The sequence below is a fragment of the Gastrolobium bilobum genome, unplaced genomic scaffold (assembly GCF_033153095.1).
Source record: "Gastrolobium bilobum isolate Gb01-03AN ecotype WA unplaced genomic scaffold, APGP_CSIRO_Gbil_v1 utg696, whole genome shotgun sequence".
Lineage (NCBI taxonomy): Eukaryota > Viridiplantae > Streptophyta > Magnoliopsida > Fabales > Fabaceae > Gastrolobium > Gastrolobium bilobum.
In genome coordinates this window covers 186409-257701 of record NW_026896901.1, presented here as the reverse complement: position 1 = coordinate 257701, position 71293 = coordinate 186409, and the positions used below count along the sequence as shown (strand labels likewise).

Below are 71293 nucleotides of genomic sequence, written 5' to 3'. Positions count from 1 at the left end.
TCAACTATCAACCAATTTCATGTAATTATTCACTATGCATACATATCAAGCACAATGGAAAATTCTAAAAATTCACCAATTTTAAAATTTCACTAAATATTTAGTGATTAAGGATGGATGGGGTATTAAAAACTAATATATATGAAAACTCAATATAAACTAATACTTAATCAAAATAATTTTTAAAATAAACTAATACGAAATATTTAAAATCATATAATATGAAAATAATATTGAGAAACTCCCCTGAAAAACTGCATTTGTAATTTGGATATTTCTGTGTAATTTGTGTAATCATGAGTTTCTCCTGCCGACCATGTGAAGTTTATGGTCTGATAAATTGCGTGGTACCCATTCCCAGATTTAAATCTTGTTGTCCTCAGCAATAAATTTAAATCTAAAAGAATCATAAGCAATAAATCAAGAAATTTAAATCAGGAAATTTTGGTACTGTACTCTGCACACATGTCACAGATAAGAAACTACGTCAACATGTCATATATCCAAAAAAAAATCACCGTCATGTCTAAATCAGTCTCAATATGCATCCATATCAACATGCACTAAACTAACAGCTAAATCATCAAAATAAACTGAACAACATATCAAAGTCTGAAAACTGATAGGAGGATCAATCCTCCTCCATATTAGTAGTGGGTGTATCCTCATCTCCTGCATCCTCCTGGTAATCTCTAACTGTGGCCTTAGCAGCAGTAGCATCATCAGCATAATATATATCAGCAGCATCTTGTGTAGTGTCTGCAGTCATATCAGCATTCGAGTATCTATCATGTTTGAAAAGTTAGTGCAATTTCCACAAAACAATTCCCAGATTTATATTCAGATGCATCTGAAAATAATAATGAGTATATTGAACTGAAATACTTTAACAGCATGCATAATGTCAATGATGAGCGCGCTTAAGCGCAGTAATGAGCGCGCTTAAGCGCAGTAATGCGCGCTTAAGCGCGCTTAAGCAGTGAGGAATGGGATAAAATTTTATTTAGCGCGCTTAAGCTTCCTCTCTCGCGCCTAAGCGCGGAGAGGCAATGAGTTATGGTCATTTTTATTGTTTATCGCGCTTAAGCTTCCCCTTGGGAACTTAAGCGCGCTCTTCGTATGGGATTTTTCAATCGTGGAGCGCGCTTAAGCGCGATCCAGAGCGCTTAAGCGCGCTAAGGCCGAGATAAATTTCACTTTTGGGGGCTTAAGCCTCCTTTAGGGGCTTAAGCTCTCAATACTTAGAAAATTTTCTCCATATTTTCCTATTCCTTGCATGCTTGTTCAACTCTAAAGCTAACCCTTATGCTCTATAATTCCTTTACTCACAAATCATATAATTTAATAAGATTCGCGTACTTAGGTATGCTTCATTCCCACTTTTACCTGAAATTTCATCTCAACACAAATTGATCATCTAACTTAATGTTTTTATTTTTACGGAACTAAAAATTAAACTAAGCTAAGAATTATTAAAATAAACTAAACTAAAATTAAAATACTGAATGCTAAAATGCTGAAAAACTAAAAAAAATTGGGTTGCCTCCCACAAGCGCTTGTTTTACGTCACGAGCCTGACGTACCTCTTTTATGTTCATGGTGGCTCAAAGCATGGGCTTGGTGATGACCAAGCTCCAACATTCAGAAATGGTGTCCTCCCATAGTACTCTTGTGCATATGAGTGAGATGTAGTAGGCTCAATAGCTTTGAATTTGGTGTTTACGTGCTTTCCCTTGCTCCTGAGCTTCTCCATTTTAACCTTTGGCTTACTTTCTTGAGAAGATTTCTCTTTGTACTCTTCTTCTCCTTTTTTCTCACTAATATAGTAGACTTGATCTTCCGCTTGAGTTATAGGTGAGGGGACTTCTTTATCAAAGAACTTGAAAATTGCCTGCTCCCCGTCTACCCGTAAGATCAACTCTCTTTTTGGTACATCAATCAGCGCTCCTGAGGTTGCCAAGAAAGGTCTTCCGAAGATCATAGGAATAGTAGAATTTTCCTCTATATCAAGGATGACAAAATCAACAGGAATGATGAATTTGTCAACCTTTACCAGTATGTCCTCAATGATTCCATAAGCTTGTTTTGTAGAGCGGTCAGCCAGTTGAACTATTGTCTTGGTTGGCCTTACTTCAGTGATCCCCAGTTTCTTCATCATAAATAGTGGCATCACGTTGATGCTGGCACCGAGATCACATAGAACATTTTTCACTTCCATATTGCCTATGTTGCATGGAATGCTGAATCTTCCTGGATCTTTAAGTTTTGGAGGCAACTTTTTCTGGATAATGGCACTGCATTCCTCTGTCAGAGTCACCGTCTCACATTCTTGTAGCTTACGCTTTCGTGATAGAAGATCTTTCATGAACTTTGCGTAATTGGGCATGTTCTCCAAGGCTTCCGTAAACGAGATATTAATTTGTAGCTTCTTAAAAATGTCAAGGAACCTGGAGTACTGTTGCTTTTGAATTTCTTCTCTGAACCTCTGTGGGTATGGAATCTTTGCATAAGGTGAGAGCTCCAATGGCTTTTCTTGCCTTTCTTGAGCTTTCTTTTTCTCCCATTTGAACTCTTTCTTTTCAGGAACAGATTTCTCTACAGCAGATTCTTTAGCAACTCCCTTTTCTTTTTCCTTTTCAGTTGCAGGTTCATCATCTTTATTTTTCTCAACTGAAGGCTTTACCTCAGGTTCAATGGCTTTCTCACTCATAGTAGTAATTGCATTACAGTGTTCCCTACTTGGATTTGGAATAGTGTTACCTGAAAAAGTTCCTTGAACTCTTTCAGTGAACTGCTTTGATAGCTAGCCAATCTGAGTTTCAAGATTCCGGATATAAGCTTCTTGATTCCGGAATTAGGCCCTTGTCTCTTGCATAAAGGCTGAAATGTCCTCTCTGAAATTATTGGAACTTTGAATGTAATCTGCAGTGGTCTTGGATAGTTGTGCAAAGGCCTTCTCCCATTCTGATTGTTGTGGAGGTTGTTGTTGCACTGGCATAGGAGGATTCAGTTGATGGTTCGAACTGTAACTAAATCCCGGGTGTTGATTTTGATTTTGATTTCTCCACCCTTGATTCTGGTTATTGCCGTATTGGTTCCTCCCTGGATTATATGGAACTTTTTGATCATGCCAAATTCCATTAACATCTGCAGTTTCGGGTGCCCCACAGTCTTCAGTAGCATGAGCACCTGCACAAATACCACAAGTTATTTGAATATTATTAACAGAAGAGACTTGAGAACTGGTAAATTGCTTTGTGAGAGCATCTAGTTGTTCTTGTTGTTTCTTGTTAATTTGTAAAATCTGTTCATTCTGAGCTAAGATGGCATCATAGCCATCAAGCTTCATAATCCCCGCTCTTCTCTGTGGTACTGGAGCATTATCATCCTCCTGAGAGGCTAGAGACTCTAGTAATTCCAAGGCTTCCTCTGGAGTTTTTGTTTTTAAGGACCCTCCTGATGCAGCATTCACCAATGTTCTTGTGTTGGGTGTCATCCCTTGGAAGAAAGTTCTCGCTTGCTCCCAGGCTTCAATGCCATGTTGGGGACACTTCCTGAGTAGTCCTTTGAATCTTTCTCATGCTTCATATAGAGATTCACTTTCTTTTTGTTCAAAAGAAGTGATATCCGCCTTGAGCTTTTCCATTTTCGAAGATGAGAAAAATTTCTCTAAAAATTTTGTTGCCAAGTCGTCCCAGTTGGTGATGCTTCCTTGAGGTAATGACTGCAACCATCCTCTCGCATCATCTTTAAGTGAACAAGGGAACAATCTGAGCAAAATAGCATCCCGAGACACCCCATTCATCTTCAAGGTATCACAGTATAGCAAGAAGTTTTCTAGATGGATGTAAGGGTCTTCCGTGCTTCCTCCGGCAAATTGATCTTTCTGAATCAGTTGCAATAACGCAGGCTTGAGTTCAAAATTGTTAGCATCCACGTTTGGTCTAACAATGCTCGCCGTCTGTGGAACTCGAGCAGGAGTTATGTAATCTCCTAATGTTCTCAGAGGTGGTGGAGGTACATTGTTGTCTCCCATTGCTTCTTCTTTTGGTTCTGTTGAGCTTGAAGCTTCTTTCTCTTGTTGTCTTCTTTCTTTAGCAAGTTTTCTGTTTCTTTTTGCTGTTTTCTCTATCTCCGGGTCGAATTGCAAGGAATCGGTGTCAACGGTACCTCGCATAAACCAGAAAATAGATTATATAAAATAAAAATAAAACTGAATTTAAATAACAGAAAATAAGGTCCAATCTAAAGAATTAATAGCTACTATTAATGTTGAAATAGTAATCCCCGGCAACGGCGCCAAAAACTTGTTGCTACTCACGGCAAGTGCACCGATCGTACAAGTAATATATGATTAAGTAAGAGATCGTTCCCACGAGGATTACAGTTCAAGCACTAATTCACTATCGCAACTTAGTTGGACAATCGAAAGTGTATTTGGAAACAGGATTTGAATTGCAAAATTAAAATATTAAATATTAAGCTAATTACTTGCAAGAATTAAAGACAAGAAATTAAAGATGTGATTTAACTAATAAAATAAAAACGTAGCTAGGGGTTCGATTTCATTTAATCTCCTTATTACGTTTGAATTCCTTTTTAATGTTAATTGTCCTTAGTATCAATCTAATCAATTATTTCGCATGTTATTAGAGCTCAATCTCTTGTTACTCTAAAACCTTTACAATATTGGAAGAACCCTAGTTCCCCGGTTATTCCCCAAGCATGCAAGCATTAAATTCAAGAATCTTAAAGATTACGCAAACCCTATGTCTATCCCTAGAATCATAACGTTTACGATGAAGTTATCAGATATGGATCACACACCAACATTCCTATTGTCATGCATTCACCGATGATCATTATATAAGATTCAAGCCTATATAAAGCATTAAAAACAGATAACTTCATTCATGATATAAAGGAGAATTAACACAGTGAATTGTTCAAAACATAATAAATTGACTAAAATCCATCTAACCCTAACTACTTAAAGAACTAGCCGGACATAGCAAAATCAAGAACAAAAGAAAATAGAAAAGCTCCCCCAAACTCCATAGATAATTGGTGGATCTTCAATATCTCCAGTGAACACTTGACGTTGATCCGTCTCCGCCGCTCACGAACATGAATCTGATGTTCCTCCGCGTTCCTTCAGCCTCTAAGCATCCAAGAGTTGTTTTGCAATGTGAAAGTTATTCTTCTGGTTCCCAATGGTGTTTTTTTATAGGTCAAGAGTTCGTATCTTGATGAAACACCTTGAATGGACCTAAGTTGGGTTTCTGGGGCGCTTAAGCTTGCTTCATCGCGCTTAAGCCCCCTAGAACGGTGATTGCAGAATTCGCGTTGCGCGCTTAAGCGCGCTGTAGGGCGCTTAAGTGCGATCTTCCAGTCAGAATTTTCTTCTTCCAGCGCGCTTAAGCCCTGAGTTAGGGGCTTAAGCGCCCATAGGCCGAGACTTTTTGCGTATTTTGGAGGCTTAAGCTTCCATTGGCAGAGGCTATTTGCTTGTTTAGGAGGCTTAAGCTTCATGATGGAGGCTTAAGCTTCCTCTCTAACAACTTGATAAGATCTTAAATCTATCTTGTTTTTGATCTTCCTCTATCATCTCTTGATCTCATATCTTCTAGTTGTGATCTCTATTTATCCAATCTTCATCTTTTGACTCCTTTTGTCAACAAATCCCTAAAAAATAGCAAGGATGATTCAATTAAACAAAAATTCAGATAATGTTCATGATTATCCTATTAAAACCCTAGTTTTTGACTTGTTTAATTAGATAATTCATATTATTTTAGTCCATAAAACAAGATAAACTAAAGGTTTATCACCCCCTCACACGAGAGCCCACTGGGCTTGAAGGGTGGACAACATACAAATCCACCTACATGTGGAAATTCCACTACAAAGGGAGGCAGTGAGATTTCGAAGGCTCTGATACCATGTAAAGAACCTTGGGATACACCACCCCAAAAGCTAGCTCAAAGGGTGGGAGTGTCAAAGACCTTATAAACTCCACATTAGTTGCACACACAACCAATGTGAGACTATATTTCTCAACAGTGTATAAGCAGTGGCGGACCCAGAAAATTATATGACGGGTGCACAAAATTATAATATTATTATGAAAAGGCAATGCCATTTTTGGTTTGATGATCTCACTAAGAATATAAAAATACCTGTTAAGAAGAACATAATAAAATTACATAATTTTTTGTCAATTTTTTGGTTGGAATGTCAATTTCTTGCTTCTAGTGACTATATTTTGTTTGTAAGATCAATTTTTTATTGTTTACATTCATGTCTTCTGGTGTTATAATTGTACTTTCTGTGATGTCTTCATAATCTTATTTTCTCACTTAGCTGTTATTTAGCAGAAGACACAATAAACTAATTAATGTGTTAATCTCATTTGATCCCGACCAATAATTGATAACTATTATTGACCTTTTTTCTTTGCCAACAAAGTCAAAACGTAAATACTCTTCTCCTGAGTTTTGACATGATATTTTGTACAAATTTTTAAAAATTATAAAATAAAAATTAGATAATCAATCAATATAAAATCAAATTCTAGATAAATTTGATAGGTAGAATGAATATGCATTACTAACTGAACTTTTTTTTGTATACAACGAAAAAATAAACTTTTCATTAATTGAGGAAGGTAGCAGACCAAGAATAAACTTGTCATATATGCCACCAAGTTGAATCTAGTATTTAGAGGAGGCGGGAGTCCATCCTAACCGCATGTAGATCCGCACCTGTGTGTAAGTTGACATGTGATTTAACTTTAGACACGACACGATAATTATTCCTATTATTTTTTCAAATTCAAACACGATCCATTTGAGCCAACGGATCGATATGACACGTGACATGTTGTGTCGCGGGTCCTCTCTTGAGTTATGACACGTTTCTCTACTCCTAAACCAAGCTTCCAGTCATGTATTCATTATCTTCTAATTATTCCTTCATTATATGTATAAATTGCTACTTCCTTATACATCCAATATTAACTAGAATAATATGTATACTTTGATGTTTCTCCTTCACGTACCAACATTCGAAACCGGGACATTGTAGTGTTGTACTCCAACAACTACCATATCGACCATGAATGCTGATAACTTTGATGTTTAACATTACCGCTTATAGTTATAATAAGGGAAAAATGTTTCTGCAGTTACTGCAGATAATTATCTGCATTTATTCTCAAAACGACGTCGTTTTGGTATTGAAATCTTAAAAAATTATAAATGTAAAGACTATTATAACCCTGAAATAAATTAAAATTACAAAAACACCATGATTTCCGCCCCAAAACGACGTCGTATTAGGCTTACTGCAGATAACCTATATGCAGTAACTGCAGAAAAAGTAAACCCTTATAATAATATAGGTTTCGATTTTTATTTTTTTTGGTAATATAGAGTATAGGTTTGGAAATTAATTAGTATCCAATGATGTATATAATTTAATTAATTAGAAATTGGTCACAACATCTTTCATTATTTAAATTATATATCAAGAGCCTTTAGTTTAGATCATATAAAGTACATGGCATTAAATGTAATTTGTTATATATAACGTGATAAATCTTATCCCATGAGAATTTTTATTATATTATGTATGATTAATTATGATAGAATATCAAAATTATATATTTTGATCAATCTACATAAATAAAGAAATATAATTTAATTATTTTATTATAAAGTTATGTGTAAGTTTATGCATAATTAATTAATTTCATGTAATCTTTATCAGTGGTTATATGTTGATACATGCAATGCAATGCATAGTATATTAAATACTCAAACTCAACTTACATATTTATACAACTTAAATTCATTTAACACATGTCGAGTCAATTATGAATAAAGTGTAAGTGATTCTGAAGTAATTTGATTTTTTTAGTTTTAATTTATACTAATTTAAATATTTATCTAACTCTGTAAAAGATAATTTTAAAACTTTGAACTTATCTAAGTGTATTATAAAAGTTATTTTAAAGTGTAAATAATTATAGATTGACTCTAAGTCACATTTTCAATTTGTTAAACATTATAAAAAAAGTTTCTACGAAAGTTCATATAACTAATAAGATTGAATAGTACTAATAAGGTTTTTTTTTTTTTTCAATTACTGCGTTATCTGCAGTAATCCCAATACGATGTCGTTTTGGGAAAAAAATTATAGTATTTTTGTAATTTTAATTTATTTCAGAATTATTATAGTCTTTATAATTATAATTTTTTAATATTTCAATCCCAAAACGACGTCGTTTTGGAAGTAAATACAGATAACTTATCTGCATTAACTGTAAAAATATTTTTATGTATTAATAAAGAGGGGCAATATATACTTACCACCAGAAAAGATTATCACTCTTACAACCAATTTAATCACCGTTGATTTCTGTCAATCTAACAATTATAATTCATTGTGAATAAATAATTAATTAATAAATGTGACAAAATAAATGTTATTAATTTTCAAGTCAAGTGTCATAAAAATTTTCCCAAGTCAAAGTGTATGAAACTAATGAACAATGATCGAAAAATTGACAGAAATCAACGATGATTAAAAGATTGACAAAAATCAACTACGATTAATTTCCTTGATAAAGATGCTTTGACTTTTCTTACCGGTGATTTTTCTTTGGAATATATATCGCCTTTCCTTCCCTAGACTTTTTCATTAAAAAATCCATATCAAATTGTAGAAGTATATTTATGTAAAGAAAGCATACATTTGATTTCTACAAGATAAAAATAAAAAATAAAAATCAACAATATTCGCGTATGCTCGATTTGATGGCAAAAAAGAAATTAAAATATTGTTTTTTTTAATAAATAATTATTAATAAGTTACAGTTTTGAACCTAATTACGAATATATTGCACTAAATCACGTTCAAATTGGACGTGACTATTCACGCCTAAGTTAGGCGTGACTCCCAAGGAATTCACGCCTAAATTAGACGTAACTCGTCTGGTGTTGACACGTGGCACAAAAAGTTAACAATTTAACCGTAAAACTTCATAAGGCCATAATTTTTTACTCGGGTATTCGAATCAGATAATTCTTTTTTTGATTCGACATAAATTTTCGAGATCTACGCAATGATATTTCATTTGATATATTTTATCTCTCACAAATACAATTCAAATTTACAACAAGGGTACTATAAAGCCATTTTATCGAACCGTATTGTAAGTTACATCCTTCTTTTTTATGACTTTTTTCTTTAAAGTCATACTAATGGGTATAAGAAAAGAAAACTAAACCTGGCTGGTTGTGGGTGAGGAGGGATTCGAACCCCCGACACCGTGGTTCGTAGTCACGTGCTCTAATCCTCTGATCGAATTCTGAATTCTAAAGTTTGGAAACGTCTCTTATACAAAACAATGGCTGAGTCTTTATGGCTGGATTCGTTGGAAGCTTATCGCCTAAAAAATAAAATCCTTCTTTCTTAGAGATTTAGAATATTTATTTAATTATTTCTTTTATTAGTACAGATTTTTCAAATTAATTTTTGAGTTTAAATCACAAATCAAATCTTTATTTTGTTTTCCTTAATAATAATAATTTTTTAATTTTTTAATTTAAATCATAAGCCAAATCTTTGTTTATTTTTTATATTAAAAATTATTATTTTTTAATTTAAATCACAAATCAAATCTTTATTTATTTTTTATATTAAATTACAAACCCAAAACTCGGAGGCTTTTGAGTTTAAACGGTCTTATAATATCATTATTGTAAATTTGAATTGTGTTTGTGAGAGATAGAATATGTCAAATGAGGTATCATTGCGTAGATCTCGAAAAGTTTTGTGGAATAATTTTTTTTTACCTGATTTGGATACCTGAGTTAAAAGTTATGGCTTTCCAAACTTTTACGGTTCATAAGTTGACTTTTTTGTGCCACGTGTCAACACCAGATGAGTCACGCCTAAATTAAGCGTGAATGCCTTGGGAGTCACGCCTAATTTAGGCATGAATGGTCACACATAATTTGAGCATGAACGAGTGTAATAGATCCGTAAATAATTTCAAAACAACTATATATTCATAATTATTTATTAAAATAATAATATTTTAATTTTATTGCCTCGATTTGATACCACACACAATATTTTCCTCGCATTGTGGGCAAAATGCTCTTATAAGATTTGACCCCAACCAAAATGCCAAGAGTCATACTCCAAAACAAAAGTTTAAAACTAAAGCATGATTTATGACACCACTAAAATCCTATCTATATTTGGGAAATATTTTTTAATAGTAAGGGTGTATTGAACTCGATATATCTATTTGTTAATTGGGAAAAATTTAAAGGGACATAAAGGAGAATATAAAAAAAAATCAGGGTTAAAGTGAATTTTTTTATCTATTTTAATAAACGAACATATCAAGTTCGGTATACCAAGTGTACCAAAAGTTTGCTCATAAATTTGCAATAAGTCAACAACTTTTCATTACAAACTATACTAATCCCATAGCGTTTTAATTTATGATGCTTTGCTTAGTTCCTTTTTTTTTTCAACAACAATAAAGACTGCACCAAGAAAAATATTTGGTGGATGTCTGGATCACACCAATAAAAACAGGATCCATTTGGAAATTCAGAAGAATTGCTTAAACTAGGGATTTGAGTTCTCTTGCCTTTTTTAGAACATAAAGTGTTCTGTTTTGTATAAAAAAAATAAAGTGTTCTGTTTTGTATCCAAAAACAAAAAGTGTTCTGTTTTGTGTGAGAAAAGTATACCTTTTTTTGTTTACCAAAAAGAAAAAAAGTATACCTTTTTTTTTTCTTCAAAAGAAAACCCATTAATTAAGTAAAAGTTTACCGGCAATACTAAAGACCCCTATGACATAATCAAATTATACAAGATTTAGAAGAAGAAAAAAGGATACAACACACGTGGCTTTACTGGTCAATAATGATAGCTGCATAAGATGTGGACTAAGTGCAGAAGATGGAACATAACGCAGAATTCACAATAAAATATATTTCGTTGTCAATTTTTTATTTTTCTTATTTGTCATACCACCGAGTACAGTTACTCGGTGCAAATATATTGCACTACAAACCCATGTGTCATAAAGAATGATCTCACTCGGTTATCATTTCCAACCAAATGGAATACAATAATCCCCGAAAGACTTGACTTGGGCAAATACGTATTTAAGATACAATTATACAAACATTAGCCAGTACGAATGACTAAAATTTACCTCATGAATCATGACTACATCAAACAATACGGTAAAAAAAATTACTAACCTCTAGTATACTACAAATGCAGGATAAGTGCTTTGTTTTTGTTCATTATTGTTCTGACGATGGAATATCACTACGAAATTAAGAGTGTTTGGTATAGGAGAAATTTTTTATTACTGAGAAAAAAAATTCTCAAAATATGATGGATAATTTTTTTGGCCCGAATAAATTACAAAAAGGTGTTTGGTAGGCAAAAAATTTGTCGGAAATGTTGAGTTATTTTTACTAATGCTATGTTTTGTTGATGGTGAAATATTGATGGAAATGTGTTATGATATTATGAAATTACCCATATTGATGGTGAAATAATGTTAAAATACTGGAATCACACTCATCAAACATACATTAGATCTAAACTCAAATAAACTAAGTCATGCAATTTCTTATCACTTCTGTCATTGTTCAGAAGTTATACTCGATATACATTTTTTCTGAGCATTTTTGTCCACAAAGCCCATTACTCAGATTAAAAAAATACCACACTTTAAATTGCAATTTTTTTTTCCGTTGCACATTTTAAAACGAAATGCATGAGACGAAAAATATACCGATATTTTCTAACTTAAGACATGCCAAACGTGGTTATTATATGTTACCTACCTCAGTTTTCCTACATTCCTATCATATTCTACATACCAAAGACCCCTTAGGTAGTGTTTGGTTCGGGAGAATTTTTTTTTTACTAGGGAAATGGTTAGAAAGTGAGTTTGGTAGGAAAATGTAAAAAAAGTTGTTTGGTTGACCCATATATTACCAAGGAAATTTATTTAAATATGCAAAATCTATGTTCGGAAGAAACTTTGCACCTGTTTTTTCACTTCCCTAGTTATCTCAAAATACCACATCTCAAGTGGTATTCTGTAACAGTGAATTTCATCCAAAAATCAACACAAAATTCATTTTTGCATCTATCCTATTTGTCTGGTATTTTTAAAAAAAAACCTGAACCAAATGTGGTATTTTTCAATATCCACTTACACTTTTCCATGAATCCCAAAATAAACCTTCAACCAAACACTAACCCTAGAGAAAAATGCTTTGAAAGAGAAGAAGACGGCTTCAGTAGTTCTTTGACCATGAACAACAATATTGCAAATAAACATTCGGTGGTTTATGAGTTACAAAACTTACACAAATAATAATCATTGATGTTGCAACATAACAACAGAACAAAATGTGCATTAGAAAAGCTTTTTGTAATTGGTGCCATTATTGCAAATGATGGTGTCAAACTGTCAATACTTCTAATATCTCAATTTAAAAAAAATAAAAATAAAATTATAATATCTCCTGCCAGTGTATTGCCTCTTTTACTTTGAATTGGTAAAGAAATAAACATGGCAGATTTCTTGAATATATTCAAAACTATTTCATTTTATTTTAAATTTTTTTGTTAATCCATCAACCCGTCTCAAAACAACATGAGAATGTTTTTAACCCGTTATTAAAAGTGGTTTATCCAATTTTACAGTCAAAACAAGAGGAATTGACACGCTTGCCAATTTAATGGGTAATGAGTCATATATCACCACCAGTTTCTAAATTTCAGTTTTAGCTCACCATGTTTCTTTAGCCTTTTGTAAGGAAATAATGTTATTTGCTAAAACTATTATTATGAATACTTCATAACTAATTGTAATTCAAAAATTATTAAAATTAAATAAACAACTAAAAAATGCTATAATTTCTTAACTTATTGTCACTCCTAAATCGTTACAGAAAGACTCAATCATACCATTTAACATTTTTCTTTCTAAATACTTGTTTGATGTCATCCCAATATTGATTGGCATGTAGATTCAGGGTCTTAAATTCACAATTAGCAGCTCCTCAAACATGTCATCTTAAATTCACAAGTTTTTCATACATGCCAAATCAGTTGAAGAGCTAAAAAAGTACCACAATTTAAGCAGCACTGTAAATATCAATCATCATCAAAGTACCTTAACGTCTTTCCCACAGAAAAAAATAAAAAAAGTTACTTCGATTCTGTTTCAGGTCCAACCTTTGACCAACACAAATCGAAATTCGAGGTATCGTAAATTCATCTTCCATTCCGGTGTTTCTAAAATTTGCTAAAGTTGATTTATATGTGTTCTACTGTACAATGTGAAAGGAATGGTTTACCCATAGGCATGCAAAGTGGCATGATACTGATGATTTAATTCCCTAGAAACACTTGTTATAGCCAAGAGATGATATAATCCACATTTCTAAACTGATGGAGCTTCATCATCCAACATCTCAACTACTGGAGCAAACTGCAAAATGAACATCCAATAAGGTCAATGAACACAAACACACAGAGCAAAGTAACTCAGCAAGCTGACCTCATCATTCTCCTCAAAGTACATCCCATCAACAGCACTGCTCTGCTGAAACTCCCACCCTAGATTACTCTCCAACAGCTCCTTAAATTTCCTTATCTGTAAGCCAAGCTAGATTACAATTCAATATTTCCTCTTCATAACAAGTCCCTACATTGCAGCTAGCAGCAAATGCTGCAAGTCTGCAACAAATTTTATAGCAGAAAAAACAAAGAAAAAGCATAGACCATGGTTATGCGTAATTGAAGTATTCGACTTGGCGTAATACTTTAAACCCTATTGCATGATAAGCTCCCGAGTGTGTGTTTAAGGTGAAAGATGAGAATTAGTACTCACTTCCGACATGTTGACAAAAGATTGTTTATAGAATTAATTATACATATCAAAGTAACAAATTTTCAGCTTAAAAACATGACAGGGCCATAAATAATTTCGGAGGAGTAATAATTTCACTTCATTCTTGCTCCTATTTTTAGGTTTCTTTTTCTTTTAAGTCAAATCCTTATTGGGATTTTATCTGTGTGGCAGGTGGAGGGTAGATATCAATTCAATAATAACATCATTATGTGAAGACATAGGTTCAATGTTGATACCCATTTTAAGAGATCTCCATCAACAACTGACTCATCTTGCAACAATGAAAAGAAATCCTGCAATTCCAAAACAACCAAAAAGCATTAGCTGCACTAGAACTCAGCAAAGCATATCCAATTTCTATAATGCAAACGAGAGTTAATTAGTATTAGCCAAAAACAGAAAATACTTTGTGCAACTAATTCACACGAATCAAAAGCCTAAAAATATGACCTGTCTTGTAAGGAGGATGACTGTCATTGAACAAGAATGGGAAGTTTTCTTTATGCCCCATTTATTTTGACCAGGCTACCCTTGAGAGGTTTTTGGGAAGCTAGAGTTCGCACAAAAATATCTTCTTAAATTTTTTGGCAGTTCTGACAGATCCTTAAGGTAGAAGAAAACCTTACAAAACATATATATCTTCGTCATCAGCATCCATTAATTGTGTTGTTCTGGACATGGAAATCCGGATGCCAGAAGGATGGGTATGCTTAAAGTCTCTGGTGAATTTGATGTTCCGTCATGAAAGGAAATTGCATTCTGAAAGGCTTTACAATTCTATGAAAATTGTCAGCTTTTTCTGATTTTTTCCCCCCGGAGTAAGTTGCTTATTAAACAATATTGGCCTTTTGGATGCAATACTTATCCATTAAAAATAACACCACACACACACATATATATATATATATATGAAGAAACGAACTGCTCACCTCCACATAAAAAAGATTGGCCCATTATTTCTTTTTGGTGCTAAAATTATAAGTTTTAGTCTTTCCAGATCTTAAAATCTATACTGATCGGAACAGGAACCAATCTAGTGTCTTAATATAAGAAAGCTAGGTAACAAATCAAATTTGTGCACTTGAATAATGAGTTCATAGCATCAGCGTAATACCTTGCAAAGATGGTGCAAAAAGCTTTCAGCAGAAAGCCAAGAATCATCCAACAATACTGGTCCTGTTTCATCTGCTCGATCTTTTTGTAGTCCATATTTTAGTTGATAAAAGATGACTTTTATGAACTATCCGAGTTCATAAAATATCAGATATCAGTTCAGTGAGGAAAAATGAAAGCAAACAGAAGTGCAGGTACTAGTATTCTAGACAATCATTAAACAAAAAAAAATCTCAAATATATTTTGAAGCTTAAAAGCTACCGTAGCTCAATGAAAACAGCCAATCAAATTCATGTACAAAATCTTCAGCAATGTCTTATATTACAAAATAGTTAAGGAAGAAAATATTAAGTTATGCAAAGTTGCTATCACACTAAACTTTTGGACTGTAATATACTTCAGATTTTCTTAATTGAAAGGAGTTTGACGAATAATGTGAAGGTGAAAGTTCTGATTTTCCACAATTGAAAGGAGTTTGATTTGATGAATAATATGCCATATAATTCAAGATTGTGACTCATTTTCTTAATCCAGATTTAGCTGCTTTCTGTTCCAAGACTACATTCAGAAGTCAGAACTACTACAATGAGGGATGAATTTAACAGCATTCCAAGTAATAATGTCACCGTTTTGTACCAAAAAGAAACAAAAAAATAAATACAGTAATTAAGTTTACCTTCGTGAATAGTTGAGTTCGTGTATGGAAAGGCTGCAAAAGATAACAAAGTCATGCAAATATAATAATAAATATATATTTATGAAACAGCACAACTATAAGCTGATTTGGACCTAAGTAATCCCATACAGCCATTCTAGACATCTTACCATAATCAATAAGTGTCTTGTATCCACATGTGGTCATAAACTAGGCCCTACAACCATAAAATGACCTAAGAAAGAAATAAACAAACTGACCCACCCAAGTTGAAAGACCAAACAAGCATCTAACGAATCACGCATGAAAATCCAAGTAACCATTGAAATTAGAAAAATAATGAACTGTAGGCACATGTCACACAACCACTTGACTTAAAGCTCTGTTTAATCAAGAGCCCAAGGATGGTTTTAATAATTATAAAAAATGAATATCAATGGCTCATATATATCACTTTTACTAGGTCAATTGAATAGCCAATTATGAAAATCCTAATGGTAACTCATGTAACTGTTGTGTTTAATAATTAATATTATATATAGATATCTCAGATAGCTTTGAAAATTTTGATGAACAAGCAATATTTTAAAATCTGAAAATTTTTAGTATCAGCAGTTCAATATCTGTACTTCGTGTGGTGGAAAAGCAAACAAGTATACAAAAAGAAACCAGAAACTCTAAAGTCCATGCAAAAATTCTGCATTATTCAATCAGCAATCTGGATATGACTGAAAAGTTATACTTACTGCTTTAGTGCAGCCAAGCAAAAGGCTAACTAAGGACTTCCACTGGAAAAATGCTTCTAGCGATTGACCCATCTGCATCATTGCAAAATGTCATACTGGATTTAATAAGATAAACAAATTATAAAGATATCATGTTTAGTTCACAATACCAAAAAGGCGATAAATGAAAACTGCAATTCTCCAAGAAGCAAGTCTTCAGAACCTCCATAATCTTTTGCCAGTAGATTTTCTAACAACTGTGTCTGAGAATGCCAACAAAAAAACACGTGCAACAATCATCAAACAACAACAGGCTAAAATTTTAAGGTAAGATTACTGATTACAGCAACTTTTTCTCACAATTACTTATCTGGAATCAAATATTCAATAGTATGTGTATGCCTACCTTGTCAAGATTCAAAGAAGTAAGTTCCTGTCCACTAATTCCCTTGCATTTTACAACACGTGGAATGGAGGTATAATAACATCCTTTCCTCTGAGACTTGACAACAGATGAAGCAGATTTACCAACCTTCAGCTGCTCATCTAGTGCTTTCTCCATTGGCATTTTAGGAATGTTTCTAACCATCTCATTTTCGCATTCAACAGTAATTTCCCCTCCAACAGGCTCTGCTCATAAATTAACAAATTAATATAATATCATCGAACTATTTAATAAAAAGAATACCTCAGTCGAGCAAGCAAATAACATACCAAGCCTTTCGATGACGCTCTTTGTGATAAAATTAGATAATCGCTTCCAATCTTCATAATAGCTAAGATTGTAAGGCCCAAGTAGTCTGTCAAATTCCAAATTTTTTACAGCTAGACTATATCTTTCTTCCTAAAGGAAAAGCAGAGAAAAAATAAATAATAAATACCATAGTTGAAGAGCATAGAATTCAGTATATAGACTTAAAAGCATTATCATTTGAGCCAAAGTTTCTTATTTAGCTCCAGATATATTTTCTAATGACTGAAGCACATACGAAAATAGAGGGCAATTCTGAAATCCAAAAGAGAGAGAGAGAAATTATAAAAGAAAACAATTCCAAGCAGAGAAAGGATGATGGAAAAATAAAGAAGTTCAAATTGAAATCATAATGGGTCCACAGATGTCAGTATCCTTAACTTCCAAGTGGTAGTAGGATGATATCCATAATCTTTAACGAAACCAAACACTAACAGACAGGGACAAAACCAATAAACTTAAATTACATTGCATAAAAATAAGAACAAAGTGTATTATATACATTTATAAAAATTAAATGAACACATACCTCTTCCTCAGATACTTTTACTAGCCTTTCATCTTGTTGATCCCATTTACGAACAATTACCTGCATGGCCATGAGACCAAAACAGATAATCACTGTTTCACATTTTTTATATTATTTGGCATACAAAGTATTATTAAATACATTTACATTTTTTAAAGATGTTCAGACCACAAAAAGGTTCAAACAGATGAGCATTGGTTAACTTTAACCAATCCATTTCTGGTGTCGTTCAAATTATCATTAAGATAGTTAAAGTGCAGTTGCACCAGAAAAAATTGAAAGACAGGATTATAGTAAGAGTAAGACAAAAAATTCAAACGTAAAGACAATAACTACATGAGTTCTAGTTTTAATTTCACCATAATTTGGCAAGGAAATAGTCACAGGATGACTTCTAGCTCTATTAACAGGAAATGCTTTAGTCACTTTGCCTTCTTTCCAAACTACTGTCTTAAGACTGATATTCAAAATTAAATCTTTTTTTTAAATCTCAGTTTTCTTCCATTAGGCTAATACAGAAACAAAATCGCATGAATTGATTCACCTGAGAATCTATCAAGAAACCATAGTGAAAGATCAATATAAACAAAGATTCCAATAGACACATTCTAAAGCAAACTCCGAAGAGCCAAGCTTACACCTGACCCACCGCATCTCAATCAACCGTGATTCTGTTATCAAATAATATGTGAAAATAATAATTATAACATTAACATATAGTGCCTGTCATGATTTCTGAACTAGAAAATGATTTAATCAAAGCTCAATGAATCAAAATTTATGTAAATTTAATTGGACGATTGAGAGATATTGAATTACTGATTTTCAGACCTCTGAAGGACCAACATCAATAAAGAATCCAATAATTGGTGAAAACTCCTTTCCATCTCTGCATGAAGCAAAAAAAAATCTAAAATGAAAAAAGGGTAAACAATTGAAAAAAATACATTATGGGAAAGAAATATCATTAATTCTAGCAATAATATCAACAGTGATATCCCATGCTTAAAATTTTATCATCAGAAACATAAAATGCATTTGGTAGACATGGTTCTATTCTATGTTCGGTATTTCAAAAATAGAACAGAACATGACATGAGGTTAAAAAAGTGACACATCTTGGTTCCACTAGAAGAGGTAGAACCAAGAAGAACATAACAAAACTTCTATATTCAATTAGTACAAGTTTATTTCCCAAAAATCATACAATGCCATGGTATGCAAGATTGAAAAGACACTAATACTAACAGAAAGAGAAACTCTTAGGAAAGCATTCCCTCTTCATACACAAACACACCCATAATTCTTATCTGCCTATTTGTCTTTTTATCTAATTAAAGGCATCAACATATATTGATAAGAGGAATGGGTTTTGGTGACAACTGAGAGTAGTGTTAAAAACACTCTTGTGTACATTGCATGAATAAAGGAATAAGAAGAACTACATAGAAGAGAAGGGAGTGTGGGGAAGAATTAGGAAGCATGATCAAACCTGCTTGACGAACTATAGTACACAAAATGAGTGCCAGGAGGAATCATCTTAATACCCTTAAAAGCAGGTCCCACAGAGAACATCTGCAGACAAATACACACACACATACACACAAGAAAAATAATATCAAACGAACTTGACAGTATCAACAAAGATAGAATTTGTTTACCCTACGAAATTCAGAGTTTCACTCAATTTTCAGATACCAAGAAAGTAAAAATTAAAAAAAAAACAACAACAACTTGATAATCCACAAGAATAATAAAAGGGCATGGTCATAACCTCTACATTTAAAACTTAAAACTTCCCAATCAATTGCATTATGTCCTTTTGTTAATCTACAATTTATCACATGACAAGGGATTTTTATTATTCTATAAAGTTCGAAATTTTAAGTTGATGTTTTTCCATTTTTTTTTCAAAAAAAAAAAGAAGGAAAATTGTTAACCTGAGTATCGATGGCGACTAGGGTGTACTGAGGAACATCGAGGAAGAGAAGAGTGACACCGTGCTTGACAAGCTCTAACGCTGTTTGAGGATCCATATATTAAAAAAGAAAAAAGAAACAGTAGCAATTTGAAGCTCTGAAGGTTCAGGGTTCTGTGATAGTGGCAATAAAACAAGAGTGCAGTGCTGCAAACTACGGTTGACAACTCTTGTACAAATCCGAAACGAGAATGTTACAGAGCTTCTATAATCTATACTACTCTTCTACAATTTTCTTTTCCAAGACACATTTTACGATTGAGTGAAATCTTAGTCCGAGGATTTATTTATTAATAAAAAATGTTGGGGATAAATAAATCATATGTGTTAGGAAGAAAGTTCATCTCATGTTAGCAAGGGCTCGATTTTTGTGTTAATATTTTTTTAAACTAATGGGTCCACTTGATTGTATGTGTAGGAAAAAAGCTTCTTTCATGTTGCATGAGAAAATGTAACTCCAAAATGTTGATAGCATTTTATTAAAATTAAAATGTATTTGAAATACAAAAAAAATATTGTCCCAAAAAAAATATAGAATATAATTAAAAAAGATGGGTTTAATCAGAGGCGGACCTAGGTTGTTACATATGTTCGCAAGTGCGGACATAAGATTTTAAGGTTTTTTTTTTTTTTTTTTTTTGCAGGTTGTTCTTATTTCTCTTGATTCAATAGTTATATTAGGAGTAGATACTCTTTTAAATCCTCAATAAAAAATACAATCCCCACTTTAGTCTCTTGTAAAAAAAAGTAGTCTCGAGGTTTCTAAGAAATTCAAAGTGAATCAATTTAGTTAAAATCGTGATCCCTCACAAATTCAAAAAAGACCCACATTAGTTGCTCAAAAGGACTAAAATGTGTCCACTTTGAATTTCATAGGTACCAGGTCACTAATTTTTTTTTGTAAAGGACTAAAGTGGGGACTGAATTTTTTGTTAGGGATCAAAAAGAGTATTTACTCTTATATTAGTTAGCAACGTACATAAATGATTAAAATAACGCAGCAATGCAAATTGATTAGAGAGAAAACTTATTCTTCCTCTCTTGTCACGTACCCATTCTCATGCTCTCCTCATCCTTTGTTTCTTTCTTCATTTTTCTAAAAAAAGATGATTGATTGCAGGTCTGACATTCTCAAATAAGTTAATCTCTAGAGACGAGGCTTTCACTGTGATTTCGCTTGCCTTCTGTACATGTAGTGTTGACTTTTTTATTCACCATTATAAAATAAATTGATGATATATGGATGTACTGGAGTATATTCTAATATCTGTTTTGGAAGATTGGTAAGATTTAAGGAGGAATGATTAGTCAAACTATTGCCTGCAGCTTCTTATGGAAGCAACTAAAGCGTTAATCTAAACTGTCTTTACAAAAAAAAAATTTGGGGGCACTGCTCCCGAACCCCCACCACTAAATGTGCGGACATAAAACTTTGTTCCTGGGTCCGCCACTAGGTTTAATGCTTCTCACTTAGTAGATAAATTTAATTTCTTATACACTTAAAAGTGTGTGGAGCTTATATAAATTCATATAATGAGAAAAAAGAAAATAAATAAATATGAATTTCACAAAAAAAGTGGGTAGGGCTCGCTTCAATGTAGATAATTTAGAAATATTTACATTGAGCGTAAAACGACATTTTTTTGAGATATAAATCAAAATATTTTTATAATTATAATTTATTTCAGGGTTATAATAGTCTTTTCATTATAATTTTTAAATTTTTTAACCCAAATCGATGTCGTTTTGGGAGTGAATATAGAGAACTCATCTGCATTTACTATAGAAACATTAAAGCCAAATATTTATAAGTAAAAATTAAATTTATTTCAAAGTTAAACTCTATATACTAATTCGTAGGAATGAGCATCGTCCAACTGATAGAATTGAACAGCGTCACACAATTTCTGTAGATAGTTATAATAATATTCATAATTGAACAAGAAACTTTTTTCTAACATACAAGAATTTTACACTAAATTTCACGAGCTTTAGTTTTAAAATTTTATCCGAATTATCTAATTTTTATCATTAAAGTATTATCTGAATGTTATGCATGAACTTACGTAACAAATAATTTACTCTAGATTACTTCATTAGCGTATATTTCGTAATAAATAAAAGTGAAAAAAAGAAAGGGTTTGATTTTTCTCATGTTGCATGAGATAATTTATCTCATGCAACACACAAAAAAGTGAGTAGGACCCACTTTGAAGAAGACAGAGAAAGAAAAAAAATGGATTTTATCCACTTTTTTGTGTGTTGCATGAGATAATTTGATTTCCCAAAAAGAAAACGACCTAATGATTTGGATTATTTCATAAAAGCCATAAAAAGGTAAAGAATCATTGGGAGGAAAGACGTGTTCTCGTATGCACGGGCACGCGTGTAGGACACGTGTCTGGCACGGACACGCGGTTAACATTTGGAAACACGTGGTCAACTCTCCGACACGTTCAGACACGCTGTCAATATTTGGGGACACGCTAGGATATGCTCGGACGCGTTTTTTTTTTTTTTTTAAATCTTAATTTTATTTTGTTAACTAAATATAAAAGAAATAATTTATAAATTAATTTTTTTCTGTTATGAAATTTGACATTAAAAATTAACAAAATACGAAAAATTACTTATATTTATATTTATGTTATGAAATTTAAATATTTGATTGATTATATAACTTATTATGGACTCTTATATGTATTAAATATAAATTATATTATATATATTAAAAAATTTATTTAATATCAAAACGTGTCCCAACGTGTTGAAATATGACATTTTTTAGGTTTAACGTGTCGACGTGTCGTGTCGTGTCCCGTGTCCGTGCATCATAGGACGTGTTTGACATGAATACGTAATTCCATTTTTTTTTCTCTGATAAAATCAAACAAAAGAAGGAAAATTTAACTTCTTTTTTCATTGACTAGGATGTGTTTATTATTATCATTTATTATCATTAATATATTTCTTTTCCATTCAATCATACCAAATAACACATAAAAATTAGAGAGCACGATTATATTGATGGACTCAACATAATGCAATATGATCAGAGCTGGATGTTGTAGTAGGCTATAGAAAAAGTATGAAAGGCGCATGAGTATCATCGTGAAGAGGAAATGAGCTTAAAGAATTTCAATGTACAATGCATACAAGCTACATCTTTGAATCCAGGCACTAATTTTTTTTCCTCATTGTTTTTTTCCCTAAAATTTTACTTTGCCTTCTGTGCCCCCTCTCCCACAACCTCAAACTTAGCTTCTTCCACAAGCAAGAGTTCCATATGTATTTTATCAAGGGTTTTCAACTAATTATGCTAACAATTAAAAGATACAATAGCGTATATTTTGTCTGAAATTGATATACTCCGCATCATCTATACTTTAGCAACTACACCCACTCGGTGCAACTAAACACAAAACGAGAGATTATAATGAGACATGTTTTTATTATTTGTTATAAGGGGAAAATATTTGTCATGTAGTTGTGTCATTTTAAAAGAGAGAAATATACAACTTAGTATTTTTTATTTAAATTTTAAATTTAAAAAAAATCACTCTAAAAAAGCATATTAACTTCAATTTAGAGCCTGAAACCATCATACTGCTAATTGCTTGTCAGTTTCGAAGGAACATTAAAAGATGTATCAAGGCGTGATTGTGTAAAAGCTGAACTTTTCCTAGCTTGCCAAAATAGTATAATTAAAAATATTAAATTAGAAAAGAAAATATTGTCATGACTTTTCTCCTGCTTCTCAGTTCTCACCAAAACAAATGAGTTTACACTAAGAAATTATTTTGACCGACTTTTAACGCTTAAAAGAGATGCACAATTAGGCCCCAAGGTTTTATTATGGAGAAGGAAAACAATTTTGGATAGCATTTTTAGCAATTAAACGTCATGTGTCTGCCGGGTTTGCCTGGCCTTAAAAATTAGGGAAGAAAATGTTAAAAATTCTCACTACTAACTTACTATCCATCTACCAAACCAAGAGTGAAGATATTCTAACTATCAAAAACTCTCACTACTAACTTACTATCCATCACATCACCCTTGGAGCAAAGAGAGAGAATGTTAAAAAAAATTTGAAGAGAGAGAAAATGTTATCTAATGATGATAGTTAGAATATCCCTCCTCATAAACCAATGCATGCGTCCCACCAATGCATGCCTGATTAGAATACTTCTTTTATCCTCTCAACTATAATAAAAAATATTGGGTCATAAATGATAGATATGAAACTATTAAGAGAACAAGATACTAAAAATAAATTCAGAGTTGATATTCCTTATTTTACTTATTACCAAACACAATATGTATCTGTGTAACTCTGTTATATGTCGTTCTAATAAAAATTGAAGTTGACTTTTAAAATGCTTGCAGTGCTATAATTCAATATCATAACTCCATTTTCTATATTTAATCAATAAATGGGTGAAGAATCCACTTTTCTTCTTAATGTTCATATTTTCTTAACACCCCCTCTCAAAGTTTGAATACAATAGGCATTCACGTCCAAATCATATGATGGATTTAGCTGTACATTTCAGCTTTAAATTTGACTTGTGGATTGCGAATATCTTCCTGGCTTTGAATTAATCTGATCTCTAAACTGGTTGACTGGGGATCATGTCCAGCCCTTTTGTAGTCATTAAGTGTTCTTTGCAAAAGTGCCTGCACATATTGTGATTATTGCACCATTAATCATCCATTATTTGAAAACAGGTTCATTCATCAAAATGAATGCCAATATTTTGAAATATCACAATTAATGTACTCGCATTACTAGCAAGATAATAAGAATCAGTTAAATATATAATCATATGATAGAAGGCTTTCCATATCTTGACCAATACTTCCGCAACTTTAAGAGGAGGAAGAAAAGAAAAGAATTGATGGCACGCATAAAAACAGCTACCTGCAAGCTTGATACTGCAAGTTCTGCAGCCTTCTCAAGGTTGTCCGGATATTTCTGGAATGAATAAAGACATATTTTTGGTTAATATTATGCAATTACAAAGAAGACTATAAATTTACAAAAAAAAAAAGAAGAAGACTATAAACCATAGCCAATTAAGCAATGACATTACATTGCTCCAACCAAGAAGAAGGGCAGTCGTGAGATCTCCTGTTCCCTACAAGCATAAAAACATAAAAAATAATCAAAGCTGCAGTTACTGACGATTTGAAGGCAGTTCCAAGAAGAATAGGATTACAGAACTTTATCGAATAAATTTATAAGTCAATTTTGTTGATTTGAGAATTTCTTGGATGGAATTTCGAACTTTCTTTTTATTGTATGGATAACAAGTTCAATAAACTTCTTACTGCCTATATAGCACCTGGTGGAATAGATAGATAGCAATTAAAGCAGTATGTAGCTTTTAGTTGGTGGCACTGCATGGCTGTGCTTGAATTTGAGTTTGGAACCATTACAACAATGAAACAAGGCTACGGATGGACAGTGTGTATAAAAGGTTTGGTAGCTAGTTTGCAAAGAGGTTAAGTGGTGAAGGTGAAGACCATTCTCTCTTTTTTCCCCAAGGAGAAGTGTATAAGCTGGAATGAAATGCAGTACTCTCTAGTTCAGATGGAAATATGAGGTTAAGGAAAACTTTGTTATCCTTGTATTTTGTGCAAAGAAAACTAGGAAAAAGTGTTTAATTAGGATTAAACACACTAATGAGTAGGAGTCTATAGAGCTCTGACCTATTTAGGGAAATAAATAGACAGATGCATGTGAGATAATCCATATATCTTAAAAATCCCAATTATTGCTTGGTTCAAGACTTAATCTGAATTTTATTCATGTTTGGCTCCAAAAGTCAAACCATAAATCAACAGAAGCATTCACGGAGTATTCATACCGTAAAATAAGCTGGAATTTTGGGAATCACGATCTTAAATTGTTTGGGAGGATGTCCCTACACAAAAAAGGTAATACAAATTTAAGATGCTACCATGAAGAGTACATAGTGTATAAATTTAAACAAGTGAATACATAGAATTACAGATGTGAGTGAAGAGTGGATAAGTATATATTTAAACCATTGAATTCCAAAACTGAACCATCCATTGAATCAGAGAAGGCAGCACCTCATACTTCAGTATTTTGGCCGAGGTTATTGCGTGCGTGTGTGCCCACGTGTGATAACATGAAATTATATGAAAATTTGTAGAAATTTGTATGCTTAGAAAACATATATTATATTTTTTTTCAAATGAAAGAATGTTTAAATATTGAATATATAGTCAAAATAAGTTGGCAGTTTAACTATAATCTTTAAGGGACAATTTGATAGTAGAAAAACATTTTGCTATAACCTTTTAAAATAAAATAATGTATTCAAAGTTTATAATGGATTTCTTTTGTTTACATTATAACAAGTTCACACGTATTACCAAGAGTATAATAAACATACTATATCCCATACAACAAAAAATAAAGTAGCACGCTGGTATGGCGCTCGCCAAACTCCCTAGGTGAGTTCATTTGATCCAACTCCACCTGGCTTTTACCTTAATGCAGAGTGGCGATCATGTGGTTCGTCCACATAGTGCGACAATATCAGGGTAAACGAGACTGGTTCAGTCTAGTTTATCTTAATTCTCAGCTTCTCCGGCTATCATACACGGATAACTGGCTGGTACACCAGTTTTTTGGGTAAAACTGACCATGCCGGTCCTTTTGGTTTTCAGAAGTTGAAATTGCAGAAATCAAAAGTTTTGCAAATCACTGTCAAGACTCGAGGGACAAGCAGACATACTAGTAAGTTAATTATGAAAATTTAACAATATTGATATACACTATTATTCATATATCTGAAATTATAAATTTAACAACATTTTAGGTGACATTTAACCTACCTTTTCCTTTTGATAGCTGCCAATGAGAAGAAGATTCCCATCTATATTTATACTTGTAATTACAACCTGCGGGTGCATATACATAAGCAAAATAATTGAGATAAACAAAACATAAGCAATCATTAATAATTATAGACAAGTTCATTGTGCGTTTACACATTAGGTTTAGATAATTTCTTGGCATAGGAAAAAACAAAGGAAAGAAACTGAGAAACTAGAATATGTGAAGATACAGAGATGGGTCAGCTCCTCTTGCCACATGGACAGTTCAGATTCAAGCTAACGTGTTTTTGTGTGAGTGTGCACCTACAGGTGCTTGCACATTAGAGTGGACCACTTTAGGCCATTGCTAACTCCCACATATATGTTGTACGAAGTTCAATCTCACAATTATCATGGAACCAAGAATCTAGCAGAGCTTTATTATCTAAATAATCAAATAGGTGACTTAGAAAAAATGCAAGCAAAATAAGAGACACAATGGTTCAAATCATAGTTAAAAACACGATACAACACTTGAGTTCAAAAAATTGTTAAGAGTCTATGTAAACAACCAATTCAACCTAAAAGGTTAAACTTTTAGGTGAGGCTACATTAATGGTTTTATATATCTCGACACGCCCCCTCACACGAGAGCCCACTGGACTTGAAGGATGAAAAATGCACAGGCCCACCTACCTGTGCGAACAAAGAAATTCCACTTGAAAGAAAGTGGGGGGCGACGGGGCTTTGATACCATGTAAAGAACCAATTCAACCCAAAAGCTTAAGCTTTTGGGTGAGGCTACATTAATGGTTTTATATATCTCGACAGTCTGCAATCCAGAAAGCTCAGAATTACTTGCACACCACGTTTTACCATTCAGCGAAAGAATGTACATGGTGGAAGATAAGGGTGGCAATTTGGGTTGACCCGCCCCGCCCCGCCACCAACCCGCCAAAAAATATGAGTTGAAAAAATGAACCCACCCCGTTTTATGGTGGGTTGGCGGGTCAACCCACCAACCCGCCAATTAAAAAAAATTAATTAAAATTCAAAAATAAATTATATTTTATGAATTTTTCTAATATTATTTTATTTTATTTCATACTTCTCTATATTTTTTTTAGTCTCAATCTTAAATGTATACTAATATTTGTCAAACATTCTTTAGGAATTTATATATAGATAACATTTGTCATAAATAAAATTGTTATTCTTTATTTTTTCTAGGAAGTACTAAGATAAAAATAAAATTGGATATCACAAAATTTTAAGGAGTAATGAAATACTACCTAATTGTAAAAGAAAAAAAGAAAAAAATTATAATCCGACGGGTCAACCCGCCCCGCGGCGGGTTGAACCCGTTTTGACCCACTTCTAGGCGGGGCGGGTTGAGATGGGTTGGTGAGTTGAAAACCTCAACCCAACCCGACCCGTTTTGACGAGTTGGCGGGTTGACCCGTCGGACTCAACCCATATTGCCACCCCTAGTGGAAGACATGCTCAAGTGATTGAGTTTCAACTTTCAACATAACTATATGGTTGAAATTTGTATAACTGCAGCACTGCTGTATATTTCAGTCATAAAGATTATAACAGCAGTTTCAATTATTCTTTTTGATGGACACTAATATCAGTATTTCCCACGGCATAAAATGGGGTCCCATTTGAATCATTAAAGTGCACCTGAAAGAGGATTCAATTAGTGAATATTTACTATCTGTTCATAATTTCTGAGCACAAGGTTTAAAAATTTAATTGAGTAGTCAATTCGCAAAACTAGCAAAAGCATGAAACATCTGTGACTAATTCATCACAATAGATGTCAGTGAAAATATTAGAACTAAACAAATAAACAGTTTCAACAGTCAGGAACAATGTCCAATACAAGAAGTCTATGTCCAAAGGACAAAAAAGCATTTACAAAAGAGACGGTGGGGAGGGGAGAAAAAGGAATTTTCCAACATAGAAGATTAAAAGGAAACCTTTGATGGTCCAGCTGCATGAAGGAAGTTACAAGCTTCCCGACCATCTCCTTCAGACTGAATCCTATTATTAGTATGAATATTTTAGAGCGCAAAACAGTCATATTGTGGAAATGCAACAAACAGAATAAATAGACAAAAATCTGATAATCCCAGCAGTGATAGGGAAAAAATAAAAATAAAAACACAAAATACCTTCTAAACCCAATTTGTTGTATTTTATATGCTGAAAATAATATTTCAATCACTAGCTAACTTCTAAATATAAGGATAATTTGTGGGTGGAACGTTAGCTCTAAACCCAATTAGTTCCATAATGATAAGTGCATCACCAACAAATGCCCACAGACATAATTGCAGAGTGCACAAACCATTCCCTCAATGTGGGCAGTGTCCAAACCTCAAACAAGCGCATGCAGAGATACACAAATATATCTATGCGCACGAGAAGGGACCCCTTAATACTAATAAGCCCCCTCTTCCCCCATCCCCCAAAGAGGGGAAAAAACAAAAAAAAAAACTCACAAGATATAAACAGAGTGCATGTACGCCAAATAATGTCTTTTATCCTTATCTTTTTGGTAAATTCATAACAATCTCTAAAAAATTAATCTTTTTTACATGCAACTTAGTACAGAACTTAATTTATGTACAAGAAAACAAAAAGTAAAATGCTGCCAGCTATACTGTGTGAAAGATAAGAAATGTATATAACAGACAGCGCATGCTATTCATTTACAACATCCAAGTTTTCATATATATATATATATATGTGCGCGCGCGCGTTCATCCCAATTTAGCTGGAAATGTGGAAGCAGACAGTAGCGATTTTCTAAACAGAAAAACTTCAAGTAATCTTCATTGTATTATAATTACCTGAATCCGGTCAGTAGTTCTGCTTCAAACTGGTTGGGAGTCAACATTGAAGCTACTGGAACAACCTGCCGAAATGCTTGTTACTGAGATGACAAAAGAAGTAATGAACTTTTAACAGTAAAATGGGCTATATGAAAGGAAAGTATTCTTGCATCATCTCATAATTAGGAAAGCAATGACCATACATTAAAATCTAATTTTCAGTTATTGGAGACATAAAATGGAGGCGTTTGATACTTTAGCAAGAGAAGTTCATACATTTTTAACTTTTTATATTGTGTATACTATTTAAACAAGCACGCTTGCAGAAACATATTCGTGGATCAGTCTTACCCTCTCACGATACACTACCACCAGCTCTTGTGGAACATAAAGCTTTCCTTCATCACCCATCACTGGATCACATACTGACAAGGAAACAAAATGCAGACACATGTATAGGTAATTCTTCTATATAAATTACAAGATAAAGAATAAGTTCTATAAAGATTGAAGTTCGACACCCAACAAAAAAAAAGTATGAAATTGAAATCATGTTGCCCAGTCAACCCCTGACAATAAAAATAAAAATGAAAAATGAGGGTTGAAACTGAACTTCTGATTAGGTTCATGCAATTCTATGATTTATCTTGGTTCAATTTTTGTTTCTTAAATGTTCAAACTTTTCATTAAAAAGTTCTAACTTAGATCAAGGATGTGTCTCAAATAGAACAAAACCAACCCATGAACACCCCTAAACTAAAGCATTTTCAGTGGTCTCACTCACCATACGTAAGTTCAGGGTTTATTGAGCGAAGCTTGCTGACAACCTCCAATACAGTGTTGAGAAAAGAAACTGAACCAATATAGCCTGAAAATACGAGTTAGATCCAAAGTCAGAGTAATCAAAACATGAAACAAATTCAAAACTAAAAAATTGGCAGTTTAGTGACAATATCACAATAGTCCATAAAAGTATAACACATAACATATGATCAGAGCTTCAAATACTAAAGCAAATATAGTCAAGGGATAGATCAAAAGTCAAAACAATGATACATAGAAATACTTTTAAAAGTTATACAATTAATCTACGGCTGTCACAAAAAAAAAAAAAAATTAAAAATACAATTTCATTTCATGAGGGAAGTGCGATACAGTGCACAATTAAATTATACTGACAAATCACATACCCGTTAATAAGTGAGTGTAGTACAACAAATCATTAGCTTCAAGGCCTTCCATTAGATCCCAGAGTTGCTGTCCGTTCAAAACATGACCCTTGAAAGTTGGGTACCCTGCATAGTCCTCAAATATATCAAACAAAAATTTCGCTGTTATGCAAACAAGGAAACCATTCCAGATGACATCGCACCATGAATCAGTATCAGGCCTCTGAGCCCTGAGAGTTGAATGAAGAGATAGAAGCAGCTTGCCTGTGTGATTTGAAAACTGCACAGAATTAATTGGATCCACGTCATAGCCCAAAAGTTGCAGTGGGAAGACAGCTGATTTATTTCCAACATAACCCTGAGAATAACAGCAAACGAATACAATGTCAAGGTAATCACCAAACAAAAACCAGCTTCACTGCATACAAAACTGATGATGATATTCACGATTATGGCAACAGAGAATAATTCTATTTTTCTCAAGGAAGCTGTGGAATCAATCTGAGTAATTTGCGCACTAAAAATTTGTCACAAACCAAATCTCCCAAAAATTTAGGCTAGTAGGTAGAGACACACAAAGAGCCCCCTGAGAATTAAAGAAGGACAATGCATAGGTCACCTATCTTGTGCTGAAATTCTATTCTTCTAATAAAAAGTTAAATTTCAGGACAAACTCCGTGTAGCTATGCATTATCTATGCTTCAAAACCAAAAGGGTCATTGTACAAGAAGTAAGGTGTGTTAGACATAATATAGATTTATTAGAGATATAATACGATATAAAAACTATCACGTGTCTTCATCTAATAGGCTATAGGTTGATCTTTTCGGAGAGTTACTTATTCACAAAAATATCAAATGAAAAGGAGAAACACCTGGACTGTGTGAGATTGAATGCTGAGTATTCGACCGGTCTCGGAGGGAAGAACTAAGGAGAGAATTGGAGGCGCCATGAATGAACTCCTCGAGTTTCGCGACCTAAAATCTGAAACCAGAAAAACAAAAAATACAGAATGGAAGTAAGTCAATGAGATTAAAAATATCTAGCTCGGGTTCTTTGCATGATGCGAACTTCAACCGAAGAACACGTGGAAAGCCAAAGAGATTAAGATCGAGGATTTGGGGAGAGATGGATTTTACCGGAAAACGTAAGTTTCTCGGGAAAATCTCAATCAGGTTGGTTTTGTGGGCAGAGCAGAGTGCTGAGACCGTAACTTGGATAGATGAAGAGCTTTTAGCTTTCGTGTCTAGAAAAAAGGGAGAACTTATAAATTTAATTTAATTAAAAAATAAAAATTAGTATATGACTCGGATATGACGTGGACCCGTCAGCGAAGAGAAAAAATTTTAATGAATCGTGAGCACCGAATTCAATGTTCTATTTTTTTTAATTTTTTTTTGTACATAATTCAATGTTCTATTTTATTAAATGGAAGAGTGTGTATAATTTGAAAAGATGATCATTTTAGATTAAAGTATAATAAAAAGAAGCAGTTAAGTGCCACCATGCAATAAAATTTTTCTCTTTAGCGAAATAACTAGACCGCTGCCACTAAAATTTGATGTACCAAATTCCGTTCAAATTTAAAATTTTTGATTACATTTAAATACAAATATTTTTATATTTATCTTTTTTAGAAAAGATGTCAGTACAAAAGATTTGCTCCGCCGCCACGATGTACTTTGTTTGTTACCGCGAATATTGACCAGCACCAGCGTTCTAGGTGTTTTATTTAAAATTCCGAAATTGTTATCAAGTAACAAGTACCAGATAAAAAATAAAAATAAAAATCAAGAAAAAAATTGGGAACAAAATCAAGGAGAAGAGTAAGCTAATGTGCCTAGAAAATTTTTTATTTCATTAATTAAGGAGAAGACCAAGAAATGGGTGTCAATAAAAAAATCTTACTTCATTAACACGATAATATGGTATATAAGATTACAACATTGAAGTTTACAAAAAAGAAAAAGAAAAAAAGATTACAACATTGAATAAGAATTAATCTAATATTAAATAATTATAAACGAAAGAATAAATATCAATACTTTTCAGAATTCAAATTCCAGTTATCCTTTCGAAATTCAAATTAAAGTCATATGGGTAAGAATTGTAATTGATAAACTTTTGCTTCAATTAAGTCTCCACTGTTATAAAATTGATAAAATAAGAAGAGAAAAGACACAGAAATAGGATACAATACTGATTCTTCATCCTTTGACCAGCGGTGGAGCCATTTTTTTTGTTTATAGAACTCAAAAGACCAATTCATTACCTAAACTCACCCCTATTCACTCACGAAGCAATTCATTAGCTAAAGTCACCCCTATTCAATTTTTTTGTTTATAGAACTCAAAAGACCAATTCATTACCTAAACTCACCCCTATTCACTCACGAAGCAATTCATTAGCTAAAGTCACCCCTATTCACTCACGAAGCAATCGGACTCTCCTCTTTTTTTTTTTTTTATAAAAAGCGTGTTCAAGGCATCAAGTCCTTTTTTTATAGTACGAAATCACACTTCGCGGTGCTTTGCTTACATTACACCTTTGGTCTATCAAGTTTTGTTCATTATATATATATATATATATATATATATATATATATATATATGAGGTAGCATCATTTGACACGAGTGTCAAATTTTAAATTTGACACCTCGTGTAAGAGCTGTTAGATCAAAAAAAATCAACGACTCTGATTTGTAAGCATGTCACACCATTGATCTTTTTAGATCTAACGGCTCTTACATAAGGTGTCAAATTTAAGATTTGACACCGGTGTCAAAAGATCCTATCTCTATATATATATGAGGTAGGATCCTTTGACACCGGTGTCAAATTTGAATTTTGACACCTCGTTTGAGAGCCTTTAGATAAAAAAAGATCAACGGTGTCACATGCTTACAAATAAGAGCCGTTGATCTTTTTTGATCTAAAGGCTCTTAGACGAGGTGTCAAAGGATCCTACATATATATATATATGCAATCATTTTAATGTTTAATGTTTTTCTCGCATTTAATGCTTTCATATATATATATATATATATATATATATATAGGGAAAAATATTTCTACAGCCACTTTAGATAAAGTTATCTACTTAGTTAAAAATGGTAGTTGTAGACAACCTTATCTAAAGTGGCTGCAGAAATATTTTTCCCATATATATATGTATGTGTGTGGGGGGTTTACATTTCTGCAGCTGCTGTACGTGCAGCAATCAAATACTTGCTATATATATATATATATATATATATGGGAAAATATTTTTGCAACCACTTTAGATAAGTTTCTCTACGGCTACCTTTTTTTTCACTAAATACGACCGCTCGTACATTAAAATTGCATTTTCTCTCTCCGCCACGTCAGCTGACAATGTCTGAGGAAAGAGAAAAAAGAACAGCTTTATTGTTATCACTAAGTACGACCGGTCGTACTTAGTGAAAAAAGGGTAGCTGTAGACAACCTTATCTAAAATGGCTGTAGAAATACTTTTCCCATATATATATATATATATATATATATATATATATATTGTTATAAGGAAGGTTACACTTACAATCTTTTTTTTACAACCTCTTACAACCATATCTTAACACCGTTGATTTCCGCCAATCAACGGTTATCATTTATTGTGAATTAATAATTAATTAATGAGTTTAATTTGTGAAAATCGTAACCGTTGATTGGCGGAAATCAACGGTGTTAAGATATGGTTGTAAGAGGAGGTAAAAAGAAAATGTTGTAAGTATAACTTTTCTCTATTGTTATAAATAATTTATTGGTTGTCCATGTCCGTTATATAACCGTTATGATTGTTGGAGACGTTATGGTCGTTTGAGACATTATGGCTGTTGGAGACGTTATGGATGTTGGAGATATTATGACCGTTGGAGAATAATTTCAATTATTGTAACTTTCATGTTTCCCGAGCTATAAATAAGGCATCATTGTAGGGTGAGAATACAACCACAATATATTCCCCTGTCTCTCTTATCTATGTTCTTCTTCTAATTCTTAGTAATTTTACAACACGTTATCAGCACGATACCTCTGCCATATCAAACTAAAAGGCTTATGCCCTCTTTATTTTTCTCACACACGTCTTCTTCCTTCACTTTGTCACCTTCAAACACCCACCAAAAATGCAAACCCATAAAAAGTTGAAACATCACTTGATACGATCAACAGTGGGAGTAGGGGTGTGCAAAAAAATTAGTTCATTTGCCCTGCCCTTGATTTGACTTTGACCTGATCCATAAATACCTATTTTTTTAAAATGGGTTTAAATACTGACCCACTTTTATTTGGGTCAGTTTTAGACCTGACTTGTTTTAATAATGACCCATTGACCCACACCCATTATGTGAAAAAAAAATAAAAAAATTACAATTACGTTAAAAGAAAAGTTTTAACGTAAAACAATTACGTTAAAATTTTTGACAAAAAATATTTTAATCAAAATATGTGACGAAAAAAATTTCTGTAAAAAAAATAGACGAATTTTTTTTTACGGAATCTAAATTTCGTCAAAATATTTCACAAAAAAAAATTTCATCAAAAATCTTTGCAGAATTCAAATTTAGGCGAAAGTTTTCGACAGAAATATTTTCGTTAAACTTTTTGACAAAAAAAATTTCGGCGAAATTTTTAGCGAAACACATTTTCATCGAAAATTTTCGACTAATTATTTTCGTCAAGTTTTTTGATAAAAAAACATTTCCATCAAAATTTTTAACGGAACACATTTCTGTAAAAAAAATTGACAAAAAATATTTCGATAAAAAATTTTGACAAAAAAAATATTTTGTCAAAATTCTTTAGAGAATCTGAATTTCGTCGAAAATTTCAAATGAAACATTTCTCTCAAAACAATTTTCGTCAGAACACATTCCCATCGAAATTTTGAACGAAAAACATTCTATCAAAAATTTTGACGGAATTCTTTTTTCGTTTAAAACATTTGATGGAGGAAATCACTTTCGTCAAAACTTTTGATGAAAACTAAATTTCGTCGAAAATTTCGATAGAAAAAATTTTCATTAGAGAAAAAATTTCGTCGCTTTTCGACAAAAAATATTCCGACGAAAAAATGATTTTGTTACGAAATATTTATCATTTGTAACGTAGAAATTTCATGAGTTTAAAAAATAAATCAATAACTATAAAAAAAATCAAATTAAAAACATGTTTTGAAACCAAGTCAAAAACGGGTCAGGTCGAATTTGATCCACTTCAGAAACCAAGTCAGACCTACTTCATAAATCAAGTCAGACCCACTTCAGAAACCAAATCAGGTCAGATTTGACCCGGTTCTGAACTACTTCAAAAAAATTCAAACCAAGTCAGACCTGACTTGGATCAAATTAAAGCGGGTCGGATTAAAATAACTGACCTATAAAAATCAAGTTTGGTCGAGTCGGCACAAAAACCTGACCCGACCCATGCACACCCCTAAATGGGAGTATCAACGTGTCTCAAGCCATGCAGATTGCTGCCAACATATCTGTTTTCGAAAGAGCTTGTGATTTTTTCCTTCGACTTGTAGCCAAACAATGTGGCAACGCGGCCCGAACAGCGAGGATCCTGTGTTTTGGTGTTTAGGTGGCTTTAGTCTGGAAGGCATATGTTGGAACAATGGCCAAAGTGTCACTGTTTGAAAAAAAAAAAAAAAACACAAAAATGTCACATCAATAGTAAATTTTGTCAAAATGTCATGTGGTATATTTCGTTACACTGTGTAACGAAATACGTGTGCAAATAATTCACTACACAGTGTAGCGAAATATGCCACGTCAGAACCAAAAATGCCACGTGTCAAACAGGGAGAATTTCGCTACATAGTGTCTGACACGTGGCATTTTTGGTTCTGTGCATTTTGACGCGGCATATTTCGTTACACCGTGTAGCGAATTATTTGCACACGTATTTCGCTACACAGTGTAGCGAAATATGCCACGTGACATTTTGACAAAATTTATTGTTAGTATGACATTTTAGTGTTTTTTTTGCTAACAGTGACACTTTGGCCAATGTTCCGCATATGTTAGTACAAGTAAATCACACTTTGAACTTTGTAGCTGGTACTTTATTTGTTTTGACGGACAATCTTTCTAAACGTTAATACATGTATCTATTGAATGCATTTTTTTCTAGTTATTTAAAAATAAATAGATAATAGGTACTGACTACTGACAGACCAAACTGAACAAACAAACTTGTTTATAAGTTCCCTCTTGACTATCAGTTCAGTATTGTTATATTATTTTGGTCCAAGTCCATATTTTCATATTGCGTCATCACAACAATGACTTTACTATGTTATTGATAGTGTTTGTAAATTGTAACCGCGGAAGGTTTAACATCATTAAAGGGTGTAATTATTGCTATGAAATATCGATAGTATAGGCTAAATTAATTTGAAGATTGATCTCTTCGATTGTTGTTTTCAAAATTATAGCCACCTTGAGTAATGAATAAAACAAAAGGAATAAAGTTGAATTTCTTTTTATAAATAGTTATTTAAGGAAAAATATTATAATATCATAAAGAGTTAAAGGTGCATTGCATGTTTATAATGTTTTGAGTTCTATAATTTTATTAATCATATATGTTCCTCTTGCTAGAAACAAAAGGCAATGATGCCCATTACATTTGATCTATTTTTGTTACTAGACATTGATTTCACATGAACACATAAATATTTACTGACATATATCTTCACACATATGTTTGTTTATAATAATATAATCTATTGATTTAGCTGCAATAAAATAATATCACATATCTGGATATTATATTAAAATAAAAGTGGGTCTAAATCAATTTTGTTTGTATATTAGAATATGTGCAATTAATTTGCCTTTTTATATTGCTATTCATTTTGTGCTAAGAAGCAGTTACGAATCATTAGTTGTAAAGGAAATTTAATATTTGAAATAAATGACAAATCGTTGGAGCAATTTATATTTTTTTAATGCATTTAAATGAAAGGTTATAAGTTTAACCGTTAGTTGAATAACCGTCACAATTGTTTTATATATGGTTAAATGTTATTCAATAATTTAATGCATGATGTGTGGGTTGATATGATTATGCATATATGTTAAATGAGACAACTCATTACCGCTGTGGTTTTATGATTTTTATAATTAAATGCAATTTAATCAGTTATGCAATTCATGAAATTATCTCCTATTAGAATCATTATGAATAATCATTCAATATATAATTATTATAGTTTTTTTCTATATCCGAATGAGTGATAATAATTATAATTTTAAACCTGTTGTTCAAAAGCATTGCCTGAAGCTAGGGGTGTAAATGGGGCAGGCTGGCCCAGCCCAACCTACGGCCCGACCTACGTTGAGCCCAGCCCAAGCCCGGCCTTTCAAAAAAGTAGAGTAGGCTTAGGCTTATAAAAAAGTTTTTTTAATAAATAGGCCATAGGCCAATTTTGTCAAGCCCGGCCTACAGCCTTGTAGGCTGACCTATTTAATTTATTAAAATAATAAAATAATATTTATTTTATGTGACAAAGACACAAAGTACCAAATATCAATATCTCTTACTTTTTGTGCTATTTTATTTTATGAAAGGAAAACTTGTCTAATGTCTCCAAATTTTACATGTTGTTGCAGCTTAATACCATGGAGCAATGGGTACCTTGCTGGATTATGATGTTACTGATGAAGATCTTTCAATAATACTCTTCTTTCCCTTGTCTTGATGGTGGTTTAAAGATTTTTAGATGAATGACATTCTCTTGTAGACGTTATTTCAGCATCCAGCAATTGTATTTTTCTTATTTTTCCCATTTCTTTGACTCTATTCCTCTATGATATACATTCTAGAGTTGAGATATTATGTTGACTCTTTCTTGTTTATCATTTTTTTTCTTATGAGAAGTACTAGTGCATGCATGAATGGAACTTTCTTTGCTCTATACAATTATTATTTTTGCTTAGTATATATAGTGGGAGGCCTACAAGGCCTGTAGGCCATGTCAGGCTTTCTTATTTTTGAAAATAGGCCGGGCTTGACCTACAAATAAAGCCTTTAATAGGCCAGTAGGCCAGATAGGCTGAATTTTTTTTTACGTAGGCTTGGGCCAAGATGGCCAAAGCCCAGCCCATTTACACCCCTACCTGAAGCAAATGCCAAATATATGAAAGACTCTAGCTATTTTGAGGGCTACGAGTACGTTAATGATATAATCCTTAAAGGGATGATGGAAAATCTAATATTGGGTTAAATCACGAAAGAAGCCAAACGAAAATGGCTAATGAAATATGACAAATTAAATAAAGGGTAAGTGTTATGAATCTCATGCCTTTGAGATTAATCTCACTGTTAACAATATCTTCCCACTGTTGAGGCTAACAATATCTTTATTCGTTATTGCTCTTGAAGTAGAAAAATCCGAATTATTTTATCAATTACCTATATACAAAATGAAATATAATGCCTCCATATGTGATGCATGTAATCACACATATTGATATAATATTATTACTACAAATATTGCAGGTAAGAAATGTGTATAAAAAGAAAAAATTACCTGTTTTGCTTCCAATATATATTAGCATGATTGAAAAACATGTCTTGGTAAATCAAAAGGATATTAATTATAATAACTATATTATTTGGCATAACCGGATGGACAATCCCGGATCAATATGATGCGAAATATTATTGAAAATTCATATGATCATGCATTGAAGAACCAGAAGATTCTTCGATTTATTGAAAATTTATTGAATTTTCTTGTGCTGCTAGTTCTCAAGAGAAATTATCACCAATGCTGCTAGTTCTCAAGAGAAATCATCACCAACTAAAGTTGAGATTCAATCTCTTGCATTTTTAAAATGCATATAGGGTGAAATATATGGGCCCATTCACCTATCATGTGGACCTTTCAAATAATATGAATTTAATAGATGCATCTACAAAATGGCAACATGTTTGTCTATCTTGACATTTGTGAGATTGTTTGCTCAAATGATAATATTAAATTTAAGAGTACAATAAAGATAATCCGTCTTCATAATACTGGTGAATTTAAATATTAGCGAAATTATTTATTAAATGTCTCCAATTGATTACTAGAACATTGACTATGAGAACAAAGCTTCTTATTTTTGCATGGGAATATGCTATATTTTATGCTGCAGTACTTGTACGCATCATGCCAATAAGTTATCATCTCCTCAATACGTTGGCTTATGGTCAAGAGCCAAATAATATTTTTGATGTACGATTTATATTCTAATTACTCCACCACAACGCACACAGATGAATCCCAAATATAGTTGGGAATATATGTTGGATATGAATTTCCTTATACAACATCCTGAAATAATGACTGGAGATTTAGTGGATTATTGTTATCAATCTTTCCAACACGAGGGGGAGATAATAAACAATTGAAAAATTTATTATTATCTCGTATAGATTCTCACACAAAGTAAACATGAGAAAAGATATTATATATCGACTGCGAGATGATTTTACTGACCAATAAGTCTAATATTCCAACTGTAAATGCTCTAATTCATATTGTACACAGAAAAATGATCGGTTCCAAGGATAAAAATCCTTAAAAAGGGAGGAGGAGCAAATGATTAAGATAGTCATAATATGGATACATAAAGACTTAACTTTGATCAAACCTCAAGGGAGGTTTATGTACCTGAAAATAATGAAAATGAAGAGATCTTTTATGTCATTATAGGAAAAAGTTGAAACCGTAAAGATATAGTTGTCGACAACATTTTTGCAAGACGAGGATCTTGAAACTAAATTTGTTGATGATGATTGGCCAAAATATAAAGACGCAATTCAAATTTAAATTTTTTGATCCTATAGTCCAAACATGAAGGTGTAATGTTAGTGGGGTACAAATGTGCAAAAATTATAATGAAGTTGTTGTAGCACAAGAATTTTACAAAAGCCTGGCATCTATTATATGAAAATATATTCTCTTGTGGTGGATGAAATCACCTTCAATATTTTAATAATCTGGCAATGAAATATATATGAAAATCCTAGAAGGATGTAAAATACTTGAAGCATATAAAATTCCCAGGAAATTCGTTGAATGAAGCTTCAAATATCATTAGTGAATCAAGACAATAAAGGAATGTGTGGTATAATCACCTTAATAAAGTATTTAGTTCAATCAAGACGATCTTATTATCGTATAATAAATGGTGAACATCCAAGGGGGATTATAAAATTATTAAAGTGGATGTCTGACTTTTAAACCTCATATTTTCCCCCTTATTCTCACATTTTATCTTTATTTGTAAATTTGTTAGCAGGAATTATTTCTTTTCGATATATAGATACTAGAATAATGCAGGATCCACACAAAGCTAGATTCCAAGCAAGATATTTATTCACAAGTGGAAGCACAACCATGGGATAATAGTAATTCATGAAGAAAGTCAAGAATGTGTTTGATCAAGGTCAATGACGCAACACATCCGAAAAGCATGCGGTTTTTAGTTAGAAAAAGAGGTTCCAACAATATTGCATGAAGATAGTGCTGCTTGTATAGCTCAAATTAAATGGAGGATGCATCAAAGGAGACAGAACGAAGCATATGTCACCAAAATTCTTCTTCACTCATGATCTTCAACAAAATGGTGAAATCGATGTTCAACAAATCCGTTCAAGTGATAATTTGGCAGATTTATTTACCAAGGCGTTACCTACTTCAAGTTTTGAGAAGCTCGTTTACAAGATCGGGATGTGTAAACTCAGAGATATTAAATCATGTTATCATCAGGAGGAGAGAAATACGTGCTGCACTCTTTTTTTCTTCACCATGGTTTTGTCCCATTGGGTTTTCCTGGTAAAATTTTTAATGAGGCAGCTTGTAATACATATTTCTTCTCAATAGTATTATTGGACATCCAAGGGGGAGTGATATAAATAATTTATCGGTTGTCCATATCCGTTATATAACCGTTATGACTGTTGGAGACGTTATGGCCGTTGGAGACGTTATGGCTGTTGGAGATATTATGACTGTTGGAGAATAATTTCAGTAATTGTAACTTTCATGTTTTCCGAGTCTATAAATAAGGCATAATTGTAGTGTGACAATACAACCAGGATACATTTCCCCATCTCTCTTGTCTCTATTCTTCTTCTAGTTCTTAGTAATTTTACAATATATATATATATATCTATATTATTCTAAAGTAAAATCGTTTGTTGGAAAGTTTGGTGACGTGTCGCGTTCTCCTTCAATTTCAACTTTGTGTTCACACCTGAAGAAATTTGAAATGTTTCCTGTTATAGTAACTTCTTAAATTATTTTTTAGGCTTATAATTTAAAAAAAAAAATTGAAAACCGATTAAAAAAATAGTTTTTGACACACATAATTAAATTCCCACTATCTCTTTATTGGAAGTTGCGAAAGTTGGAAGCTGCAACAATCTATTGAATCTTATTGGGAGATGAAAAGTTTTTATTAATATGACTCAGATACTTTCTGCACCGATTAAAAAAATAGTTTTTATCAAATTTTCAAATTGGTGAATGGGAAAAGACTTTAAAATTCTATTGTGGGAGACAACTGTATTAATTGTCATTACTTTCTGCATAATTGATAAGCTATTAATTGTTAGAAGTTTTAAAAAATAATTTTGAATTTTTAATACGCTAAATTAAGTTTAAGTTACGAAATTATTTTGTATATAAATAAGATGTGTTACTGGACATTTTCCCTAATCGTGCACATATTTTTTACATTCTCTGTCTTTTTATCTTCTTCGTCTTCTAATATTGTTCTAAGTTCTAACTAATGCTCTGGTCACAGGTCTCCGAACAACATCTCGGACCTCAAGATCTTTGCCTTTTCAGGTGTTGACGATCTTAAGCGCCAGATCGACGATCGCTCTCACTGTGAAATCCTCGAGGATCTCGAAGCTTCTCATTCGCGTCTCCACAACCATTTCAAGGTTTCTCCTTTTCACGCTTTCTTGCTCACTTTCTTACATATTGTATAATCACATTTCTGAGATTATTTTGCACTTTATGGCATGTACTATGGATTCTCCTTAGATTGTCTACTTTTCGTTTGATTGCTCGGAGAACACATGAAAAAGAAATGCATGAAACGATTGAAAACTGTTCAAGGACTAGGACATGTCAAACATGAGTTTGAATTCTGTGACCAAACAATCTCAGCTTTTATCTCAAAGGGTGAGTATTTTTTTTCCCCTTTTTATTAATACCATTAACTGCCACGAACAAAAGAAAGTTTTGAAGATGAGATATTGAGGATGAGAGCTCTAAAAATTCTTCACCTCCATCCGTTGAACTACCAAAGGGCCTAGAGGGGATGATAAATGTAAATTCACTCAATTGCAGGTGGTTCAGCCTTGAGGTTCTGAAGTCTTGCACCAGCCAATTCTCTTCAGGTTAGACCATTTTTGCTTACACTGACTGTTATGACCTTCTTTAGTTTTTAAATGGTAGTAACTTTGAATTCCATTACAGAAAAGTTGATTGGGAAAGGAGGGAGCAATCATGTGTACAAAGGAGTTCTCCATGATGGAAAACCAATCGATGTCAAAGTTATGCAGTCAACAAAACAAGTCTGGAAAGATTTTTCCCTTGAGGTGGAAATAATATCCTCATTGAAGCACAAAAGCATCGCCCCTCTACTTGGGATTTGCATTGAGGACAATGCTTTAATTTCAGTGGTTTTTTGCTTTCCCTTTTCACCCATCATTTGAATTGCTGGAAGATGGAAATGATGCTGATATGAATCTTGAAATGAATGTAGGAAAGAACAAGGATGGATCTATCTTGACATGGGAAATGAGATTTAATATAGCTGTTGGATCGCAGAAGCCCTTGATTACCTACACAGGGAAGCTTTGAAGCCTGTTATACATAGAGATGACAAGTCTTCAAACATTCTTCTTTTCCAAGGGAGCAGGTCGTCAAGTTTTGATTAGTTCCTTTAAATTATAATGCCTCTATAGTCTATATCATTAGTTTGTGAGATTATAGTTACATTGAAGGGAAAAAAAAGAAAAAAAAAGAGATGCGCCCTTTAATGAGGTGGTTTGTTGATTTAGAAAGGCAAAGTTTTCTTTTTAATTTATCCTACCAACAATGTACGAATTACGAAATTGTGTTTATTATAATGCATGCATCATTGACAATGGTTGAATATGTGAATAAATTTTGCTTAGCCATTATGTATCCGTTGACTGAAACCGACCATTAGACATAATTGCATTTATAAAATTTTAATGAACCATAACCAATGTTTGAAATTTTCAACCAATAATGTAGGGATTACAATTATGTTTTGGTCTTTGCGGTTACAAAGAGGAAAATAGGTCATCATTTGGAAAATAGGTGGAAAATATTTCACTTTTCAGATTTGAATTTTGAAATTTGAACTTGATGTGTGGAAAATATGTCATCATTTGGAAAATAGGTCATCATTTATTACAAATATAAAATATAAAATTACACTACTTTCTGCCTTGGAAATTGAATCTATTAATTTCACTACATTCAAGAAAAACTATAATAACAATGAAACCACTATAAAATGTTTCCTATTTAATAAGTTTCTAAATTCAAAATTTTAATTCTACCTTGATGCATTGAAATTGGTTAAGTCTATTAATGATATTTATTATTATACCTAATTTTTTTTTTTGCATGAGTAATTGTTAACCCTATTAATATCCCACTATTGAGCTTAATTAGTAAAAAAATAAAATTATTTCGTGTATAAATAGTGACTCAAAACCCATAATTCAAATCAAAAGCCTCATGAAACAAATTAGCTAATTACAAAGTCAAACTAAAGGAATTATAGATTAAACAAAAAATATTTAAAATTATATATAATGTATAGTTGATTAAAAAATAATTTAAATTCAAAATTTAAATAAAAAATAAGAAATAACATATCTTCTATATCTATACTAAAGGAAAATCATTCTTTGGCAAGTTGCTGACTCTTGCTCTCTCCTCCAATATCCACATTCATACTACAGACCACTTTAATTTTTTCCTATTTTAGAAACGTTGCAAATTTGAATTTTTATTTGATAAGTGAGAAAAGATTTCAGCATTCATTACAAAATATTTCACTTTTCAGATTTGAATTTTGAAATTTGAACTTGATGTGTGGGAAAATAAGTCATCATTTATTACAAATATAAAATTACACTACTTTCTGCCTTGGAAATTGAATCTATTAATTTCGCTAGATTCAAGAAAAACTATAATAACAATGAAACCACTCTAAAATGTTTCCTATTTAATAAGTTTCTAAATTCGAAATTTTAATTCAAATTTTTAATTCTATCACTTCTTGATGCATTGAAATTGGTTAAGTCTATTCTTGATATTTATTATTATACCTAAAAAAATTTGCATGAGTAATTGTTAACCCTATTAATATCCTACTATTGAGCTTAATTAGTAAAAAAAATAAAATTATTTCGTGTATAAATAGTGGCAAGTGACTCAACCCAGAATTCAAATCAAAAGCCTCATGAAACAAGTTAGCTAATTACAAAGCCAACTAAAGGAATTATAGATTAAACAAAAAAATATTTAAAATTATATATAATGTTTAGTTGATTAAAAAATAATTTAAATTCGAAATTTAAATAAAAAATAAGAAATGACATATCCTCTATATCTATACTAAAGGAAAATCATTCTTTGGCAAGTTGATGATTGTTGCTCTCTCCTCCAATATCCACATTCATACTACAGACCACTTTAATTTTTTCCTCCTTTAGAAACATTGCAAATTTGAATTTTTATTTGATAACTGGGAAAAGATTTCAGCATTCATTACAAAATATTTCACTTTTTCAGATTTGAATTTTGAAATTTGTATTTGATTTGTGGAAAAAAAGGTCATCATTTATTACAATATAAAATTACACTACTTTCTTCCTTGAAAAGTGAGTCTATTAATTTCGCTACATTCAAGAAAAACTATAATAACAATGAAAGTATGAAACCACTCTAAAATGTTTCCTATTTAATAAGTTTCTAAATTAGAAATTTTATTCAAATTTTTAATTCTACCACTTCTTGATGCATTGAAATTGGTTAAGTCTATTAATTATATTTATTATTATACCTAAAAAAATTTGCATGAGTAATTGTTAACCCTATTAATATCCCACTATTTAGCTTAATTAGTAAAAAAAATAAAATTATTTTGTGTATAAATAGTGGCTGGTGACTCAAAACCCAGAATGTAAATCAAAAGCCTCATAAAACAAATTAGCTAATTACAAAGTCAAACTAAAGGAATTATAGATTAAACAAAAAAATATTTAAAATTATATATAATGTATAGTTGATTAAAAAATAATTTAAATTCAAAATTTAAATAAAAAATAAGAAATGACATATCTTCTATATCTATACTAAAGGAAAATTATTCTTTGGCACGTTGCTGACTGTCACTCTCTCCTCCAATATCCACATTCATATTTTCACAAAACACTATTCTTATTTATTATTATTTTGTAAATCTAATTATAATAATTGAAAGTTCATGCCTGAGATAAAATACAAAAATCTAGACACAACTATAAGAGCCTTTTTTGTGGATAAATATAAAAATCTATTCCATGCTAATAGTTAGAGGTGACAAACTGGGCTCAGCCCGGAGGGCCGGCCCACCAACACATTTTATAATTAAATTAAAATTTCACCCTTCTTCTTTTATAATTGAATTCCTAAATCTGATTTTGATTTTTGTAAATACAAATTTGTAAAATTTCAAATACAAACGACACAAATCCTTGCAAAAAAAAAAATTATTTGTTACTATTTTTTAAATCTGATTGTAATAAATGAAAGTTCATCTCTGAGATAAAATATAAAAACCTAAATGTGACTATAAGAACCTTTTTTGTTGATAAATATATAAATCTATTTTATGCTGATAGTTAGAGGTGGCAACTTGGGTCGGCCCTCCAACATATTTTTATAATTAAATTAAAATTTTATCCTTCTTTTTTTATAATTAAATTTCTAAATCTGATTTTAATTTTTGTAAATACAAATTCGTAATATTCAAAATACTAATGACACAAATCCTTGCAAAAAAATAATTATTTACATAAAATGCTGATAGTTAAAGGTTTCAAACTGGGCTTGGCCCAGAGGGCCTGCCCGCTCTGCCTGCCAACGCGTTTTAATAATTAAATTAAAATTTCGCTATTCTTCTTTTATAATTAAATTCCTAATTTAGATTTCAATTTTTATAAATACAAATTTATAAGATTTCAAATACTAACGACACAAATTCTTACAAAAAAATAATTATTTATTATTATTTTATAAATCTAATTGTAATAAATGAAAGTTCTTCTTTGAGATAAAATATAAAATTCTAAGAGCAAATATAAGAGTTTTTTTATGAATAAATATGAAAACCTATTACATACTAATAGTTAGAGGTGGCAAACTAGGCTCGGCCCGGAGGACCGGCACACCAACACATTTTTATAATTAAATTAAAATTTTATCCTTCTTCTTTTATAATTAAATTCCTAAACCTGACTTTAATTTTTGTAAATAAAAATTTGTAAAATTTCAAATACAAACGACGCAAATCCTTGCAAAAAATAATTATTTATTATTATTTTTTAAATCTAATTGTAATAAACGAAATTCCATCTCTGAAATAAAATATACAAACGTAAATGTGACTATAAGAATTTTTGTGTGGATAAATATAAAAATCTATTGCATGCTGATAGTTAGATAGGGCAAACTGGGCTCGGCCCGGAGGGCCGGCCCACCAACCCATTTTTGTAGTTAAATTAAAATTTCATCCTTCTTCTTTTATAATTAAAATCCTAAATCTGATTTTAATTTTTGTAGATACAAATTTATAAAATTCCAAATACTAACGACACAAATCCTTGCAAAAAAAAAAAAATAATTATTTTATAAATCTAATTGTAATAAATAAATGTCCATCTCTGAGATAAAATATAAAAACTTAGATGCAATGAAGATATCAAGTTTCAAGTGTTTGAAGCAGCGAAGCTATTGTCACTTCATTCTTTAAGTCTTTGGTGGTCCCGAATATATGTTGTTGTTTTTTTAAATTTTATCATTGTGGGTTCTTTATATTGTTACAATTTTTTAGCATGTGTATTGATTTGATGCTGTTCAGACACATTTGTTCAAATGTAAGCAAAAAATATGACTCATACATGACTATTTGGTTAATTTGCTTTCAAATCCCTTTCAGACAACATTTTTTGGGTTCTAAAAAAAATAACCCATTTTTTTTTACTTAGATTATTACTTCTGGGTGTTAACATATTAACGTAATTTATTTAACGAGCATTTGCATTTTGTATCGTAGGCATAAATATGATAGTAGAAGAGGATGTCTCTGGTAATGCATAAACATAAGAAATCACATGTTTGGTATGTGTTGAACTCATCCCTCTAATGATTGCTACAGAATGACACTGAATTAATAGCGTTTTCTTATTATAGGTACAAGCTGATCTTTTAATTTCATATTTGCTTGGTCTGTTTGTTACCTTGATTTTATTGGTGGCTGTTATAGTTAGCAATAAGTTGTATGCATTTTTTTTAGCCATCCTCATTTTAACATAGTCTACTATGTCATATTTATTTTTTACATAACTCATCGAGTAGATAAATATATTTGATTTGCATAATATTGATCAGTCTGGATAGCATATTTTTGTTTATGGTTGATATTTGTAAAGTTCTATGTTATTGCTGTAATTTTTTCCACCTGAAATATAGAACAAGATTGCAACACAGTTTTTTGTAAGTATAAGGTTTGTAGTGTGATTAACCAACCACGACGGACGACAAAAATTTTGATCTTTTTTCTCCGTGCATCGTACGGGTAATATACTAGTATAATATAAAGGGTGTGGGTCGTAATGCATGTGAAGAAAAGATCTTTTTATTTTAATAAGAAGAAAGGATGATTATAATATTTCTGAAAATTATTATGAGATTTTAATGAAAATTGTTAAATGATTCAAATGAGTTTTCACGAAACCATTTACGAATAGGAAAAAGTAAAAAAAAAAAAAAAATAGTTACATTTTATCAATTACATATTTTTTTTAATTCGTATTTTCTCTCCAACCATAATTAGTTATTAAGCATTGATAACACTTACTATGAGTATGTACGAGTACCATATAGCACAGTTATTAACAGTGGCGGAGCCACATATATTCTGATAGTGGTTTTGTCCGGCTTAAATTTTAATAAATTGTATTTATTATATATAATTATATAATTAATTATAATGTGACCCGAGTTAAAATTATAATTTGATCCGGGCTACAATTTATAATTTGGCCTTATTTAAAATTTAATAAAAAAATTGGTAAAAAATTTAGATAAATTGTATTAGGTTATGTATTTAATTTTTACTTATATAAAAAAATAAAATATTTTTAGTATAATTAAAAAATATTTAATAAAATTATAATTTTTCTTGATACTACTTGCTCAAGTGCTCTGTATTTAATATAATTAAATATATTATGATATGGATTAATTAAAATTAAAAAAAAAATACACATATAATCTTTTGGCCCAAATTTAAATTTAAGCCCGGGCTGCGCCACTGGTTATTAATGACATAGCAGACGACCAATACTTTAATTCGTCTTATCCAAATACTTTTCAAATTTAGTATGGCTTCGCAGAAAGAAAAGTGTGATTTTAAATTTGACAAACTTTAAAAAAAGAAGACTAATATGAGAACAACAACTCTGGTTATCACCAATTCGAAAGAATCATCACATTTGCTATCAATAACAAAAATAAAAAAACAACAAAACAATGACTTAAAGGAAAAAAAATGCTCTTGTGGAGCTCAAATGATCAGAACAGAAAAGGAGTAAAAGGATGATTTAGAATAAAGACCACCCTTTCATAAAAGTCGAACAGCATGAGTAAAAGGACATAGTGCTTTGGATGAGGTTGCTTTGATGAACTGTTGGTTATCAAGATCCTCTTATATTATTGCTTTGATTGACATAAAAATGCTCTTGATGGACTGATGCTCGAATAAAGATCACTCCAGCATGTATAATGGTATTATATTATTTAAATACTCTTTTCGATCCTCAGCAAATTTCACGATCCTGCTTTAGTCCCTAACAAATAAAAAAGACTATTTGTGATCCTTAAGAAATTCAAAATGGACCCATTTTATTCGTTTTGAGGGACTAATATGAGTCTTTTTTGAATTTGTGAGGGACCACGATTTCAATTAAATAGGTCCATTTTGAATTTCTTAGGGACCATGAATAGCCTTTTTATTTTCTAGGGACTAAAACGGACAACGTGAAATTTGCTGAGTATCAAAAAGGATATTTACTCTGAAATGTATACAAAATGCGTTAAATGAGTATTATTTTATTCAAACTGCTGCACAGTGAGCAATTAATTACGAAAGCTAAACGTAATATGTCCGATTCATTGCATCAATTTGATTGATTTAAAAAATCAGTAGACTGTTGTGCTTCCTCCTTCAATATTAAGCTCAAGTCCATTGAGGAGTTTCCTAAAAACCCTAACCTTAGATCTCACCTCCTCTATATATTCATTAGTTGTTGTGGGTGGAGGCTAGGTTAAGAGATTGAGAGAGAAAAATTTGAGAGATTTGAGCAAAGCTTTATGCTTTGTATTTGAGAGATCTCTAGAGAGTTTGAGCGAAACATCTCTAGGGAGGTTTGATTATCACCATTGTTGGAGAGGTTGAGTTAACCACCACATTGGTGAATTTGATTATTTGTAACCATTATTTTCATAGTGGATTTTGAACTGGACTAGGTCCCGTGGGTTTTTACTTCTTCATTGGAGAAGGTTTTCCCACGTTAAAAATGATTGTGTTCTCTCTCTCTCTCCTTCTCTCCCTCCCATTTTTTGTTTTGATTTTCCGCTGCGTTGCCCGACCTGGTGAAGTTCAGGCCGAGGTATTGCCGAGATCCGAGATCGAGGATCTTGTTGATTGATTTCTGCATAAGGCCCTAAGCCGAGCTTGAGGGAACCGATATTTCCCAACAGTGGTATCAGAGCCCGAGTTCGACGGGTTCTGAAGGAGACGAGATAGAGACCAGTGGCATAACCAATAATGGAGACATGTTCAAGCTGAACGCAAAAAATTTCACATATTGGAGACCGATGTGTTGGATATATGCTCTTTTGGTCACTAAAGTCCTATTGGGCTTCAGTGAAACTTGAGCCCATGAGGCTTAGGGTTGAGTTATGTCTAAGACCTAAGCGTATATATTCATAGTTTTCTCCTCTTGTGCCTCCAAGGTGAATAGATCATCAGAAATAAACCCCAAGAGGCAGACGTTCATCATCTGAACGGTTGCCCACACAACCATCTCATCCTCCTCGAGAGATAGTCTGGAAGATCTGCCACAGTCCAGCTTCAAGGAGGTCGTTCGTGCTGCGGCGCTGAGGTGAGCTGTTCGTGAAGAGGAATCCTACAAGGGAAGATTCTACACGACACCTGCGCACCGAGAGGTAATTGTGAAACAAGGATGATTCGGTAAGCATACCAATGTACTAGGTCCTAAACCGCTTCCGCATAAATCTAAGATTTCCTACAATTGGTATCAGAGCCTTGGCTGTACATTGGTATGTGAATCTAGTTTCACTATTCATGTAATTAGTTTTGCTTCTTGAAATGTGGCACCTAGGGTTCTAGGATTATGGTATGAATCTAGCATGTGTATTTTATAATTCATTTTAATAAAAGTTTAAATTTTAATCGGTAAAAATGCTTTAATCCATGGTTAGGGTCTCTCGTGTATTTCTCAATTTGTAACAAGGAGACTAATCCCATATGATTAGGTTTCCTCCTTGCTGTTTTTGTTTATTTTTGGAATTTCTGTGTATTTTTTCAATATTTTGTAAAAGTTCAAGATCGAGAAATCGCGAGGAAGATGCGCAGTCAGCACTGTCGGAGACTTTTCGAGGACTTCCCGATCTCAGAACGGGGCGATCTATATATGGTTGGAAAGAGGACGGAAAGACGAACGCAACGGCGGGTGGATCTCCGGTATCGGAGACTTCACGCTCCTGCACACACCTCCGCAAGCGTATGAGAGTGGCTGCCACTCTCCGGCAAAGAATGGGAGAGTGAGGGAGCGTCCGGCCACCTTTTTGGGTGGTTCCTGCGGCGGTGCATTCGTCTCTATGTGGCAGTCCTTCCCCTGGAGTTTCGGCCTGATTTGACCTCGGGTGACGGCGCGGCAGACCTGACGGCTAGGGTTCCTCTTTCGCGTCCTAGGGTTTCTCGCCAAAGGATTGGGTCTTTGGGCTTTGGGCCCATGGAAACCCTAAAGGGGCTTGAGACAGATACTATGGGCTAGGCGAAAGTTGAATTCCAAAGTTGTAACATTTTTTTTTATTTTCTTTAAAATAGGAATGTCATGGATTAAAGTAATTAGATTTTATTATTTAATGCTTTTATTGATTGGTATAAATTATATGGTTGATAACATGCTTTATTGCGATAACATGCCATATAGAATATGTGGTGCCATATTGTTGCATAACTTGTATGATTGCATGAGCATAATAGCTATTATGTCTTCAGCGACTAGTATGATAGTTATTATGGGATTATTTTGATTTTAAATCATCCTAAGAAATTAATTAATAATTATTATGATTTTTATTAAAAATCTAGATTAATAATTCAATTAATTAATTTTGGATAATTAACATCAAGACAAATAATCGTTATGGAAATTATTTTGATTTCAAATTATCCTCATAAATTATAATTATTATGATTGTTGCAATCTAAATTAATAATTAAGTCAGCTATTTGGATGATTTAAATCTAGAAAAATAATTAGAGAAAATTCCCTAAGAGAATTCTTTTATTTTGCGAGTAATTTGTGGGTTTTCTGAAATGGTCATGGAATAACACACGCTGCATACAACATTCATGTATCATGATTGTTTGGAGCACACGCTGACGTAAAGTGACCGGATTTCAGGATCTTAATGCTTTCAAAATTATGTTAAGCTTAGTGCACGTTTATCGGCGCTCTTACTTATATAGTTTTTGAAATCAAACAAAGGATACTCTCAATTAAATAATTCTTGGAAATTAGAAAATGTTGCTTATGTTGAATGGAAGAAGATTTAAATTAAGAGATTAATTTAACCTTCAAGCGCATTATAGGACCATTAATAAAATAATCATGTGAAGTCCCATCGAATAAGCATGATTGGATTTTATTAGATTGGACTTAAATATCTATGGGAAGAGATTTAAATTAAGAAATTAATTTAACCTCCAGGCGCATTGTGGGCCTATCAATAAAATAATCATGTGAGGCCCCAACGGATAAGCATGATTGGATTTTATTGGGCCTTAATAATTTCAAAATTTTAATAAAGTATTGTACTGCCCATCGTCGATAATATTAAGTTATTAAAGATAATTTTGAAATTAAACAATGAATTCGACTGGGCTTATGAAAATTCTCAAACAAAAATGTTGAATGGGTGAAGGTTTTAAAAATTAATTAATTTTAAAACCTGCGGGCTCCATTTGTGGGTTTATTAGTGAAATGGTTATCGCTGAAGCCCCATCGGATAAGGATAATCAGATTTCACTAGATTAAATCTTAATAATTTCAAAATTTTAGTAAAGTATTGTACGACCCATCGTCGGCAATGCTTAGACACTAAGGATAATTTTGAAATTAAACAATGGTTAATTACATTCAACTTTGGTAAAATTGTTAACCCTCCCATCGAGGCTCTGGCAATGGCACTGAAGGCCCAAATAACAATTTTGGTTTTTACAAGTGACTTGCCCATCGTAAGCCTTGTAAAGATAAACTGAAGGATTGTTAACAATAAACAAGAGTAGTCATGAGAATCTACTCGCACTTCGTTTGTTTATTGCATTATTTGTTTGTAATTGTGTGCTTTATATGTTTTTTAGAAAATATCTTAGAAATGATTTTGAGTCGAAAATCTCTAGATGGTGCCAACTATGAATAAGTGAAAAGCTACTGTCTTCCGTTGTATCCTTTACATACAAATACACATCATTCATCAAGGTTCTCTCAAAATCAAAATTTTGATAACCTGATCAAAACTGATGTTTCAAGACCTGGATGCTTGCTTAAGACTATGAAATAGACTTTCACAACTTGCATACCGTGTGTTCCTACTCATTTGCTATAAACCCTTTTGGTTGTTGTATGTAGATATCCTGACATCCAACTCCCAAAATGAAATCTCATAATTGAGACTTATAACAACTAAGAGAATCTGGATAGACTCAAGCATGGCGTCTGGCAAAAAATGCCTCCAAATCAAGGGAACCATGATTGGAAATTCAACATGATAATATATAAGTGAAACTAGTAGAAATATTAGTATCACATGTAAAGGAACAATATCAAGGATAATCGGATCCTCAAGAAATTGAAGATCCATCATTTGACCCACTATTTATTTTACCTATAAATACACAAGGTCTAGTGCAGTACATTCGTAGTAGGAGAGAACCTTGTTAACTCTCAAGTTGTCTCTTGTTGAGTGATATTGATCCTACTAGTTACGATAATACACTAGAAGATGTTGTTGATCAAGTGTTGCTCACGCTATGAACAATGAGATGAAATACTTGTATTTCAACTCCGTTCGGTCCTAGTAAATACACCAAGAGGGGTAAAACCCACAAGGTGCATGTGGACATAAAAGGCAAAGAGAGGATGGACAGAAAGGTGAAAACCTTCAAAGCTAGCTTGGAGGCATTTTTTGCCAGACGCCATGCTTGAGTCTATCCAGATTCTCTTAGTTGTTATAAGTCTCAATTATGTGATTTCATTTTGGGAGTTGGATGTCAGGATATCTACATACAACAACCAAAAGGGTTTATAGCAAATGAGTAGGAACACACGATATGCAAGTTGTGAAAGTCTATTTCATAGTCTTAAGCAAGCATCGAGGTCTTGAAACATCAGTTTTGATCAGGTTATCAAAATTTTGATTTTGAGAGAACCTTGATGAATGATGTGTATTTGTATGTAAAGGATACAACGGAAGACAGTAGCTTTTCTGGTACTTTATGTAGATGATATGCTCCTTATTAGAAACAATGTAGAGGTAATATCAAGCATAAAGAGTTGGCTAAGTTAGTGTTTTGGTATGGAAGTACTGGGGAAGCCAATTATATTCTTGGTATAAAACTCTTATGAGACCGGAAGAATAAGTTGTTGGCATCACCTCAGGCTACTTACATTGACAAAACCCAAAATTCAACATGAGAATTCTAAGAGAAGAATTATAATTCTCAGATGTGAAATTCTTCTTCCTAAGGAGTGACCAAAGACTTCTAAGAAAGAAGAATGCATGAGCAAGATATCTTATGCTTTGGCAAAGGTAGACTCACACATATCATGTTGGGCGTTAAACCAGACATCTGTCACGCAGTGGGAGTAGTGAGATAGTACCATTTTGAACCTAGAGGAATACTAGATTATTGTTAAGCATGTACTCAAGTATCTTTGGAGAACGAGAGATTATATGCTGGTTGGGAGTCTTGAAAAGCTGAGTTTTCAAAAATTCAGTTATTTCAAGTGGATATTGACTCAAGAAAATCAACCTCGTGCTATGAGTTTTTCACTAAACTCAGATAGCATTAGAGGTGGATCTTGCAGACCCAGTTACTAAGAGTTTGCCTGAACTTGTGTTCGAGAGGCATGTTACTTCTTTGGGTCTTAGGAGGATCCCAGACTTGCATTAAGCAAGTGGGAGTTATTGGTTTCATTGTGCTCTTGGAGTAAGACGATGAAACAATAAAATAATTTTCTGAATTTCATAAATAAGGTTTTATTTATTTATTTTGCGCACTATTTACAAACATAAAGGTCCGGATCAAATTGTGGAGTATATGATCATATGGATACGTTCATGGAGGACATGATCATAGGATCTCACAATTGATGAATGGAGTCACAGCCATTAAATAAAGTTGGGCACTTCATTCAGGCTGCAATATTTTATGAAGTGATTTTGTCCGAATCATTGTAAAATATTGGTGTGAATTAACATTCACATTGAAAGGATCAAGGAGAGATTTGATTAAGGTTGTTTTTCTGTCATAAGGTATCAAATCTCCAGTTAACTATAGTTATGTGATTGCTCTTAATCTTGAGTTTATTATAAATAGGTAATCAAATAGTTTTCATTCTTTGATTTACCAACAGGTGAGGTCCGATCTTTTGACGGCCAATAACTCGGTGTTTTGGGAGTGAGATTATTTGATTATCAGTATTTATGAGATAAACAACAAGGAATTTATAGGAAATGTCCCCTTGATATATTTCGGTACTTGGATATTAAAGACACTGGCCAGTGCATGTAATCCATTAGAGAAATTATCAAAGTCGAGGGAATAAATAATTGATTGGGTTACAGAAAACTAATCAATGAATTATAGACATTCTATAAAGGGGCAATGCATATTAATGTTATAAAGGTCATTAATCTTGGAGTTCACGTTCGGGCTTTTAGTGGAGTAGCACCGAATTAGATAATCTTGTAAAGATTATCAGGAGCCTTGATCAATGACAAATGGTAGGTCCCCAGGCTAGCTCGAGACAAGGGATGAGGTATATTATCAGATGATGATAGCTTATGGGCTACATGGTCTTGGTTTACGAACTCAAGTTTGTATCTTAAAGAGCAAGTGGGAGATTGTTGGATATATGCTCTTTTGGTCACTAAAGTCCTATTGGGCTTCAGTGAAACTTGAGCCCATGAGGCTTAGGGTTGAGTTATGTCTAAGACCTAAGCGTATATATTCATAGTTTTCTCCTCTTGTGCCTCCAAGGTGAATAGATCATCAGAAATAAACCCCAAGAGGCAGACGTTCATCATCTGAACGGTTGCCCACACAACCATCTCATCCTCCTCGAGAGATAGTCTGGAAGATCTGCCACAGTCCAGCTTCAAGGAGGTTGTTCGTGCTGCGGCGCTGAGGTGAGCTGTTCGTGAAGAGGAATCCTACAAGGGAAGATTCTACACGACACCTACGCACCGAGAGGTAATTGTTAAACAAGGATGATTCGGTAAGCATACCAATGTACTAGGTCCTAAACCACTTCCGCATAAATCTAAGATTTCCTACACGATGATGGAAAATCATCTCTATTGCAAAGATCTACATGAACCCATTATCCTTGATAAGAGACCGGAAGGCAAAACCGATAAGGAGTGGCAGATTCAGAGTCGTAAGGCGGTAGCTACGATCAGAAAATATATTGACAAGAGCCTATTTGAGCACGTGTCCGAGTTCACGAACGCGTATGAGTTATGGACTAAGTTGGAGTCCATGATTCAGAAGAAGACTCCCAAGAACAAAGCACACCTGGTTCGCCGACTTGTGAAGTTGGAATACAAGGATGACATGAGTATGATTGAACACCTCAACACCTACAAAGGTATTGTGAATCAGCTGTCAAAGTCTGAGATGAAAAATGATGACGAGATGCAGGCCTTGCTGCTGTTGATCGCTGCCAGAAAGCTGGGATACTCTGGTGGTGACCTTGAATAATTCGACTCCAAATGAAAATTTGAAGATTGATGTCGTGACTCGTGACAAACAGCCTCTTGGGCGAAGAAGCCAGGAGAAGAGAACGAGGTATTTCGAGTACGTCTGAGGCCAACGTTACTGAGAACAGAGTGAAATTCCACTCCCGCAGTAGAAGCAAGAGTCGGGGTCGAGGTTGTGATAGGCGAGAAAAGTCCAGAGGTCGGTCAAAGCCGAAATATGAGTTGAAGTGCTTTTACTGTGGAAAGACAGGTCATAAGAAGCCAGACTGCTGGACCCTGCAGAATCACGAGAAAAACGGCTCTGTGAAGCCGGATCAAATTATTCCCAAGAAGAGGGAAGACAAGAGCACTACTGCAGTGGCTGCCAACCCGGATGCCGATATATTCCTCCTAGGTGAGGATAATTATTTGAATATTGCATATGATGACTGCACCTGGATTGTTGACTCCGGTGCCTCCTTCCACGTTACTCCACACAAAGGTTTTTTCTCCTCTTACCGAGGTGGTGATTTTGGAGATGTGAAGATGGAAAATCAGGTGACCAGCAAGATTGTTGGTGTCGGTGATGTAACTCTGACCACAGATGTCGGATGCCGACTTGTGTTGAAAGATGTGAGGCATGTTCCTGACATGAGATTGAACCTAATCTTGGTAGGCAAGCTTGATGATGCCAGATTAGTGAACTACTTCGGTAGTGTGAGATGGAAGCTGGCCAAGAGAAATTTGGTTGTGGACCGAGGTAAGAAGGAAGGATCCTTGTACGTGATGCAAGGGAAGATCAATGGCGGAGAAGCAAATTCTATCCGAGATGAAACTAGCTTGGAGCTATGGCACAAGCGCCTCAGCCACATGAGCGAGAAAGGGCTCCAGATCCTGAACAAGAAAGAATTACTGACCGGGTTGTAAGGCCAAGCGTTGGAGAGTTGCACGCATTGCCTAGCTGGAAAGCAGCACCGGGTTTCTTTTGTGAGGCCGGATCAACCTAGATGACGCAGGTATATTCTTGACCTCGTCCATACTGATGTCTGCTCCATGTCGGAAAGATCCCTTGGAGGAGCTCAGTACTTTCTCACATTTATTGATGACCATTCTCGCAAAGTGTGGGTATATTTGTTGAAGTCTAAAGACCAGGTACTCCAATCCTTTAAAGAATTCCATGCAATGGTTGAAAGGGAGACTGACAAGAAATTGAAGGTTGTCCGATCTGACAATGGTGGTGAGTACTGCGACCCTTTTGATGCATACTACAGAGCAGCCGAGATTCGACTTGAGAAGACGCCCCCAAGACTCGAATGGACTTGCTGAGAGGATGAACAGAGCTATTGAAGAAAAGGTACGAAGCATGTTATCCAATGCCGGGTTACCAAAAATCATTCTAGGGAGAAGCCGTCAGAACTGCTGTTGACTTGATCAACCTCTCACCATCACGGCCACTTGAAGAAGAAATTCCAGAAGAAGTCTAGACAGGTCGGAAAGAGGCCTATAATCAACTGAAGGTGTTTGGATGCCGAACTTTCGTGCATATCCCTAAAGATGAAAGGGCAAAACTCGATGAGAAGACAAAAAAATGCATCTATCTTGGTTCGCCGAGATGTGAGTTCGGGTTTCGACTTTGGGATCCAATTAATAAGAAGATAGTGAAAAGTCGAGATGTGATCTTTCATGAAGATGAGAGCATTCATGACATCTCGAAGCCCAAAGTCCGGGTTACTGTTAGAAGAGAAGAAACCATCCCTCCTGTCCGAGCTGAAGCAGGGGGAGAAAATCATGAAAATAAAGAAATTGATGACCAGCAACAAGCTGAATATGACCAAGACACTGAGGTCCTAGTTGATGATGAGATCCGGGATGAGAATGATGAACCGGGTACTCAAGCTGAAGAACAGCTGAGATATCCAACTCGAGAAAGAAGACCCTTTACAAGGTACCCATCTGATGAATACACCAGTGTAGTTGAAGACGGTGAGCCTCAGAGTTATGATAAGACTATGAAGAGCTCAGAGAAAGAAGAATGGGAAAAGGCAATGCAGAACGAGATGAAGTATCTGCACGAAAATCAGACTTATGAGCTGACCGAGTTGCCTGAAGGAAGACGAGCTCTTAAAAATAAATGGGTCTACAAGATTAAGAATGAAGAGAACGGGCAGAAGCCGAGATACAAAGCCCGGAGTGTAGTGAAAGGCTGCAATCAGAAGAAAGGAGTATACTTTGAGGAGATTTTTTCTCCTGTGGTGAAAATGACCTCGGTCCGAACCGTGTTAGCCATGGCGGCTTCGATGGACCTCGAGGTAGAACAAATGGACGTGAAGACGACATTTCTTCACGGTGATTTAGAAGAAGAAATATATATGGAGCAACCTGAAGGGTTCCGAGCTCAAGACCAAGAAGACTTGGTATGTCAGTTGAAAAAGAGCCTCTATGGCTTGACGCAAGCACCTCGGCAGTGGTACAAGAAATTTGAATCATTCATGATTGATCACAAGTTTGAGAAGATAGAAGCCGACCACTGCGTATTTGTGAAGAGGTATGAGGCTGGAGATTTTTTGATTTTGTTGTTATTTGTTGACGACATCTTATTGTAGGGAAAGACAAATCGAAGATAGCCGCCCTGAAAAAGGCGTTGAGCTTGTCCTTCACAATGAAGGACCTCGGCCCTGCAAAGCAGATTCTCAGAATCAAGATTATTCGAGATAGACAAAAGAAGCTATTGTGACTGAGTCAAGAGAAGTATATTGAGAAGATTCTGAAGAGATTCAGCATGGATAAAGCCAAAACAGTGAGCAACCCCCTTGCCAGACACATAAATCTGAACCAGAAGCAATGTCCGAGGTTTGATGAAGACAAAGATGAGATGATGAAGGTCCCATACCAATCCGCCGTCAGAAGCTTGATGTATGCAATGGTTTGTACTAGACCCGACTTGGCGTATGCTGTTGGAATGGTAAGCCGATATATGTCAAACTCCGGCAAAGAGCACTGGGAAGCAGTGAAGTGGATCTTCAAGTACCTCCGAGGTACGACCGATTTATGTCTCCGATTTGGAGAAGGCAAAGCCGAGTTGCAAGGCTACTCGGATTCTGATTTAGGGGGAGATTTCGACTCGAGGAAATCGACGACAGGATACATGATGAGATTTGCCGGAGGAGCTGTCTCTTGGCAATCAAGACTCCAGAAATGTGTTGCACTATCGACAACTGAGGCTGAGTACATTGCCGCGACTGAGGCAAGTAAAGAGATGCTGTGGATGAAGAAGTTCCTCATGGAACTCGGCCATGATCAAGACAAGTACGAGCTGGGTTGTGACAATCAAAGCGCAATCCATCTTGCGAAGAATTCGACCTATCACTCCCGCACTAAGCATATTGATGTGAGGTATCACTGGATCCGGGATGTGGCGGAAGGTGGAGAGCTCGAACTCGTTAAAGTGCACACTGACCAAAATTGGTCCGATATGATGACGAAGCCGGTTCCAACAAGAAAATTTGAAGACTGCTGTGAAGAAGCTGGGTTGATGCTGAAGCTGACGCATTGAAGTCGGAGGGGGAGATTTGTTGGGCTTCCTCCTTCAATGCTAATCCCAAGCCCATTGAGGGGTTTCCTAAAAACCCTAACCCTAGATCTCACCTCCTCTATATATTCATTAGTTGTGGGTGGAGGCTAGGTTAAGAGATTGAGAGAGAAAAATTTGAGAGAAAATTATTTGAGAGATTTGAACAAAGCTTTATGCTTTATATTTGAGAGATCTCTAGAGAGTTTGAGCGAAACATCTCTAGGGAAGTTTGATTATCACTATTGTTGGAGAGGTTGAGTTAACCACCACATTGGTAAATTTGATTATTTGTAACCATTATTTTCATAGTAGATTTTGAACTGGACTATGTCACGTGGGTTTTTACTTCTTAATTGGAGAAGGTTTTCCCACGTTAAAACTGCTTGTGTTCTCTCTCTCTCCCGTTTTTCGTTTTGATTTTTCGCTGCGCTGTCCGACCTGGTGAAGTTCAGACCGAGGTATTGTCGAGATCCGAGATCGAGACTTATTGATTGACTTCCTCATAAGGCCCCTGAGCCGAGCTTGAGGGAACCGATATTTCCCAACACAGACGAAACCCAATCACATCTTCTCTTGAAACATAGTTCTGACCCGCGGTCGCGGATTCCCCATTCCTTTTATTATAAATTTATGAACCTTCTCAAGCCATAGTCAAGTAGCCATACCGAATTTCCTTTGCCATTTCCTTCATATTACTTAGTTCCAGCATCGGGACAAAGTTCTGTAAATTTGCTTGCTCACTTGTGAGAAAGATGGGTGATGAATATCATACTTTACACATGTTCTTCTTCCCTTTCTTGGCTGATGGCCATATGATACCAACCGTTGACATGGCCAAATTATTTGCTGCAAAGGGTATCAAGGTCACCATAATCACCACTCCCCTCAACGCACCTTTCATCTCCAAATTCATGGGAAAATCCAAAACTGTTAGCAACGGAATCCATATACAGACAATCAAGCTCCCCCCTGTGTAGAAGCTGGTTTACCTGAAGGATGCGAAAATACGGACTCAATCCCTTCACCACTCCTCAGATTTGAATGCTTTACTTGAGGAGTTGGGTTCACTCAGTCTCTGGTATGCCCCACTACGTATATATTTGAAAGCCTATATATTGCTCGATGTATCTCGCGTTCTTGTCTGGATACGAAGTGTATTGGGTCAGGCTCTATTCAACTCGTATGATACACGACACCCCAGGTTTGGAAAGTTCAATTTTAGTTTTTGTATGAGTTTTAATCTAGATTTAGTAAGGAATACCTTGGGCCAATTCGCAGTGCTGAAATGGAGCATATGCATTGCTTTATATGAGCACACTGAGGATCAGTATGAAAATGTTTATTGTACTTAAGTTTGTGTACACATATGTTAAGTATGTGAAGATGATCTTACGTACACGAAGAAGATGTTAGCGGAAAGTCACGTTAGGTTTGGTCTAACGACGAGGATACGAAGAGTTTGAATAATTTATATTAGATTATGTGTTTAATTTTATAAAAAAAAAAAAGTTGTTAGCAGACTCAATTAATAAAGTCAAGCTTAAGATCAAATTTGTATAGGGTGATGAAAAGTTTTTTTTTTTTAAAGAATGGATGATTATAATATTTCTGTAAATTATAAGAAATTTTAATGAAAAATGTTAAATGATTCAAATGAGTTTTCATGAAACAACTTACGAAAAGGAAACAAAAAATCTGTTACATTTTATCTATTACTTATTTATTTTAAATTTTTTTCTCTCCACAACCATAATCATTTATTAAGCATTCATAACACTTTTCATACAGAAGCATAAGTACCACATAGCATAGCTATTAATAACATAGTTGACGACCAAATCTTTAATTCGCCGTATCAAAATACTTTCCAGATTTCGTATAGCTTCGGAGAGAAAAGGGAATCGCCTCAATTTTATTCCCATATGTTATTTTTGGGAATAGTTTAAAGATTTAATGTTTCTAAAGTGAATGTAAATAATTTATCTACATTCACTCCCAAAACGACGTGTTTTAGGTTTAAAATTTAAAAAATTATAATAAAAAAGACTATTATAACCCTAAAATAAATTTAAATTACAAAATATCTTGATTTTCGATACATTCACTCCCAAAACGACGTCGTTTTGAGTTTAAAATTTAAAAAATTATAATGAAAAAGACTATTATAACCCTAAAATAAATTATAATTACAAAAATATCTTGATTCCCGCCTCAAAACGACGTCGTTTTGGGCTCACTGAAAAGCGAACCCATAGTTTAAATATTTTTATCTCTTATTCACTTCACACTTCAGATTAGTCTCATAACCAACTCAAGAGTTAAAGTTTGTGGGAATATCAGAAGGAGTCAACTCGTCTTAAAATGATAATTAGAATTGAATTTACTCAAAAAAAAAAATCAAAAAAGAAGAAGACTAATAATATGAGAACAACAACTACGAGATCACCAATGTGAAGGAAACATCACATTTAAAATAATAAACAACAAAACAACGACTTAATGGAAAAATGCTCTTGTGGTGCTCAAATTGTCAGAACAAAAAAAGAGTAAATGGATTACCAAATGATGATAGCTCAGTTGATACATGAGAACTGAACAGATAAGAATGAGAACATTTGTTCGATTCTTCTTGGTATCATTTTTGAGAGAACTTTAAAATCTAATTCTACATCAATCCATAAAGAATCTATAGAATTATGGAGAGAAGAAATAAAAAAAAAAGTTGTAAATGGGTGATTTAGAAGAAAGACCACCCTTTTATAAAAGTTGAACAGCATGAGTAAACGGACATAGTGCTTGGGAAAAGGTTGCTTTGATGAACATGTACCGTAATGAAGGGATTAAATGGTTGATTTAGAATAATGACAACCTGTTTGCTAAAGTTTCCTTTTGATTGCCGCCACTACAGCCTACAAGGTGTAAAATCAAATTCAAAATTCAATTAGTAATAAGGTGATTTGAACGTTGTGGTTTGTTTCCTAGTGAATTGGTTCGAAAATATTTTCAGTGCTATAGATATACTGATTATTTAGAATATTCTTTATTTATTTTTTGGATAAATAATTTATATTTTTTATGGAAGACAATCTTATTCAGGGCGGCAGTGGCGAAACCAGGGAAAAAAGTCAGGTAGTGTCAAAAGATCTGGCCAATTAAAATCAGGTGGTAACCCCTCTCAAAGATGGTATTGAAGAGAATCGAATACGTGTTCTCAACCCACATGCTCGGCTATCATGCACCAACTAAGCTACCAACATCCTTTATTAAATATAAAAAAATAACACATATATACTATCCATACTTTTATAATAATTTTCTTGTATATTCCCTATTTTTCTCTTTTTGATAAAGAAATACCTACTTGTGTATTGAAAATATTCTCGAATAGACTCATCCCTTATGTCCTAGCCAAAAACACAATCCTCAAATTAGATGATGGCGTGACTTGGGATGTGAACTTATTGGTCAATGCCATCAACGTCACTTTACTTGGTGCAATATAACACTAGGTAGTTCTTACCAAAATTAAAACAGTTGGGGAGTGGATATGCTTTTTAATTGATTGCGAGTTTACCAAATTCATACTAGATGTATCATTTGCTTAAACGACTTTAACCCAAATCATCCCTTAATTACCGGCCGTCAGACACGGACATTCTCTGTGTTATGTAAATGCAGGCAGCATTCCCTGTTTGACTATGCTCTATTTTAGGTCATAATTAAGCATGATCTGCATCTTAATTCACAAGAAACACATGTATCTTATTATTGCATACTAAGTAATGCCATTTGCTGCAAATGCGATTAAGCGAAGTACAGAGTACAATTAAAGCAATGTCTCATATCTAGACCTGAAATTCTCTCTAATAATTCATAGCACAATCTTCTACTCCATGCCCTATATTCATCAAAACTCTAGTGCTGTTTGGTACATGATTTTTGAGAGGATACCTAGGCATCTAAGAGTTGGATTATGTGTTACCCATGTTTGGTAGAAGAGAACACAAAATTTGCCTACCAAACTTAGTTCTCCAGCTTTTCAGAATTGTGTGGAAAAATGGACAAAAGTTACTATGCAAAATACCCACTTCTCACATGGTATTTCACGAGATAACGGGCTAAATGAGGGATAGAAGACAATGACCAGACAAATATGCCCTCTCCTAACCTAGCTAAAGTGAGAATTTCCATTACCAAATCCATAAGCTATCACTGCAACATCATCAAATTTCTGTTTCTGGGTTGCAAGATACCCACTTCGAGAGGGTTTGGTTGCTTTTCACTGGATTTATTACCATGTTTCTCTCTATGCATCCTTCTTTTTTTAATATAGGTTTCTACCAACAACTACAGGAGTACGAGCACAAGACTTATGGATTTATTGATGGGGTAGCTCTCTGCTGCCTGGTTTTGGTTTCTTATCATTTGCAAGGCCTCCTTCAATTAGCTTTGGCTTCCCAAAGATCAATATCAATGATTCATCATCACTTCTTGGCTTCAACAGTGCTGGAACTCCTTATATATTCACCCGGGCATCGCTAGACATTGCTTCTACTGAGTTTACATTCGGAGCCTCCTTCTATACAAGATTAAACAATCTGTTGTGGAATTCACCCATTCCCCGTTGCCTAAGGGTTATTTTGTAATTTGAAGTTATTTCCCCATTCATATTTTACCTCAAACCAAACACTTTATAAATATTACCTAATTTGCCCGGTAACATTTTTTCTAACCAAACAACTTTTTTTACATTTTCCTACCAAACTCACTTTCCAACCATTTTCCTATCAATTACATTTCCTTAGTATTCAAAAAATTTCTCCTCAACCAAACGCCCTAAGATTGTAAATTTTTTGTACATTTCCTTAGTACATTTCCTTGGTACATGGCTTATCTTAGGATTCCCGGGAAAATAATTTTTTGTGAATTTTAAATTTTCAGATATTATCGTAAACTGAATGTAAAAATCATATTTTTGAAAATCGAGATTTCCAGACAAAAAAAAATTTCTCCTGTACCAAACGCCCCCTAAGGGTGTTTGGTAGGGGTTTTTGGCAATGATACCTAGGCAACTTGAAATGGGTTTTCAATTTGCCTAAGTTTGGTACAAGAGTTACAAAAATTATGCATAGCAAAATCCTTTCCCCAGCCAACTTGATTTCTTTGCAAAATTTCTTATTTTGCACTGTTCCAGAAAACCATTTTGAGGGTTGTATTTTGGGGGTTTGCTGGGGAAGTAAAAATTGAGTACGTATTTTGGGTTCCAGCAAAGTAAAAATTGTTGAAACAATGACACCAATTAAGCTGGCTTTTACAAACTGTCATTTTGGGCAAAGGTTGATCAGATTCAAAAAATAAAAAGGGTTAATTTTGTAATTTCAACCAATTTTTCCATCTATATTTTACCTTCGACCAAGCATGGAATTCAAAAATTTGAATTCATTTCCCTGGTAATATTTTGGTCTACCAAATAACTTTTTTAAAATTTCCCCACTAATTTTAGTTTATAACCATTTCCCCACTATTTATATTTACCTGGTTAAAAAAAATTCTCCTGTACCAAACGCTTCCTGGATGTGTTTGGTATAGGTTTTATTTTTGGTTTGATGGGGAAGTGTGGGTGGGTATCGGTGTATACCACGTTTGGTAGAAGCTATTAAAAAAAATACTAGACAACTTGAAGAATAGGAAAAGTGGTTTGTGTTGATTTTTGGCACAATAACACTGTTCCAAAATACACCCTGAGACATGGTATTTTGGATATGGATGGGGAAGTAAAAAATGGTGTAATGAAACATGTTCCACAATAACACTGTTGCAAATATTTCCCCGGTAATATTTTGATCAAGCAAACATTTTTACTTAAACTTTTCTATCAAAGTTACTTTCCTACCATTTCCTTAGTAATTGTATTTCCTTAGTAAAAAAAAATTTCTCCTATACCAAACGCCCCCTAATTGTATTTCTCCTCATACTTCGTTGCCTCGATCAATGTTCTCTTTTCACATGAACTTCTTATTTCCCTTCCTCCCTGAATGATAAAAACCCTTAAAAAGTATTGAATAAACTGTGTTCTTAAGAAGTTATTTTTTTATTTAATATTTTTAATATAAACAAATAAGAACATGTTAAGAGAATTTATCATAAGCATACAACATTTTGTTTACCCTCAACACTTTATATTAAAGGTAATTAAAAATAGGACATGTTATATGATACGATCCTAGTCAGCAAAAATGTGTATAAAATAAGGAGAAGCGGGGAATATTATCAGTTGAGAATTGAGAGAGGGTATTTTGTGTGGCTGACGTGGATAACAAAATTGGAGAGGCTGTTGAGGAAAGTCTGGTTGTTTAAATATGAGAAGATGCATTGGAGTAGGGGGCATGGATATTGCTGGGACTTTTGGGCACCTCTTGGGTGATTGGGAGAGACTAGAGGCTCTAGAATTCCTCTAGGATTTTAGCTTCACTATTTCCTTTTCTATTATAGCATTTCCATTTCATTGTATTTTCCTATTCTTGTTAAACTGTCTCTGAGTTGTTACTATTTTCATATTGTAATACAGATACAAATACATCTACATACAAATTTGTGTTCTTTTTCCATAATTCATTGTGTGCTAGCTTTATTTTCTGGTAGGTTTGTATCAATTGGTATCAGAGCTCTCTGATCTGGGGAGCTTTGAAAGAAAAAAAAATGGAAAAGCAATTTCGCAAAATAAGAATTCCTATATTTTCTGGTGAGGAAGACGCGTTGGGATGGTCAATCCAAGCTGAGCAGTATTTTGAGGCGTATGGAATTTCAGACAATGAAAAGCAAAAGGAAGCTATGGAGCGGTTTACCGGTAATGCTCGTATCTGGTATCGATTCTGGATCTGGCATAATCCAAAAGCTAGCTGGTGGAAATTTTTAAAAGCTTTCTTCAAGGAATTTCAACCGGAAGTTTGTTTGGAAGATGACGAAGCTGAAACAGAGCATGAAGTTTTCAACTCTGAACTAAAGTTAGAGGCAAAGATGACACGATTGAAAGAGAAGGAAGGAGAGGAGAAAATCAACAAAATATTTAAGGGAGAAGGTTCACCAACACCATTGCTAGAACAACCGCTCGCAGTGGTGGAGCCATCGACGACGGAGTGTGAGAAAAATTCAGACAAATTTCAACTAGTAAAGGGAGCTACGCAAGTGATGGCACTGCCACTTCCAAAGGCGATAATGATTGACCCACCCTCGTTGCCGGAACCACCGAATTTGGACCTCGGAAGCGGTGGATGGAAACTAAGTGCAGGAACAATGATGGTTAGGGAGGAAGGTGAAACGCAAGAACAGGACGTATCAGAAAAGAGAAACATAGTTAGGTCAGTGAAAGGCTTAGGAGATATGGGCCAGATTGCAAGCATAATGGAGCGGGCCCAAAGTACTCTCAAAATATTTCTGGACCAACACAGGTACATAAGTCTTTTTTATGTTAACGATGATATTGGGCCGGGCTTACTCAAACCCCAAAACATTAGTATAGACCCATCAAACCTGAGAGTTGCTAGTGATACCCTAGAAGTTGACGAGACTCTCATCAAGATTGCAAGTGCTAATGTTGACGCTTCAGAGATTGACGTCACTTTTGCTACAAAGGATACTATTTTCGTTTTCAGTTGTCAGGTGGATCCGTGCAGGATAAACACTGAAGTAGTTGTTTCTTACCTTGGGAGGCTTCGATTTGAGCATTATAGGTCCATTAAATTACAAGGAGATGTGACCCATGAAGAATTGGAGGCTGGTTCTTCAAGTGGAGATAAAACTATGGTTAAAATTGTGGAATTTTGTAAGGACTATGCTTTTGACATCTTGAAACAATGTCAAAACAGATTTTGCATAATTCATGATGAAAAATAGAATATTTTGAATGTTGGATTTTTTGGATTTTTAGGAAGGGGTGAAGAACAAGAATGGATAATTTACGAACTCTTATAAATTACACTATGTTTGACCTATAATATACTCTTAAACAAAATATTACCGATCAAATGTAATATAATTTATAAAAATTTATAAACAAACATTTATAAACAAATATTTCCCCAAATTTATGAATTAAACGGTGGTTTGGGACCTACATTAGATATTCATCCTTAATGGACCGTGAGAAAGTGGACCGTAGCATTCAGAGTTGCCACGACCTATGCCTGAAGCCTGGGGATACGTGACCATTCTCAATCTACTCCGCGATTCCTCTGTCCCTCGGTTCCTAAGTCCTAACTTCAATGTAGCAACTGGCTCACTTATTGTGCACTATTACTAGTCTTCCACTACTATAACTCACACGACACACTAGTCAGGCACAGAGAGAGATAGAAACAACAATACACCCAAGAAACAAAACCCTCTTTAATATTTGTTACTCCCAAACTAAAATGAAGAGCAACTCTAACACCAAGCTTATCCTCTTCCACCCTTCCCTTCACAAACAAACCTTAGCAACAGGTGGTGGAGCAATACTACCATCTCATCGTCTCTGGCTCTTTTTTTCCCTCACTTTCTTCACCTTACTCTTCACTTTAACCCTCATCAACACCATCATCCCTTCCCTCGGAACAACCTCCGCCGCCACCGCCTCCTCCGCCTCTCCTCTCCCACCCTCCGTCACCAAAGCCCTCCTCCACTACGCCTCCTCCTCCAACGCCACCGCCAAATCCATGTCTTCCGCCGAGATCAACGCCATCGCAACCGTTCTCCTCCGCAACCCACACCCAAACTTCCTCATCTTCGGTCTCACCCACGAGTCCCTGCTCTGGTTCGCACTGAATCACCTGGGGCGCACGGTGTTCCTCGACGAAAACGAATACATCATTTCCAAATTCGAACAATCTAACCCTGGTGTCGAAGCCTACGATGTTCAGTTCACGACCAAAGTTAGCGAGTACCCTCAATTGCTTTCACATGCCAAAGCACATTCCAAGAACGATTGCAGGCCCGTTCAGAATCTCTTGTTCTCCGAATGCAAGCTCGGAATCAACGATTTGCCGAACCATATATACCAAATCCCTTGGGACGTTATTCTAGTTGATGGGCCGCGCGGGTATTTTCCGGCGGCTCCGGGGAGGATGTCGGCGATCTTCACCGCCGCCGTGCTGGCCCGGAGCAAGAAAACCGGGGGCGGAAAAGCCAGCAAGACCCATGTTTTCGTGCATGATTTCGGGAGAGAGGTGGAGAGGATTTTCAGCAATGAGTTTCTGTGCCAAGAGAATTTGGTCCACAAGGTGAATTCGTTGGGGCATTTCGTGTTGGATAGTGAAATTAACGGAGAAAGCTCTGAGTTTTGCAGAAATTCGAACTCGCCGTTATCTTTGTCGTCATTGCCGTCATCAAAGGATGTCGGCGAAGAAGATGATTAAGGAATTACCGTGGAGTTTCACATCATGTGTAAAATAATCCTTTTTTTTTTCTTGTCTTTTTTTTTGAATATTTTAATATAAAAGAAGTGTAATTTAATCTGGGGTTACAATAGTGGGATGCTTTTCTCCCCAAAAAAGCGGAGAAAATAGGAGAATGGAACTTTGTGAATTTATTTAAATTATCGCTGTGGTCCATAGCTATGATTGAGCTCTGTTTGTTTGTAAAAATTGAAATTTTGAAACTTGAAATTGCAGGCTCAGGAATGGGAATGGGTCAGAGAAATAAATTAGGCGGGAGCGTTAAAAGCGTGATAGAATTAAATCCCCTCTTCTTCTCAAGATTTCAGTTTCAAGTCATTTATTATTTAAGCTAACTGACAAAACAGATATAATGCTGAAATTTGAAACCTTTTTTTTTTTTTTCTTTCATACTAGTCAACTAATCGTTAGGACTTACTAATGGGTGTCGGTGTCGTTGTTGGTAGAATTTGCCAACGATGAAAACCTTTTGCTTTTTCTTTGATGAGAATCTTAGGAAATATTTAAAAAAAGAAATCAAGATCTGTGTTGCGGTTGCGAGATTGGAAGATGCTTTAGCAGGGGATAGTGCTTGCGTTGTGTTGGGTCTAACTATGTTAATATTTGCATTGATGTTATATTTTTCTAACTAATTTTTACACAATTTTGCAATCATTCGATTAAAGATATTAATTAGGTAGTGTTTGGTTCGAGACATATCAAGATTATCCTATCTAAGTGTAAGTGGGTATCCTAAAACACCACGTTTGGTTGAGGACAACGTTGAACTTAGCCGTCATTCCTCCTTGCCCAGCTATCGAAAGATGAGTGAAAAATGGATGAAAATCACGGATTCAGTTTCCTTCTCCGACGATGGTATTGCTGGGAAATCCATTTTGATGGAAAATTTAGATGAAAAATAAGACAAGTCTACCCTCGTTAATCCTAGCTGTACCCCAAATTCGAACACCAGTCTGACTTCGATTCTTGCACCGAACATCCCTATCGCATTCCATATTTGTTCTTTGTGCAGCTCTGGAACCCAAACCGTTGAAACCCAAACCTCACTATGACTGAGGAAACCCAGATGCTTGTGTT

The 71293-nt window shown here is 33.9% G+C and overlaps 4 protein-coding genes and 1 non-coding gene across 6 annotated transcripts; 2 read left to right on the top strand and 3 right to left on the bottom strand.

The window, feature by feature from the left end:
* Positions 1 to 631: 631 nt before the first annotated feature.
* LOC133302747 (uncharacterized) lies at positions 632 to 2710 on the bottom strand. Its single transcript, XM_061502562.1, has 3 exons — positions 2684 to 2710; positions 1881 to 2632; positions 632 to 785 (listed from the first exon to the last, which is right to left on the bottom strand). The coding sequence occupies exons 1-3, from the start codon at positions 2708 to 2710 to the stop codon at positions 632 to 634; spliced, it is 933 nt and encodes a 310-aa protein (XP_061358546.1).
* An 823-nt stretch (positions 2711 to 3533) lies between these two features.
* Positions 3534 to 3640, top strand: LOC133302758 (small nucleolar RNA R71). The gene has a single exon (XR_009750383.1). It is a non-coding gene; the product is annotated as a small nucleolar RNA R71 (small nucleolar RNA).
* A 9555-nt stretch (positions 3641 to 13195) lies between these two features.
* LOC133302749 (uncharacterized) lies at positions 13196 to 19955 on the bottom strand. Its single transcript, XM_061502565.1, has 13 exons — positions 19690 to 19955; positions 19242 to 19324; positions 18581 to 18638; positions 17750 to 17809; positions 17184 to 17313; positions 16876 to 17099; positions 16640 to 16732; positions 16491 to 16562; positions 15766 to 15798; positions 15090 to 15215; positions 14212 to 14268; positions 13622 to 13717; positions 13196 to 13552 (listed from the first exon to the last, which is right to left on the bottom strand). Exons 1-13 carry the CDS (start codon positions 19783 to 19785, stop codon positions 13505 to 13507), a joined length of 1176 nt encoding a protein of 391 aa, XP_061358549.1. The 5' UTR covers positions 19786 to 19955; the 3' UTR covers positions 13196 to 13504.
* A 4185-nt stretch (positions 19956 to 24140) lies between these two features.
* Positions 24141 to 31816, bottom strand: LOC133302750 (pyridoxal kinase-like). 2 transcript variants are annotated; one of them, XM_061502566.1, is made up of 13 exons: positions 31731 to 31816; positions 31466 to 31575; positions 30856 to 30949; positions 30613 to 30717; positions 30207 to 30290; positions 29774 to 29847; positions 29441 to 29505; positions 28565 to 28628; positions 26598 to 26663; positions 25598 to 25654; positions 24821 to 24865; positions 24649 to 24702; positions 24141 to 24404 (listed from the first exon to the last, which is right to left on the bottom strand). In XM_061502566.1, exons 2-13 carry the CDS (start codon positions 31541 to 31543, stop codon positions 24264 to 24266), a joined length of 927 nt encoding a protein of 308 aa, XP_061358550.1. In that variant the 5' UTR covers positions 31544 to 31575; positions 31731 to 31816; the 3' UTR covers positions 24141 to 24263. The 2 variants fall into 2 exon arrangements, with proteins under 2 accessions (XP_061358550.1, XP_061358551.1); XM_061502567.1 differs by lacking the exons at positions 31466 to 31575; positions 31731 to 31816 and having other exon boundaries at positions 30795 to 30945.
* A 37380-nt stretch (positions 31817 to 69196) lies between these two features.
* On the top strand, positions 69197 to 70210 carry LOC133302757 (protein IRX15-LIKE-like). The gene has a single exon (XM_061502578.1). It carries the CDS (start codon positions 69197 to 69199, stop codon positions 70175 to 70177), a length of 981 nt encoding a protein of 326 aa, XP_061358562.1. The 3' UTR covers positions 70178 to 70210.
* Positions 70211 to 71293: the final 1083 nt, after the last annotated feature.

Excerpts from the sequence above, each read along its gene's own strand:
- LOC133302747 (XM_061502562.1), bottom strand. The coding sequence starts at position 2,710 with ATGAGTGAGAAAGCCATTGAACCTGAG. Across the intron at positions 2,633-2,683 it reads AGAAAGCCATTGAACCTGAG|GAAAAAGAAAAGGGAGTTGC; the intron begins GTAAAGCCTTCA and ends GCAACTGAAAAG. Across the intron at positions 786-1,880 it reads GGGGAGCAGGCAATTTTCAA|ATACTCGAATGCTGATATGA; the intron begins GTTCTTTGATAA and ends CAAACATGATAG.
- LOC133302749 (XM_061502565.1), bottom strand. The coding sequence starts at position 19,785 with ATGGATCCTCAAACAGCGTTAGAGCTTGTCAAGCACGGTGTCACTCTT. Across the intron at positions 17,810-18,580 it reads TTGATGTTGGTCCTTCAGAG|GTAATTGTTCGTAAATGGGA; the intron begins GTCTGAAAATCA and ends ATGGCCATGCAG. Across the intron at positions 15,216-15,765 it reads GAACTCAACTATTCACGAAG|TTCATAAAAGTCATCTTTTA; the intron begins GTAAACTTAATT and ends GAACTCGGATAG.
- LOC133302750 (XM_061502566.1), bottom strand. The coding sequence starts at position 31,543 with ATGGCGCCTCCAATTCTCTCCTTAGTTCTTCCCTCCGAGACCGGTCGA. Across the intron at positions 30,291-30,612 it reads CTACACTCACTTATTAACGG|GCTATATTGGTTCAGTTTCT; the intron begins GTATGTGATTTG and ends TCGTATTTTCAG. Across the intron at positions 28,629-29,440 it reads GAACTACTGACCGGATTCAG|GATTCAGTCTGAAGGAGATG; the intron begins GTAATTATAATA and ends TACTAATAATAG.
- LOC133302757 (XM_061502578.1), top strand. The coding sequence starts at position 69,197 with ATGAAGAGCAACTCTAACACCAAGCTTATCCTCTTCCACCCTTCCCTT.